The sequence below is a fragment of the Triticum urartu genome, chromosome 2A (assembly GCF_056163025.1).
Source record: "Triticum urartu cultivar PI428250 chromosome 2A, HENAU_Tu73, whole genome shotgun sequence".
NCBI lineage: Eukaryota > Viridiplantae > Streptophyta > Magnoliopsida > Poales > Poaceae > Triticum > Triticum urartu.
The window spans coordinates 683,400,492-683,461,439 of record NC_141874.1 but is presented as its reverse complement, the minus strand read 5'-3'; the positions used below and the strand labels follow the sequence as shown (position 1 = coordinate 683,461,439).

Here is a 60,948-nt window from a genome sequence, read left to right as displayed (position 1 = left end):
GCACGCAGGGCGGACATGAACTGGGAGCAAAGCATCGTTTGTTGTCTGGAGGTTGACCACCGCTACCCCGGAGCTGCAAGGCCGCATCTCACTGCCGACCGCCGCGTCGCACCAGCTACTTCCTGTCGCTCCTCCCGGGTAATGTATCCCCAAATCTCGTTACTCCCGCCATCGGTTTGGCCCCGGCCACCGCCGCCCAGGGCACGGCACGACAACAGAGCGCCGACCATACCACCACCCTAGAGCGTTGAAGGCCCACCCCCGTGCCGCCCTTGCGGCCATGACAGCGAGCCCGTCAATGCCCGGGCCACAAGCTCCCCCCATGAGCCCGCAGCTCCCGCCACCAAGGCCGTCGCCCTGTATCCAGACACTCCGGGGACCATCAAAGGTACTACGGGCTTTGAGCCGACCGGCAAAACCCAAGCACCATCGGAGCCGCCGGTGGCTGTCCCACCCTGAACACCGATTTGCAGCCATGAGGCATTAGGCCTGTAAGAGGAGACAGGAGAGGGGGAGCAGAGCTCGTCAGGACCGGCGCACCCCTACGCTAGTGACAGGTAGTCGGTTTACCCGTCCCTCCATCGGCCTCCCCTGCGTCACCCATGACGCCCTACCACGACCTTCGTCCAGATCCAGGTGAGGAAGAGGCCACCCCAGGGCCGGTCCTGAGATTTCCGGGGCCCGGGGCGAGACCAAAATCCAGGGCCCTTAATGTTGACATTATAACAATAAAAATTATTATGCATACGTATGAAATATTACCAATAACATTTAAATGCATCCAAAATCAGTATATATATCAGATACTTTATGCATATTATCTACAAATATCCTAATCCATCATGTGCTCAGGATCTCTGATTCTTGCTAATGGTAGACTTAAGGATCTTATAGTAGAAGCAAAAAAACTTTGTCAACATTTTTGGAATAAACTCCTATTAATGCTAGACTTGAAGATCTTACAGCAGAAGCAAAAAGCTTTGTCGACATCTTTTGAATAAACTACTCATTTTTATCATGTTCCTCCCCACTGCTTAATTTCCTATGATAATGAGCATATGAAAAATGTCTTTTTGCATCGTCTAGATGGTATATGCCATTTTTTTGTCTCCTCTCTTAGACCCTTTCTCAACTAAGATGTCTGTTGTTTTTTATCAAGATTATCCCAATGTTTTTCATAAATACTAGTAGTATAAACTGGTTCTTCATGACTACCTGACCGTGCATGTACATCCAATGAATTACCTACGTACATGCTCAGAGCCACTTGCGTTATTATCGTTGTTGTTGGTGTTGACATTTTCTTCTCGCTGATCAAATTTTGAATTGCCATTAGTTGGTTGCCCTTCCTCTATGGCAACTATGCCAACTCTCTTAGAAAAAAAAATATGAATATTTTTGCACTGTGGTTGTACTAATTCATCCACAGCTTTCTTCCTTTTTCTTTCATGCTACCAGATTGATACTTTCTTACGGATGACAGAATAAGACACAATGTTGAAAATAAAGAATAAATTGCATCAACTGATAATTGTTGAACAATGCCGATGTGCCGGCTATTCATCTAGGAGACTAGGAACCTCAATATGAATAGAAGATATACCTCGGATGGTCGAATCATTGATGGACGGAGAGCAAAGCAGGGTTCCGATGGCCCCATGGAGGCACGAAACTGAAACCGGCGGTCGATCTGAATCAGGAAGGAAAATCGATTTAGAAGAAAAGGGGAAAGGAGCGCCGAACTCGCAGTCGCGAAGAGATGAAGGGTCGACGTCGCCTGAGAAATTGGTAATCGCTGCGTAAAATACCTGCATGATGGAATAGGAAGGGATCAATCAGTGTCAACCAGTTTCTTTTTTTAGACATGCACGTACTAACCTAAAGAAACGAATCGGAAAGGATCAATCAGTTTCTTTTTTTCCGACGTGCACGTACGAACGAACGAATCCATCGCTGGCTCCCTTGCTCGCTAGGAGTAGATGCGTACATTCCATTGTGCCGCGTGAGGCCCAGCCATCTATTCCACAGATTTTTTTGACCGAAAATATGTTGAGCCATAGCCTACATGACCTGGGGAGGGCCCCTCGATCTTGGGGGCCCGGGGCGGCCGCCCCCTGCCCTCCCTCAGGGCCGGCCCTGGGCCACCCGTCCGCCGACGAGGGCTGGGCCGCCGGATCAACCGCACCCTGCCGCCGAAGAAGGCCTCCAGAGGAACCAACACCCTGACCCGCACCATGTCGTGACGCCATGGCACCCAGCCACCAGGTACCGTCGCCCGCCTCGAACAGAGCCGCCGTAGCCCGCGCCGCCCGCGGGACAGATCTAGTCGAAACCGACACCGCCACCCCGACCACGCATCCACCCTGTACCACCCACGTCCAGCCCACCACGTCGGGCATGCCGCTCGGGAGCGTCCGCCCGCACCAGTCCCCCACAAGCGAGGAGAGAAAGGGCCTCGCTGCCGCCAGCACCCACCGGGCTTTGCCCGGTGGCAACGAGGGGGGAAGGGGTCGCACACCAACGGCTAGGGTTATCCCCTCGGTCGCTCGCAGGAGCGATGCGAGGGGGAGAGGAGTCGCCTAGCAACACATTTTTTCTTTGCATGTAAAACTACATTGTGGGATCTGCAGTTCTACAACCGTACAATGGTTTGATGACAAGTCTAAAAGAATCCTTGACAAATCGTTGAACAAAGAAAAAGAAGTTTGACGACTCTGACTCTTCTGATGACGAGGATGATCGATCAGTGGATGAGGCTAAGAGCAACTTCAACAGTTCCCCTGTCTTTAAAATAACCGTCGTTTACAGCAAATAGGGCAAAAAAACCTCTCCAACAGTTCCGGCAAACTGACCTTAAGTTTAGAGGATCCCGTAAGAGATTTTTTTTCTCACCTTAGATTTATCGGAAGATGACCTCCCCTTATCTTATTGGCGGGATTGTAACCGACATCAAGTTTCCACGCGTAGCCCGTCAGAACGTCGCCGCCCCACCAGAACCTCGCTGGGATGCCGCCACCACGCGCCCGCGTCGCTACCCGCCGCGGCGTTCACCACTGACTGGCAGGCCCTATGGGGAGTCTTTTTTAGCTAGTTTTGTTTAATGGAAAATAAAAAAAGATTTAGTGGTAGAAGAACTAACAAAAGTTGCTCTCAGACAACTAACCTACAAGTTACGGGAAGCCCAAAAAATTGTTTTAGGGGAACTTTTTTAAGGGAAATAGTTGGAGTTGCTCTAACAATGAAAATGATGCAGAAAATCATGAAGTCAACAAAAAGCCAACGGATTAACACCAAAGAAGCAACGTGTAGAAGATACTCTGTTTTTTTTAATAGTTACTCCCTCACAAAGAAATATAAGGGCGTTAGTGATCTAAACGCTCTTATATTTAGTTACGGAGAGATTAGAACCAAAGAGAGCCTACCAATAAATCAAAAGGGTCGGTGCCGGCGCGATCGAGGTCAGCAGTTCTCATCCGGAACGAGCCAACAAACACCGACGCGCCTGGATCCAAGCAAGCCAACCGCAGCCGAGCAATCCCCATGTCCAAGGCGAGCGAATCCCGCCAAGCTGAAGCTTACCGCCGCTGTCCAACATGCCAACCACAACAGCTAGCCACACGACGACACCTCACATCGCCGAGCCGCTGCCCGCAACTTGGCGTCAGATCTACGCACACCGAGGCCACCTAGAGCGCCGCCACCATGCCGCCATCCTCGATCCGTGGCTCGCCACCACACCACAGATCCGTGTTGGCGTCTTCAGACGTCGTTCTCCTCCTTGGAGGCACCACCGTGGAACTTTGACCTCTCCGTCGCCCCAAATCACAATTTATATTAGGACAAATGGAACTCCGACCTCTCTGTCACCACTGTGGAGCATTTTCTTACAAAGCTAACATTATCTAAAATTCCAAACAATTTTTGATAAAAAAGTGAACAAAATATTGAAATTGCAAACAATTTTTCAAAATTTAAACAATTTAATTAGTGAACAATTTCTGAAAAAGTGAACAAATTTTGAAAAACATGAACCATTTTTTAAAAAGCGTGTTTCACTTTTAAAACACCTATTGAAAATTGTGAAAAAAAAATTAAAACATGAACAAAATATTGAGATTCCGAACATTTTAAAAAATGTGAACACAATTTTCGAATCACCAACATTGTGAAACACAGAGAACAATTTTTAGAACTTTGGGAAAAATTGAAATTGGGAACATTTTTTGAAATATTCAAATTTATGAAAAAATAGAGAAAATTGAAAAAACAAAGATCTATATTACTATTAAACAATCAAATAAGAACTTCTTTAAGCACACCCCACAAAGCGTACACAGATCCAATACCACCGCACGATTAGGCCCACTAAAATCAATCTAATGGTTAGGCTTAACCTAAACCATTTTATGTGTGCACTTAGCAATTTACATTGACTGACCGTACTCCACCGTGAAGGAAAATATGAAACTCCACACCTGAGCAATTAGGAAACTAATAATCACGGGTGCATCCTATTCTAGGAAACTAAATCAGAGTGCATCCATCCTATTAGGAAACTAATCTCAGACAAATCCATCCTATTAAAAAACTTATCTCGGACGCATCCATCCTATTAGGAAGCCAATCGCGAGCCGCTTGCCGTCATCATGCACGCTAGCCACGATGGGGGAAGTGCAAGGAACACACGTGCTATCGCCGCCATCGTCTTCTGTTTGGAGGCCAGGCGCTCTTCTGCCGCTACTGCGACGACTCCATCCACGTCCAGAGCATGCTCTCCGGCAACCATCGACATCCGCGTTGACTTCAGCTCCGTTCGCAGCACCCACGCCGACAAAGTGTCTGTTCAGTGGGTGCACGTGCATTACATATTAAATAAGAATCGTGGGGCTTCAAGCAATCTAGAATTATAGATTTTGGATTATCTTAGGTTGCCGATTGCTGTACTAAAAATGTGTAATTATATATGGCACATACATAAGAATGCAGCAATCTTGTCTTACAAAATAGGATCAAGAGGGATACTGAAAAAGTCAAGATGCAGAGTCTATTTCCCATGATTACTTTTCATGTTCATATCGGCTTCCTTGGGCTTTACTTCGTACCATCATATGCATTAAACTAGACCGTATCAAGAGGTAACGCCATCCCCTTGATTAGAATTGCCTTACATATCATCTTCTATTTCCTATTATCCATAGTAGGTAGTTATATAATTTTGGCAGTCCACACAACCAAAAAATATATATAATTTGATCCAAATTAGTACAAATATATATTTTGCTATGCAGATTAGTAGAATAAAATAAGATTTGAGAATTAAGCATCTTGAATAATATAATTGCACCGTAAGGCAGTTTATACTTTCTTTTCCTGCCTACACTCGAAGAGAAGACTATACTACATGCCTATATTACTGCATTAATAAATAATTGCTGATTTTATTTGAATGAAAATATTTTCCTGCTATTACTCTATGCAGCAACATAATCACTATTGTGTCTCACTTTTGAAAATACAATTTGAGCGACATCAAACATTGTGTATCCATTTGATTTATATTTTTAAAAACGTTTATTTTTTTATATTATGTGAATTCACCTGTTTTACGTTTGAGACGTGCATTGTACGTGCATTTTTACTAGTAAGAAAAAAGGAAAAATGAAAAATCCGAGAAAACCGTAAAAAGATCAGTAGAAGAAACAAACAGGACAAAACCGGTTCAAAAAAATACGACGCTAGCTAATGGGCCAGCCCACTCCGTCATTCCTCGCTAGCTCTAATATCCCTCCCTGTGCGAGTTTTCCGCCTCGAGCTCCTCCCCGTCTCTGGAATTCCGAATATCCGAACCGAACACGGAGTAAAATGGGTCTACGCTAGTCCAACATGTGCAAAATCCACCCAGGGGATGAAAATCCGCGAGCGAGATCGAGAAAAGGCGGAAAAACGGCCGAGCGAGAGGGCGGAAACATGTAAAAACGGCCGATTGGAGCCCGCATCCAGCCGCGGTCGATAATATACTATATCAGATTTGTTATTTCACATCTAGATGTGAAATAGGTATATCACATCTAACTTGTCTGCCGTTGGATTTTCACGTTCTAAGATTTGTGTTTCTGGTCGATCGCCTGGCTTGTCGTTTGTCGCGGTGCATTCTGGTAGGTTCGCGGTGTTATTAGTAGCGAGGCCCAGTAGGAATTGTTAGATGGGCCGGTTGTGTTTTGTTTGTCTTTTCTTGTTTGACTCATGCGACTGTTGATCCTTAGAAAAAAAAAAGACTCACACAGCTGTACGAGGGTTTTTTTTTTTTTAGATCCGGGGTTTCCGGCTTCATTAATTTAGAAGAAAGCAGCGGGAGAACAGGGGGTGATCAAGCGATCATGGATGCAGTTTGAGAAATGAAAATGAAAACTACAGGGTGACTGGCTTAGCCCTCGGCCTAATCTCTCGCTACATATTCTCCGAAGGGGGGCTCTAGGCATGTTGCTCCCGCCATTCTCCATAGCTCGATCGTGTTCCTGATGGAATGCAGCACGTCTTCAGCATGAGGGTTTGTCACGAGAGTGCCACGAATCCATGTGTCTTGATCCTTTTTGTGGTTAACTCAAAACACATGAATGGATTGACTCTCTAGTCTCCCATTTCTGTTACATTTTTAACCACCATGCAGTTGCACTATCTCCTTGTACCAACATTTCATTTTGTATTCAAGTTAAAAACATTTCATTTATTATATTTTATTTGTCTTTTTTCTATCGCCCAAATAATATCCTAAGCGAGACCACGTGATCAAATTTCTAATTTCGCGCATACTAGATGTTGTTTGTTGGACTTTATTGTTTTATTTTTTCCGCACACTGTGGATCTCATGTTGGCGGCCGATGTATTCCTATGTCACCTTGTTTTGTTTGTTCACTTGTCAGGTCTTTGTTTGCTTGCGCTCCATTTCTTCTGACATGTGTTGTAAAAGTGGATTTGACATGCTCTATTGCTTGTCGCTGTGTATTTCTATTTACTTTCAAGTTCAATGTCGAAGAGACAAGCTCCATGGAGAGATAGGCTTTGGCTTGCGCTTGATACGTAACTGGGCTTGATTAGTTTTTGTCCTCGGTGCAAGTCCATTCTTGGCACGCAATTTGAGGACCATATTGTTTTTTGTTTTTGTTTTTCCATTTTTTAAATTCATGATTTTTGTTTTTTGTTTTCACATCTATTTTAGATATCTCTATTTTTATTTTTTTAGATTAGCTAATTCTCATCTAGATGTTTTTAGCTATGTCACACCTAAGTTGTTCACCACGTGATTAAACATGTATGTTTTGTGCAAAATTATTTTGTTCACATGCATGTGCCTTGTCTCGTGATGGTGTTTGCACTGTCGGGCCGGTTTTTGGTGTCGCTCTTGTGGCCGTTTGTTTCTCGTTGTCTCCTATGCTTGCGCCGGTGTTAGTATGTGGTCCTCTATTTCACAAAAGTTGTTATTCGTCGAGATGAGATTTGGCAATGTCTCATCTAATTTTCAAACGTACAATTTCGTATATTGTTTCATCCCAATTGCAAATCGACCCTTGACTCGCAACTAAGCACATGATTTAGTAGTTGTCCCAGTTGCAAGTCTGTTGTTGACTCGCAAGTGGGCTCATAGTTATCCGAGTTGCAAGCCCGCTATCGACTTGCAACTGAAGCCTATGTTTTTGTTTTTCATCCGAGTTGCAAGTCCATCCTCCACTCGCAACTACACCCATTTTTTGTTTCATCCCAGCTGCAAGCTCATTGCTAACTCGCAACTCCAAATGTATTTTCACTTTCATCGCAATTGCAGGTCCACCCTTAACTCGTAACTGGCCCATAGATTGTTTCATCTCAGTTGCAAGTCAATCATCGACTCGCAAGTGGGTTCACAGTTTTTCGAGTTGCAAGCCCACCCTCGACTTGCAACTGAAGTCTATGTTTTTACTGTCCCAGTTACAAGTCTACCCTTGACTCGCAATTGGGTTGTTTTATTTTTCATCCTAGTTGCAAGTCCGCGCTCGACTCACAACTGGGCTCGTATTTTCTTCTTGTCCAGTTGCGACTCCACCCTTGACTCGCAAATAGTATCGTAGTTTTCGTGTAGTTTTCCTTGTTACAAGTTTGCACTCACAACTAAGCCTGCAACTAAACCCATAGTTTGTTTTCATCCCCAGTTGCAAGTCCTCCCTTGACTCGCAACTAGGCTCATAGTTTCGTAGTTGTCTTAGTTGCAAGTCCACCTTCGACTCGCAACTAGGCATATAGATTTGTTGTTGTACTAGTTGCAAGTTCACCATCGACCCGCAACTCCTAGCGTAGTTTTGTGTAGTTGTCCCAGCTGCAAGTCCATCCTCGACTCGCAACTGGTATTGTTGTTTTGTGTAGCTGTCCCAGTTACAAGTCCACTCTTAACTCGCAACTGGGCTATAATCAATTTTTCGTCCCAGTTAAAAGTCCATCATTGACATGCAACTCGGCCGTTGAACCTTTTATTTGCCCCAGTTGCAAGTCCATCCTTGACTCGCAACTGGCCTCGACATTTTCTTGACCCAATTTCAAGTCCACCATCAACTCGCAACTAGGTTTGACCATTTTTTGTCCCAATGTGCATTTTTAAAATTCATGACCTTTTTTTAAATTCTTGAACATTATTTTATTGATGAATATTTTTAGAAAATCATGAAAATTTAACAAATCGATGAACATCATTTTAATTCACCAATATGTATTGAATTGGTGAAAACTTTTGAAGTTAGCGAACATTTTTTAAATTCTTGAACATCTTTTATATCGCGAATATATTTTTCTAATTTGTGACCTTTTTTGAATTGATGAACACTTTTTAAGCTACCACTATTTTTATTTCAAATTCTTAAAAAGAAATCATAAACTTTTTTCATGTTTTGCGGATGGGGTAAATTGACCTAAAAGACGTCAACCTAGGGACAAGCTGGAGGGCACTTTGCAAAAAAACTGAAGGACACGGGCTTTATACACAATAGGGCTGCTTCTCATCCATGCAGACTTGTACAGTATCAATCAAGTCAAGGCCAGCGAGGGAGCCGAGCTAGCTAGCGCTGACCAGGCAGCCCGCATGTGTTCAACCTGACAGCACACAAATGCGGAAAAAGGCTAAAAAACAAACAAACAACAAAAAATTCCAGCAAAGATGATTACAAAACACATGACATCATATTTAGATGTGAGATATTATCTCACATCTAGATGTAATATAGACATACCCATATAGGATGGACTATTTCCACTATCCAAATCGCCAGCGCTGCCTGCGTCCGATCCTCTCGTCGTGATGGATTCCTCCGAGGTCGAGACTGCCGAGAAGCCCTCCGGCACGGCGGAGCACCCCTGCGTGGCGCGGCTCCGGCACCGGCGGCTCCTCGCCTTCCTCCGGGACCAAGGCTTCCACGGCGCCTACGCCGAGTAATCAATCAAGCCACCGACCTCAGTAGGCAGCGAGATCCTTCCTTCCTTCATCATTCCTAACGCCGATCTACGCGGTTCCGTCGCGCGTGCGTGCATGCAGGGTGACGCGGCAGACGGGCGTGCACATGAGCCTGCGCCACCTGCGCGGCCTCGTGGAGCGGGGCCGCTGGGCGGACGCCGTCGCCTACCTGGAGCTCCACCTGCCGCCGCCGCCCCGCCAGCGGAGCTCCAACGCCGACCTCCTCCGCGCCTTCCTCGTCACGCACCGCCGCTTCGCCGACGCCGTCGCCGGCCACGTCGACCTGACCGCCCTCCCCGGCTCCTACTTCGAGCTGTGCCATAGCCGAGACGTCGGCCACGGCGAGCTGAGGCTCCGCGCCATCACCTTCCTCGTGCTCGGCTTCCCCCACATCAGGTACGCACCTCATCGACCGACCGGCCGGCCGGTGCACGTACGTCCTAGGCATCCTCAAACAACATTCGTTCACAACATTCATAACCGCACGCGCGCGCGCGTGCAGGGCCGACATGAACTGGGAGAGGGTGAGGAGCAAAGCATCCTTTGTTGTCTGGAGGTTGGCCACCGCCACCCCGGAGCTGCAGGGCCGCATCTCACTGCCGGCCGCCGCGCCGCACCAGCTACTTCCCGTTGCTCCTCCAGGGTAATGTTATGTATCGGATTTACTCCTTGGCGAGCGAGCGCTGCGACGCTCGATTCCCATGCGGGAATTGTTGGAACCGTGGGCCCCTTTTTCTTTCCTAATAAATCTCCCCCCAATCTAACCGTGGGGTCTTTCCTCAAATAAATCTCTCTTTCTTCCCCTGAGATCTCCCTCCAATCTCTCTCTCTCTCTCCTCCCTCTAATCTCTCTCCCCCCCTGATTTTAAGGGGGTGGGTGGGTGCATGCATCCTGCTTTTGTTTCATGGGCCTTACTTATGTTTACGGTTTGCATGCAAATTAAAAAAAGGAAATAAAGAAAAAGGAAACAACACATGGAACCGCTTCAATCTGGAACACAAGGCTGGTCGGAAAGCGAGCGCTCCGACGCGCGAGCGCTAATTAGCAACGCCCGTTATGTATCCCCCAAATCTCATTACTCCCGACCACTTAGACAGAGAGTTCTCGATCGGCTTCAGTAGTAATCAGCCTGGAGTAGTTCTAATTGCTCTTCATTCATATAGTTTGTGCCGCCGGAGGCCTCACGTGAAGAAGCAAGGCTCCCGGCCGCGACCAAAAGCTATCATCAGGGCCATGAGGAGGTATAAATTGTTTCTAGTATTGTTCAAGCGCAAATTGTACTAGTACGTAGTATTGTTCACGGGGGTAATCGACTGGTTTTCGCCCACATCTGAACATTCCCTACCCTTTGTAGCTACCTCATTGATCCTGCGGGTGAAACAAAAGGTACATATAATTAAGCCGCGTACCTACATCTGAAATTTCTAAATCCCACACCTTGGCATGCAGTTATTCACCATGTCTACCTATTGATGTGCAGTGTCTGATGAAAAAGCGCGTGAATCGCTGGCGGATATCCTTGGTAAAAAAGAAAACCTGCCTCTGTTCATGTTTTTATTTTGTGTATTAGTTAAGACCGGTACAACTGTTACGGTGATTGGCGATTTTAGGGGCCGTCCATCCACGCTAATCAAACGGTAGAGAAATAGGAGTTACGCAACTTAAATTACGTGGAATTACAAATAACCGTGGGACCATTACAAAATTTAGGTGGGACTAGTAATTTTCTAAAGGGCAAATCCGTCAATTTCCCTCCAATCTCACTCAAGGCCGATACATCTCCTGTTCACCCTCACCGTCGGGTCGGTTCCTCGATCGTTCCCCTCTCGGTTCGAAGCAGAAGGGTAGGATAGGGTGGGTTGGCAGAGGGGGTCGGGGAGGATGGCCGCTTGGGCGAGGAGGCGGAGCCAATGACCCCGGCGGTGGCGGCGGCGGAGTGGCCCCAGGGGCTGGAGGACCGGCGTCTGCTGCGGATCCGGTTCCTGGCCGTCAAGAGCTAGATCGAGCGCACGGCGTTGGTAGCCGTCCAGAGGAAGAGGAAGAGCACCCTGCGCCGGTTCGGCGGCCGTGGCGTCACGGAGAGGAGGCGGAGAGAAAGGCCACCGGTGGCCCCGTGAAGGTCGAGGAGGCCGCCGCCTCGTCGCGCTCACCTCGATCCACTTTTTCTCGCATGTGTTCGGTGCGGGCAGAGGAAATAGCAGAGGATCACGTCGACGTCGACGCCCGGGGGGTCGAAGGGAGGGGCGGCGGCCTGGAAGAGCGCGACGAGCAGCGAAGCAAGTCGGTCGTGGGGCTGGAGCAGCAGCACCACAGCCTCCTCGATCCCCTGTTCTCATATCCTATCCGTGCGAGCATGGGAAATAGCAGAGGAGCACGCACGTGTTGACGTCCGGGGAGTCAGAGGGGAGGCGACCTACCGGTGGAGCGCGGTGAGCAGTGGATCCGGTCGGTCGTGGGGCTGAAGCATCAGCGCCGCCGCTTCCTCCTTTCCTTTATCAAAGCTGAAATAGTGTCGTCGACGTCGTCGTTGATGGTGGCGGTCATGTTGCCGGGACGCCGTCAACACACCGGTGCTGCCGCTGCGGGTGGAACTATGCAAGTCGCTGCTGGTGCAACACTGCTGCTCATGGTGCCCAACGTCGTCGGCGCGCAACTCTCCTACCTTCTGCCCACCGGGTCACCCGGCAACGTCGATGGTTCAACAACATGGTGATCACCCGAATGCCCATCAAAATTGTTGGCATGTGTTGCGGCTCTCATGGTCCTACTGCCAACGGTGGGCGTCCAAGAGGCACTTGACCGCCGTGGCATCCCTCGTCCTCAAACTGCGCCGGTTCGGCGGCCGCTCTGGCAAGCACGTCCCATCGGTAGGTGGGCGAATTCAGCTGAAGGAGCCGGAGTACAGAGGTATACTTCCCCCTTCTCAGTGCTTTTGATTACAGTGATTAGAGTCAGTAGGTAGTGATTAGAGTCAGTAGGTAATACTGAACATGGTAAATTTCATTAGAATATGACTTGCAAGTTGATGGGTTCAGAACCTTTGTGCTGTGAAAAACAGTTATAGTAAGAGATTCAGACAATGTTCTTCTGATTAGGCACTGGACTAGCAAACTGTTTGGTACTGTCTGAGTCTTTACCCATAAAATGTGATAGTAATTAAGATCATATTATGCAAGAACCAAAGTGGTGCTGATTTATGATTAAATCTAGAAAAAGACTGATATTTGGTCACATGGATGAATGTTAATCCTTGTTGAGCGTGTCACTTGTATAGAACACAGTGAGAAATAAGGAAAGAGGACTGATATCTTCTCGTGGAGGTGTGGATGCAGGACCCCTCCAACGTGCCAAAGATTAGCACATGGAGCTGCCGGAGCCGGACGGCCCAACCTCACCGCCGACAGAAAAGCGCACGATGGTGCATGGAGTCATCATCCATGTTGGATCGGTGGAGGATCACATCACCACACGTTGTCACAGCTTCACTTTCTGTGTTTTTGATATGGTTGATGGCACCAGCCCTTCTCCTTTCGAAGATGGAGGTCACGGGTTTGCAGGGGACAGGCTGGAGATTTTTAGATTTAATTGTTTGAATACGTATATTTCATTTCATATTGTGTCAAGTCTTGCGTACTGCTCCCTCCGCTCCATCCGTTTCAAATTTGTGAACGGAGGGGTGCTTCATATGAGCTTCTATCTATAAACTTTTGTCCGCAATCTATTTGTGATAACTTCTCTCCAAGGTAGGAGCCACTTTTGTATGCTTACTTCTCGTGATTCATTCTTTGTTGTCAAATTCTCGTTCATTTGGTGAGCTTGTGTAATATATGTGTTCATTGATCATGGCCAAGTAAATCAAATTGAATTTCCTGTTAAGGTCTGATGCTTACAGCTAAACTGAACAAAATATATAGTGAAATAATCAACTGATAACAAAGCAAAGAAAAGGTTGCCCCCTAGTCCTTGGAGCTGAGTCCAGTTCTTAACCACAAGCTTCCTCAAGGATAAGCAGCAACAACAAAGATAATTTAGCTTTGCACGACCCTCGGCACTTTTTATGCAAATCTGAATAATCTCACTTGAATCTAATAAAAATGCATCAACTTCTATACAACTTTTTTATGCAAATCTGAATAATCTCACTTGAATCTAATAAAAATGCATCATCTTCTATACAGCTTCTAACGGCCGCCAGTAAAAACTGATAATCTTCTCTACAACAATCTAGAGCTCCTTTATCTTCTCTTGTTGTGCAACATCCTTCTTATCATGTTCTTGCGCCTTCCCTTCCAGCTCTTCTAACCACCCATCCTGAAATTGCACAGTTTTTTAAATCAAAAATTGCACTATGGTATTGATGTAAGCATATCTGTTTCCCCATTTACTGCTGCCTTGTGTATGGATCATTGTGAACATTAAAGATGATACCTGAGTTACTCAAAGCAGTTGACACTGCCAGATTATTCTTTTGAACTTTTGGAGTGATAGTGGGAGGCTGAGTATCTAGAGTTCCATTCACTGCCTCTGTAGATTAATATCTGCTCATTGTCAAATGACAGGAGAACACAAGGAACAAGATCCTACACATAGAGAACCACATATTTTTTGTTTAGGGTATAAGAAAGTATATACTCCCTCCGTATCAAAATATAAGATGTTTTAGTAGGCTAGTTTAGCCTACAAAAATGTCTTATATTTTGGTTCAGAAGTAGTACATGATATATTTCCATCATCTGTAACTACATGGTAACATAATGGCTATGGGGGGATGAGAACCTTCAGCTTTGCTTCATTTTTTTTTGCTGTCACTTGGTTCCAAACCCTCGCAATCAATATTTCACCAAATCATTTCCCTCAAAAGCATCCCGAACATCCATTACAAGATTGATATATGTTCCATTTTCGCTGCAAAACCAAGGAGTAAAATAACACTTGTTTACTCTCATGTCCTGGTCAATACGGACGAAGAAACACATACATCTACAGTCTATTTTACAGCAAGTAACTTTTGTAGATATAGAACAAGTTACCTACATGATACATGATACAGTGGGGAGGCAGGATACAAATCATAGAAATAGCAAATGTCTATGATCTAATATCCTTGGCATACAACCTCACAAATAAATTTGGAATCAGTCGTGAGGCCAGTAGGGTCAAAATTAGCATTCATTTGTAATAATTAGCTCATGGTTATCCAGATTTAGCAGGCAGGATTGCGCATTTTCAAGCATGATATGAATCATCCTGTGAACACACCTCCCGAGTTGGCAGCGACATCCTCGCATATCGAATTGCCAGCGGACCCATCGCCGGCATCACACCACCTTCGGCGCAGCAGTTCGGGAATTTCCACCCACAGCTTCTTCGAAACGGCACAGTAAGGCGAAGCAGGTGATGCACCACCGGTGGCCGGTGATGGGTCGGTGTAGAAGAGTAGTGGTATCCGATCCTTCAGGCGAGGTGGGCGGTGGCCGGCGGCTCCGATCCCGCGGGTGAGGCTGGCGGCTCCGATCCCTCCAGTGAGGAGGGCGGCGGCGTTCGAGCGGACTGGGCCGCGGAGGAGAGGGTTGTGGGTGAGGCGGCAACCGGGATCCCGCAGATGAGAACGGGGCGGCGTTCAACCTGGCTGGGCCGGGTGGATCGGAGGAGCTCCGATCTGGTGGTGGCGAGGATTGTGGAGGGGATAGGAGCAGGAGAATACGGGGGTGGAGCGATTGTTACGTGCGGGATAAGATCGTGGGGGCTGGATTTTTTTTTCTTTTCATGATTGACTGGTGGGGGTCATAGGCTGCCAAGGGCCGCAAATTTGGAAAAGTGGCGGGATTATATTTTCAATGAAGGGGGAAAGGTATTTTTTGGCGTAAACACGTGAAATATTTTCAGAAAATTAGAAAATATCGGTGAGGGCCGGAACGAGCAAGATCGGTGCTTGTGGGTCCGGACGACTGAAATCGGTACTTGTGGGTCAGTACAAGTAAGATCGATAGTAACGAGTCTGGAAGACTAAGATAGGTACTTGTGGACCCGTATGAGTAAGAATGGTACTTGTGGGCACGGATAACAAAGATTGGTACTTGTGGTTTCAACGACTAAGAGCGATATTAGTGAGCCCAAACGAGTACGACCGATACTTGTGGGTCTGAACAACTAAGATCGATAGTAGCGAGCCCGAATGATTAAGACCGATACTTTGTGGGTCCGGACAACTAAGATCGATGCTTGTGGATGAGAATGACTAAGATCGCTACTTCTGGGTCCGGACGATTAAGATCGATAGTAGTGGGCCCAGACGACTGAGATCGATAAAAGCGAGCCCGAATGCGTAAAATGGTATTTGTGGGTCCAGACGACTAAGATCGATACTTGTGGGTCCGGACGACTAGGACCGATAGTAGTGAGCCTGAACGAGTAAGACCGATACTTAAGTCCGGACGAGTAAGATCGATTGTAGTGAGCCCGAGCGAGACTGGTACTTGTGGGTCTGGGCGAATAAGATTGGTATTTATGGATCTGTACGACTAAGATCGATAGTAGTGGGCCCGGACGAGTAAGACCGGTATTTGGGGGCTATCACACTAATAATGCTATGGCCTTCCAAACCCACAACTAGCACTATGGGTCGTCTGATCCCTCAACTAGCACTATGGGTCATCCGAATCCAGAACTAGCACTATCGGTCATTCGGGTCCACACGCACAACGATGGGTTGTTCAGTCCCACAGCTAGCACTATGGGTCGTCTGGACTAACAACTAACACTGAGTTGTCCGATCCCCCAACTAGCACTATGGGTCATCTGAACCCAGAACTTAGCACTGTCGGTCATCTGGGTCAACAAGCACCATGATGGGTTGTCTAGTCCCACAACTAGTACTATGATTCTTCGGATCCCACAACTAGCACTATGGGTTGTCCAATCCCGTAATTATCATTATTGGTCGTGTGATGCCACTACTAGCACTATGGTTTGTTCGAACCCAGAACTATCAGTATGGGTAGTCTGAACCCACAACTACCTTTAAAGGTCGTCCTGATACACAACTACCACTACGGGTCATGTGGTCCCTCTACTAATACTATAGGTAGTCCTGACACACAACTACCACTACGGGTCGTCCAAACCACGACTAGCACTATGGGTCACTCGGACTAACTACTACCATTATGGGTCATCGCAACCACGACTAGCACTATGGGCCATACTGTGTAGGAGATATGCCCTAGAGGCAGTAATAATAGTTATTTTGTATCTCCAAAGTTTGTAATGAAAGTTTATGTTCCATGCTATAACTGCAATGATTCTCGATTCTGCAATAACACAAGGCTCGGAGGGAAACTCATGTGCACGTGTGGTATAATAAACTGTAAAATGTATTCCTAGTCATGCCTCTAAGACTAGCTCAAGTATTGCATGATGATCCTGTTTTCTTGATCATGGGCATGTCTATGCCAGCAATTTTGAGGGCACATTGTTAGAAGAACACTTGTGTTGAATCGATCCGAATTGATGTTATGCTATGAGATACATTCTTTAGTAGTTAATCGTTAATAACACACAGAAAGTTAATGTTTGCATAATTCCTTAGACCATGAGAGTATCGAGTTCCTTCGTACTTGCTTCGTGAACTTTGGGGTTTGTTAAACGACATCCGTAACTGGGTGGCTATTACGGCGGCTTACGGGTTCACGAAAAAGTATGGCAAGAAACGAGATAACTCAAGATTGGGATTTGCTCTTCCGACGATGGAGAGATATTCTCGGGCCCTCTCGGTGTTACGGTATCCATCATCGTCTGGCCAGACACAATGTGATTTGATCATAGGGATGCCGGAACATGGAAACGAGAAAAGAGAACAAAACCGGTAACGAGGTAACTAGCATAGTGGACAAGTTGTTGATCCACATGGATGCAAGTAAATATCACCTTGGGTGTTTGTAATATATCGTGAAGCAACATGAATCGCACACGGCAACTGGAGATTCACTCGAATATTTATTCGTGTGGGTATAGGGGTCAATATGGGTGTCCACGGCTCTAATGTTGATCATTGATCGGAAAGTGTTTCGTGTCATGTCTATGCTTCACCGAACCTATAGGGTCACATGCTTAAGGGTCATCTATCTGCAGAATACTACACAGGGAGTCTGAGAGAAAGTCACTGGAAAAGTTTCAGAGACAGCGGAAAAGTTCCGGAGAGAACAACGGAATAGTTTCGGTAAAACTGAAAAGTTGTTTCAGGGTATACCATTAAGTCAAATTGGTTTCGGCACGCGCCTGATAATTCTTGGAGGATGCCAAAATTATTCTGAAAACTTCTGAGAATTTTCCGGGATAAAAACCGGAAATGTTCCGAAGCCGCCGAAACCGGTTTGATTGCTTTTCGCAGATAAAGATTACTAATCCGGAATTGTTTCGGAACATGTCTAAAATGGTCATGAATTTGAATTTTGCTTCTATTTTTTTCTATTCGCCAAAACTTAACTTTCCCAGATGAATATAGGGTAGTGTGATTTTTTGAGAATTTTTATGGATTTTTTTGGGCCAAATTTTGACCTAAAATGCTCCTGAATTTGATTTTTTTTTTTTTTTTTTTTTGCAAAACTTCTTCATTGCAACGCCCAAAGCCCCCAGCCCGCTAGCAGTCCGCTCTCACGCCATGGCCATTAGGGAAAAATAAAATAAAAATCTTGGAAAATATATGACAAAAATGAAATAAATCATGGAAGTGCCATGAAGATGAAAATCACTAAAAAGTACATATTCAGTAAACAAGATCTTGGATACATGGCAGAGTTAGAATAACCTAACAAGTTCTCAGAAGGAATTTCTAGTACACAATTAACTACGAGGCAGAGGTAGACAGCGGTGGCTGTCCGGTGAGACAAAGTTAGACGACCGCGCTGTCCGGCGAGGCGGGAGGTAGACGATGGCGGCTGTCCGATCCAATAAGACAGGAGGTAGATGATGACGGCTGGCCGGTGAGTTGGAGGTAAACGACGGTGGCTGGCAACTGTCCTGTACACACACCAATCCGATGGTTCGAACACCAGACAAGAAGAATAAATTGTTAATGAGTAAAAATCTATAGTGTGCATAAAACGATTGTAATAAAGGTCTGCTATATTCCAGCACACAGATCCCTTAATACCAAAAGTAATGCATGTGCAGGGTCAAAGAGAAATCCGCGTACTGGTATGCTCTCATTTAGCTTAGCACCACCTATAAGACTTCCCTTCTGGGAGTTACTGGGATAGATATTATTGCCGAATTTATTGTTTTGTCACTCTTCCAAGCCATGTCCTTTTTTTATTCACTTGAATAACCAGCCTATTGACCCAAACTGTATATGTGTCATTGAACAAACTCCAAGCAACAAGGCCACATGGAACAATTGGAGCACCATCAGCGGTTACCTCAGGTGCACAATCCGATGTCAAATGTGCAGCATTCTTATACCACAGTTGTTTGTCACCTTGACTTTTCACATACCTAGGAAAAAACGAGCAACCATTGGTCTGAGTATGTCAACATAATTTGTTCCGACAGGGCAATAGTCAATACAACAGTATAGTGTGCCTGCTAATGTATAGAGCTAAATGAATACACAAGATCCAGTCCTATGGTGTCCTATAAAAAAGAGAATAGAAGGTAGGAAATGAATATTTTCAAATTCCTTGCGAAGCACTGAACTAGATATGACAATCTCATTTTCAGAAAGGAGTGCCATCTTAGAATGCAGCTAATCTAGCAAAAAATGTAGATACAGGTCTCAGCAAAATGAACCACATGTTATGCAACTACTGTACTAAGTCAAGATCCCTGTTGTATGCTCAAGTGATTTAAGTCAAGATCCAACCTGAAGTTTGCAACAGAAGGGAATCTGCACAGAGACAGCTGGATCCAGACTAAGCTTTCTTTCTGTACTATCTAGGCTGAGCAAAGTGTCAACCAAAGTATCTAAGCTGATCACTCTTTAAGCACACGCTCCACAATTATGTTCACAAAGAAAGGATATATGGTGCTACATTGCAAAAAAATGTACTGAAGGCTCACTGTGGACACTGCAGAAATAGATAAGGAACATGGAGACGGTTTAAATCTTTACTCCAGCAACCAAAAATTGTTTTCATATTAGAAATATATGGAAGCAAACACAATACTATTAAGAAGACAAATATCATACATGAATTGACAACTAACACTGTTGTAACTCATGTCCCATCACAATTCACAAGGTCATTTACAATATATGACACAGCAGAATGGACATTGCAATTATAAAAACCGTATTCAATACCGAATTTTGATTTTGGTACTCGTGTGGAAACTGAAGTGAAAATGACTACAAGGTTTTGAATTACAAGCATAGCAAGAAGAGCGAACTAGATGATTATGCTTTTTTTTAGAATGGAGGCACATGCCCGGCCTTAAAATGAGGCCCTTAGAGTATTCCAACGAAGGTTTGACACGGGGCGATGGGAACAAAAGCAAATAGGTTCGATACATGGCCGGAAAGGCCTCACAAGCGAAGAAGCGCATGCTAATACTAACTATCACACCACAGCACCAACGAAAGCACCGTACCCAAGGACTGTGATATGCTAAGCACATGTTTCCATGATTAGAGAAGTCATAAGCTTGCTCTCAGTATACTTATTATTTTTCAGTGATAAGGATTTAATTAACCATGTCTAGGCATAAGCAAGCAAGATTTCAGATTTAGACTCTCACAGCTACTCTAATCATGCATGCCAAGAATTCGTACAACTGGTAAATCACCCTATTCAAGTGCTGAAATGAATATAATTAAACAGCAGTAGATTTCAGCAAACATCCCCTCAGGCCGGCCTTAATATGTTCAGACTTGGGAACAGGCAAAATAACAGAGCAAAAGTACTAGAGCGATCAGGAAATGTATTGCTCTGAACATGCAGTTGATTGGGCGTAGTTCGGTGGCAATCAGAGCATGGGACTGCCGCGCCGCACGACGACGCGAACATGAGGATCGGAGGAGCTAGTAGGACATATATGCAGCTACCTGTAGTCGGCGGGAAGCTCGCCGGCGGCGAGGTAGTACGGGCGATGGACGTCGGAGGGGAAACCGCTCGAGTAAACAGGAGGGAACTGCGCAGACTGAGGCAGTATGGTTTCCGGCGTACGGTGGAGAGATCGATCCTCTGTCGCCGGCGGCAGGTTAGGGGGCGCCTGGGAAGCGGAGGCTTCCGCCGACTCGGCGCGCCGCGGTGGAGGGCCTGCAGTACTGGTGGCCGGCCGGATCCCTGCGGCAGGAGCGAGAGGAGGGTGGCGGCGGCGGCGGCTATGCGAGGGGATTGAGATTGGATTCGTCCGTGCGCGGGGACGGGGACGAACTTGTCGTGCGGAACGGAACGGACGGAGCAGCTCAATTACTAATTTACCCTTTTTACAGAAAATAAATCTTTAAATGACTTTCCCAGATCTAACGGTCCGAAAAATTTCGAGGTGGAGTTATATGAAATTACTAGTCGTAACTCGCCAATCATCGTAAAAGAGCTCTAAGACCGGATATATAGAGATTAAAAACACATCTCTCAAAGAGCAGCATCATCCACATAGCCAGAGCAAAAGAAAGATCGATGCGGGTCATTTGATTTCGATGTTCGATAACCAACTGTTAATTAGTCAGCCACATCCAGATTATACAGATCCGGTCACTCTGCTTAATTATTTATACTGTACTGTTGCCTGTTGGATTGGATGGAAACTATGTATGCGTACGTGGAAATTAACTGATGAATTTGCGTGGCATTCAGATGAAACTTTAAAAGCTGGCATAATTCCCACGGCACCTTATCCAGTAGGGAACCAAGGTAAACTCACATTTGTTTCGTTCCCATATCCCTCTCTTTAGCTTTGTCATTTTGCCAGTGTGCCTTAACTTACTATCTATCTATAGGCTTTTTAATTTACTGCCTCTGTAATGTATTGGATTATTTTGGGCCACATCGGCAAGCTATTTTTCTTTCTAATAACAACTTGAACATACCATAGCTTATTAGTATGCTACCTTGATGTTGTTCATCCGAAACGCAATTCATCAGCACTTGGCTACCGGCCTGCTGCAGGAGTGTCTGGTGCTACACCCTTGCAGTTGCAGAGAGCGTTGGCAGTCCTCGGGATCTCACCGGCAGAGATAAATCCAGGTAAATTAAATTAGTTGAGCACTCACTCTGCCAAGCTGCTTGCCGACACTTCTAATTCCAAAATTTGTCGACCGCAGATGATCCAGCCTGCCAGCACATATCTGCTACTTTGAAAGCTGCAAAAATGCTTGGGGCCTCATCACCGACAAATGCAGCAGGTAAATTTGTTGATCCAGACATTGTTAGTTGTTATAGAGCACCAAATTTATTTCCAGGTCTCTGTATGCAGTATGCACATTTCTGATAGTTTTATGTGATTGCCATGTTACAATTGCATTAATCTGGTTGTATGAATGGCAGTGCTGCTTAATTGCTGATGTCTTTCATCATCTGGTTTGTATATAAATTCATCTTATAAATAATTTGATAGATACAAAAAAAACCGAATTCCTGCTTTTGTTTGCTCTTTCGCTTATGTTATGTGCTCCCATAGTCTTCCGGACTGTAATTTCATCCAGGAACTGCAAATATTCAGACAACAAATCAAAGTAAATCAAGTTCAGACTCTTCTCTTTCAAATTTACACAATCCTCTTGCTCCTTCAGCTTTGGTACTTAAAATGGATGTTCATTGTTTCTTTTTTCGGATTTTTCACTGCTAGAGAACTTTACATATGATTGAAGGCATCTTTTATACCGTGATAATAGCTAATTCAGTTATCTTACTAGCACTTATTCGAGTGAAGCACGTTCTCACACCAAGAGAAAAGATACGAGCGATGAAGTGACTACGACAGTCGAGGAAGTGAAGCGGCAGTGGACCACAGCGGCATTTGGTGAAGCAAGTCCGGTAAGAAACATACCGGGTTTTTCCTTCCTAGTAGTAATGTCAGTGCGTTGACCGTTTTGTTTTGTTTTGTTTCTTTATAGTATAGTAACAATAATGCAAGTATTTTTCCTAAGCTTAGTAGGGTAAAATCCATGCATCTCGCTACAAGAGACGCAATGCACCGGTTTAAATGGCTTAATTTGTTCTTGTGCTATGATGTTGTATGAATCAATCATCCTGAAGTTGTATACGGGGCGTCTCCTCGGAGAGTTAACAGCTGTGAACTTGGTTCGAGTGCAGGTGGTGCCCATGGTTGAAGCTGCGGCGAACGGGACCAAGTCGAACTAGTCAGGTCCATAAACTGCCACCGCTGCTGCTGGATCGTTTGGGCCGCTCATCACGTCACCTGCTCGAGGCTTGCATGTCTCGCAAAACTTCTACGTACAACACTGTTTCGTGATCATGCAACTATATATATGCTACTAGCAACTACTACTGCTTGTGTTAGGATTACTATCGATTATGTATGCCAGTGACATGTGAGCTGCTGGGTGAAATTTCTTTGGTTATTTTTCATCGAACAATCCGAAGCACCTATCTTAAGACGTACTCTCCCCGTTCCATAATTCCAATTATGGAATGGAGGGAGTAATCATCTAGGCGGTCTGAATGAAATTTTACCTTTCTTCCTACCACCTTTTTTTAGATGATGGAAGGATTGTTTTTTTTTTCTTAACCTATCTTGCAGCAGCATTGCAAGATGCACACAGCCAAAAACAACTCAAACGACGTCGTAGCCAAACGACTTCGAAATAGAAGAAAAAATATGAACATCGAGGAGCCCTCCTAAAGTACATGTTGCGTCATCTTTGATTTCTTAACGTGGAACATTTCGGCAGTACCGCCTGCCCATGAGAGCAGTTACATCAGCCGAGATGGAGTCTAACTAAAATCTTCCCGATACCTCGTGCTTTTTGAGAATTCTGCATTCCAAAGAGCACTCAAGAACTAGTATATTTGAATCTTGTAACGATTGTTAATCTCATTGCAAGGAAAGCTCATTAATCAAACGTTTACAGTACAAAACACACTTGGTAAGAGCTATCTTGTAGCTACATCTCCAGCGGACAGCCAATTCCCATCTCTCCAGAGATCGCAGGAGTCGAACTAGGAGCTGATTGTGGGTACAATCCAGGTCCACGCTATGGAACCGGAGAAACGCGGCAAATTCTTGTCCAAAACTTGACTGCTCCACATCTACTCTCCAATTAGTGCTGTTCTGTAGGTTGCGTAAAAAATGGACCAGCCTCCCATCCAACTCAGCAGTCGTAGGCAATTGCTGCAAAGTTTCCACACATTTGCTACCCAACCGTTTCATAACCTCCAGCTCATTTTCGACAGAAAGCATTGATCCAGAGTAGATCTTGTGACTAAAGGACTTTTGACGGTTTGTAGGAGTTGCCCCTAGCCTTAATGCACATAATAATGCAAATGAAGGATGCCCGTTTGGGTGAATATATAGGGAGTCTTTCGGCCATGTGCCCATAGTACATAACTCCGAATCTAACTGAATGTAAGTTTTCTCATTGGGGTTCTCGTCCAAAAGAAAACCATAGTGTTCAAGAAGTTCCAAGTTTGTGTATGTCCCGTACCCCAGAAGTACCTGCATGTTTGTTGGCCAAGTTTAGGAAAGCAGAGAGCACACAAGATAATCCGTTCGGAAGGCCAGAATATTATAGCATACCTGCTCCCCTTTCCTATATCTTTTTCGGGCATACAAACAGTAGGCATTAGAATCTTCATATCCCCCATCTGTCATCCTTTCCGATGAACTATCCAACTTTATCTCTTCCAACATAACATTTCTCTCCTGGCATTTCATGGCTTCTTCCGTATCTTGCTCTTCAGACGAAGTATCATCATCAGGAGCAGCATAATTAAATAAATCACCTATTGGGCATAGGCAACCAGCATCATCCCATGCTACATGCAATGTCCGTGAAGATACCTTCAGGTGGACAAATGAAACCTCAGAGATCTCATCAATAAGTAAAATCTCATATCGGAAATAAGGCTAAGGAGCCGACAAAATCTTGAGTCAGCGCTGAATCGCTGATTCTACACAAGAACTTAAAAATGCTGAAAAGGGTTGCGTATAAAATAAAAAGAATGCTGACATAAATTGAGCTAAAAAATAAATTTCAAAATAATTATACCGTTGCAAAGGCCCAGAGCCACGTTTTAAACATCAAAAGTTTAGGTTTGAAATCCAATTCTCTCATTAGCGGTGCTGCTTCTTCCCACTCAGATCTAATGGCAGAAACAGCCTTTTGCGCAACCCAAATAGCATCATCAACCTGACAGCCAAAGCAGAAACCATTTAATGTTTTTGTGGGATGGAGCAAACGATAACCAAAAACAGTTCTGTTGACAAATCTGCCGAGCTATACTTGGAGAGCTTCAATTTCAAAATCGTTGAAGGTAGCCAAGATTGTGTAGTAGGTAGGCAGCTGAGACAAATAGAGGTACCAGCCAGAACTCTTCCCCTTTCCCACTTCAGCCAATAAGCATACGATCAATCTCTGTTGAAGCACAAATAGGAGAGCAGGGAAATCATTTCAAAGAATGTTCAGGTTCAGAAGAAGTGCAATACAAGAAAGAAAAATAATCAAGAATGAGTTTACACTTAGAAGGTGAACACTATGAAACTAGTATCCTAACTCGGTGAAGTTACTTGTGCAACATTTTTGCGGTAAACCGAGAATATATATTGATTTTGCCTACATCAAGCAAACTGCTACATATATGGGAGGATTTTCTATCTCCTGATAACTGTCGGATTTTGCAAAGTTGAACATATAAATGTGTCCAAACTGTACCAGAAGAAGCAAACTGAGTGGAAAAACAAACTCCTGCAGTAATCAAGTGCCGAATAATTAATTATCCATAGGAATTAGTTTGCCAACATATCCCTCTTGGTAAAATCTGTTCCACCAGATTGACTCAGAGGGGTAGATGGTTAAATCTGTTCCAACATAAATCCTATCGAAGCTTTTGCAAATGTTTCAGTGACATAACCACCATAAGCATTGTACTCCTAGCCCCCATTTATCCCCAAAACTTGGTAAATTCTAGAACAATTTCACATGAGCATGTTTTAGTACATAAAAACTGAACCGTTGCCTGAAGATACGGCATTACCTGGATGCTGGAGAGGCGAGGGCGATGGGCATCTACGCAGGAAGCAATCCTGGGGTCATCGGCCATGACGCGGTCGCTGGTGAGCAGGGCAGCGCGGGGCACGCGCAGCACCAGCTCGCCGCGCCGGAGGTCCCGAGCCGCCGCGAAGCCCCTCCTGAGGTGGCAATGAAGAAAATCCGTGAGCTATAATGAGGAGGACCCGAGAGATCCAAGAATCGCAAGCGGCTGGGGTGGGGGTTTGGGGTTCATTACCCGCCCGCGTCAGGGAAATCAGCGACGACGAGGGAGCGGCCGAGGCAGGAGGAGGAGGCGGGCGCGGACAGGGAGTCGGATACGCCCAGCTCTGCCGCCCACCGGAGGAGCGCCTCCATTTGCGGCGGCGGAGAGAGCTTGTTCGGTTTTTTTTTTCGGAAGCGTTCTCGGTTGGTGGCATGGGCTATACGCCTTATTGGGCTGGAAAATGGATGTTCTTTTCCTGGCCATGCTGCATGAACTTGTACTACCTGGGCCTAAATAAACGAGTACTTGGCTCAAGTATACCTGGCCATGGGCAGCCCGGCCCGGACTGCCTGACGGGCTGAGCCCGAGCGTGCCATCGAGAAAATCCTGCACTATAATAAATGACATGATAAATGTTGGATGACCTTGATTTGTTGCTTCAGGTTCCCATGAAAAATGACATGATAAATGTTGACGTAACAAAGCCTTACACGTCAGGAGATAAAAAGTGCTATGTTTCAGATGATTTCATTGAAAAGCTCCGGGTCTGGATAGATTTTCGACACATTTTTTCCTTTATAAACACAGGGGTCCTTATGGAGAGGAAGACACTCAAGTGGTACTGAGAATATTGAACAAAGAAAATGATATGGAGGCCATCAACAAAACATGTATTGTTCTGCCCCAAAGGTGAATAATCCTACACTATTGTCTCAATTTTGATCAATAACCCTCTGCAATGTGATTTATAAGATAGTGTCGAAGGTTATGGCTACTAGGCTCAAATTAGTGCTCTCGGATGTTATTTTGTTGGGACAATATGCTTTCGTGCTTGGTAGACTTATCATCAATAATATAATCTATCTTTTCGAGTGTTTGCGTTTTATGAAAATAAATAAGCCGAAGAAGAACACGAGTTCTGCTTTGAAGATAGATATGATGAAAGCGTATGATAATAAACAGTGCGATTATTTGCAGACTATCACGGAAAAGTTGAATACTCCCTCCGTTTTTATCTACTCCGCATATTAGAGTTGACTGAAGTCAAACTTCGTAAAGTTTGATCAAGCTTATAGAAAATAATATAAACATTTACTATAACAAATTTATACTATATGAAAGTACATTCAATAATAAATCTAATGATGTTGATTTGTTATCGTATATGTTAATATTTTCGTTTATAAAATTGGTCAAAGTTTACAAAACTTGACCTTGACCAAAGCTAATACGCGAACTAAATAAAAACGAAGGGAGTATTAACCCGGTGTGGATTTTGTCGGTGATGAAGTGTGTAAGAATTGTATATTCCTCAGTTATGTGCAATGGCGACTAATTTTGAGTATTTTAAACCGACTCGAGAAATCCGACAGAGATTCCAACTCGCCCTATTTATCTTTACTAGCTAATACCCCGCGCGTTACTGCGGGAATTCATAGAAATATATGTGATCAATATTTGTGTAGTGAAGAAGAGTGGTTCAACTAATATGACAGATGCAAGGCAAAATCTGGATACTGTACTAAGATATAGTTTACAATTTTTAATGAATAATTCATTGTTTAACTGTAAACACGATACCATCCAAGAGAGTTAGAACTGAATCCATTCTTTCTAAACTTAAAAGTTGAATTGTTATTACGATCGGTGCCTTCATGGAAATTAGTTGAAAATGTGTAATTCCGTTTCTCATACAATCATCAGTTAAAACTGGATAATATACTAATATACTGTTGTGGTTGTTTTATAGTATTCCTTTTTTGGACGCTGTTTCATAGTATTCTTGATATTTGCAATTCTACCATTATATGTATGTGAGCCAAACAATCTAAGAATTTCCCTAACATCGTTCCATGATTTTGGTGTCATTTTTTGGGGCCGAGCTAGAATGCCATCCACGGGTGAAGACTAATATTGTTCATTAATTAGGGTTGAAGCACTGATAAAAAAAGGAAAGTTGTGGAGAGAAATCATTATTAGAGGTGTTGTGAATACCCTATCCATTCACGCAGGGCAGAGAGTGTTCAAGTTCTGACAATTGTTGAGAATTTAGATTAGTCGTAGTCAATTATGCCAGCCAGATTGAAAGTGCTAGTGATCGACTAGAGGTGGGTGAATAGGCGATTTTTATGAAAGTCTTCAAAACATGGAAGTTTCGAAGACAATCGATAGAAATGAACCTATTAACATGCAGCGGAAGGTAGACTACACTAAGCAAGCCATAGTCAAGTATTCAATGAAGTGAAGGCACAAAGACTAATAGCAGCTAGGCAGTATGGATCAGGATGGAAGACAGTATGAAGCCAATCAGAACAAGAAGTCACACAGTGAAGACAAATAGATAATGCAAACAGGCACTGACTTCACAAGGACTGAGGGAGTCCTGGATTAGGGGGTATCCGGACAGCCGGATTATATCCTTTGGCCGGACTGTTGGACTATGAAGATACAAGATTGAAGACTTCGTCCTGTGTCCGGATGGGAACTCTCCTTGGCGTGGAAGGCAAGCTTGGCAATACGGATATGTAGATCTCCTTCCTTATAACCGACTCTGTGTAACCCTAGCCCCCTTCGGTGTCTATATAAACCGGAGGGTTTTAGTCCGTAGGACAACATACAATCATACCATAGGCTAGCTTCTAGGGTTTAGCCTCTCTGATCTCGTGGTAGATCAACTCTTGTACTACTCATATTATCAAGAATAATCAAGCAGGATGTAAGGTTTTACCTCCATCAAGAGGGCCCGAACCTGGGTAAAACATCGTGTCCCCTGCCTCCTGTTACCATCCGCCTTAGACGCACAGTTCGGAACCCCCTACCCGAGATCCGCCGGTTTTGACACCGACATTGGTGCTTTCATTGAGAGTTCCTCTATGTCGTCATCATTAGGCTTGATGGCTCCTTCGATCATCGATAGCGATGCAGTCCAGGGTGAGACTTTTCTCCCCGGACATATCTTTGTATTCGACGGCTCCGCACTGTGGGCCAACTCGCTTGGCCATCTGGAGCGGATTGAGAGCTACGCCCCTGGCTATCAGGTCAGATTTGGAAACTTGAACTACACAGCCGACATCCACGGAGACTTGATCTTCGACGGATTCGAGCCCTTGCCGAGTGCGCCACACGGTCACGATGAGCATGACTTAGCTCCACCATCGGACAGTGTTCGGGAGATCGCACCAGCGACCGCTCCGACCCTCAAATCGGAGCCAATTGCGCCATCCAGTGATGGGTGGATAGACCCCGCCGCAGAGGCTGCACTCTCATCGGCGATCGAGCTGAGTATCGACCTTACCCTTCACAAGAGCCGTGACGCCAAACTGCCGGATTCTTCCCCGCCCATGGACTCCGAACCGCCTGCGCCCGTGCCCATCGAATCCGGCTGGGCACCGATCATGGAGTTCAACTCCGCGGATATCTTTCAGCACTCGCCTTTCGGCGACATACCGAACTCATTAAGGTTTCTCTCTCTGTCAGGAGAGCCCTGGCCGAACTATGTCCGGCAGAATTGGGATGCGGATGACGAAGAAATTCGCCGCCCACCCACCACCCACTTAGTAGCCACTGTCGATGATTTGACTGCTATGCTCGATTTCGACTCCGAAGGCATCGACGGTATGGACGACGATGCAGGAGACAAACAGGAACCACTGCCCACAGGGCGCTGGACGCCCACTTCATCATATGATGTATACATGGTGGACACAGCCAAAGAAAACGACGACGAAGAACGTAAGGACGTAGCGAAGGGTTGTTCCCTCGAGAAGCAGTCAAAGCGGCGGCGTAAGCGCCGCTCCAAATCCCGCCTCGGCAGAAGCAGCGATCATATAAACCCAGCGATAGAGCAAGGCGAGCCAGCGGACGACAAACACGGCATTGAACCATCGTCCAACCACGGCAAAATGGAGAATCAAACCGAACAACCTGACTCCGTCGAAGATAACAGTCCGGATGACATCACACTGGACAGGCACCCGGAGCAACAGAATACCCATCAAAGGCTTGTTGCCAGTGCGAGGAGTCTGAAAAAGCAGAAGCAAAGGCTCAGGGCTGCACAAGACACACTCAGAATCAGATGGAGTGAAGTACTCAACACTGCAGCGAAGTACGGCGGTAATCGCCACACCAAGAGCTACCCGAAGCGAAAGTTGCTACCTGAATTCGATGAGGAGGCCTTAGATCCCCCGCAATCAAAAAACAAAATGGCCATCCAGTCGGATAGACGACCTCGTGGCCAACATAGAGCGGCAAACGACGCCGCACATAAGCCAGTACGCGATCCACATGAGGGCTCGCATCAAAAGGACGGCGCAACCAGATCCATCTATGGGCCACGCAAGCGCGCTCCAGCACGCAATGCAACACAACAAACATCCCAACACCACGGTACACCCAAATACAGGGGTGCCGTACACCCCCTATGTTTCACCGATGAGGTGTTGGACCATGAATTTCCAGAGGGATTCAAACCCGTAAACATAGAGGCGTACAACGGAACGACAGACCCTGGGGTCTGGGTTGAGGACTACATGTTGGAAATATGCCTTAGAGGCAATAATAAATTGGTTATTATTATATTTCCTTGTTCATGATAATCGTTTATTATCCATGCTAGAATTGTATTGATAGGAAACTCAGATACATGTGTGGATACATAGACAACACCATGTACCTAGTAAGCCTCTAATTGACTAGCTCGTTGATCAATAGATGGTTACGGTTTCCTGACCATGGACATTGGATGTCGTTGATAACGGGATCACATCATTAGGAGAATGATGTGATGGACAAGACCCAATCCTAAGCCTAGCACAAGATCATGTAGTTCGTATGCTAAAGCTTTTCTAATGTCAAGTATCATTTCCTTAGACCGTGAGATTGTGCAACTCCCGGATACCGTAGGAATGCTTTGGGTGTGCCAAACGTCATAACGTAACTGGGTGGCTATAAAGGTACATTACAGGTATCTCCGAAAGTGTCTGTTGGGTTGGCACGAATTGAGACTGGGATTTGTCACTCCGTGTAAACGGAGAGGTATCTCTGGGCCACTCGGTAGGACATCATCATAATGTGCACAATGTGATCAAGGAGTTGATCACAGGATGATGTGTTACGGAACGAGTAAAAGAGACTTGCCAGTAATGAGATTGAACAAGGTATCGGGATACCGACGATCAAATCTCGGGCAAGTATCGTACCGCTAGACAAAGGGAATTGTATACGGGATTGATTAAGTCCTCGACATCGTGGTTCATCCGATGAGATCATTGTGGAACATGTGGGAGACAACATGGGTATCCAGATCCCGCTGTTGGTTATTGACCGGAGAGTCATCTCGGTCATGTCTGCATGTCTCCCGAACCCGTAGGGTCTACACACTTAAGGTTCGATGACGCTAGGGTTATAGGGAATAGATATACGTGGTTACCGAATGTTGTTCGGAGTCCCGGATGAGATCCCGGACGTCACGAGGAGTTCCGGAATGGTCCGAAGGTAAAGATTTATATATGGGAAGTCCTGTTTTGGTCGCCGGAAAAGTTTCGGGGTTTATCGGTAACGTACCGGGACCACCGGGAGGGTCCCGGGGGTCCACCAAGTGGGGCCACAAGCCCCAGAGGGCTGCATGGGCCAAGTGTGGGAGGGTAACAGCCACAGGTGGGCTGGTGCGCCCCCCACAAGGGCCCAAGGCGCAAGGGAGAGGGGAAGGGGGCAAACCCTAGGGCAGATGGGCCCTAAGGCCCACCCTGGTGCGCCTCCCCCTCTCCCCTCCCCTTGGCCGCCCCTAGATGGGATCTAGGGGGCTGCCGCCACCCCTAGTGAGGGAACCCTAGGTGGGGGCGCAGCCCCTCCCCTTCCCCTATATATACTTGAGGTTTGGGCTGCCCAACACACACGTGTTCCTCTCCTTCTTGGCGCAGCCCTACCCCTCTCCCTCCTCGTCTCTTGCGGTGCTTGGCGAAGCCCTGCTGATGTACCACGCTCCTCCACCACCACCACGTCGTCGTGCTGTTGCTAGATGGAGTCTTCCCCAACCTCTCCTTCTCCCCTTGCTGGATCAAGGCGTAGGAGACGTCACCGGGCTGTACGTGTGTTGAACACGGAGGTGCCGTCCGTTCGGCACTAGGATCATCGGTGATTTGAATCACGACGAGTACGACTCCATCAACCCCGTTCGCTTGAACGCTTCCGCGTAGCGATCTACAAGGGTATGTATGCACTCTCCTTCCCCTCGTTGCTAGTTTCTCCATAGATAGATCTTGGTGACACATAGGAAAATTTTGAATTTCTGCTACGTTCCCCAACAGTGGCATCATGAGCTAGGTCTATGCGTAGTTTCTATGCATGAGTAGAACACAAAGTAGTTGTGGGCGTTGATTTTGTTCAATATGCTTACCGTTACTAGTCCAATCTTGATTCGGCGGCATTGTGGGATGAAGCGGCCCGGACCAACCTTACACGTATGCTTACGTGAGACCGGTTCCACCGACTGACATGCACTAGTTGCATAAGGTGGCTGGCGGGTGTCTGTCTCTCCCACTTTAGTCGGATCGGGTTCGATGAAAAGGGTCCTTATGAAGGGTAAATAGCAATTGGCATATCACGTTGTGGTTTTTGCATAGGTAAGAAACGTTCTTGCTAGAAACCCATAGCAGCCACGTAAAACATGCAAACAACAATTAGAGGACGTCTAACTTGTTTTTGCAGGGTATGCTATGTGATGTGATATGGCCAAAGGATGTGATGAATGATATATGTGATGTATGAGATGATCATGTTCTTGTAATAGGAATCACGACTTGCATGTCGATGAGTATGACAACCGGCAGGAGCCATAGGAGTTGTCTTAATTTATTTATGACCTGCGTGTCAACATAAACGTCATGTAATTACTTTACTTTATTGCTAACCATTAGCTGTAGTAGTAGAAGTAATAGTTGGCGAGACAACTTCATGAAGACACGATGATGGAGATCATGATGATGGAGATCATGGTGTCATGCCGGTGACGATGATGATCATGGAGCCCCGAAGATGGAGATCAAAAGGAGCAATATGATATTGGCCATATCATGTCACTATTTGATTGCATGTGATGTTTATCATGTTTATACATCTTATTTGCTTAGAACGACGGTAGTAAATAAGATGATCCCTCATTAAAATTTTAAGAAAGTGTTCCCCCTAACTGTGCACCGTTGCGAAAGTTCGTTGTTTCGAAGCACCACGTGATGATCGGGTGTGATAGATTCCAACGTTCACATACAACGGGTGTAAGACAGATTTACACATGCAAACACTTAGGTTGACTTGACGAGCCTAGCATGTACATATATGGCCTCGGAACACAGAAGACCGAAAGGTCGAACATGAGTCGTATAGAAGATACGATCAACATGAAGATGTTCACCGATGTTGACTAGTCCGTCTCACGTGATGATCGGACACGACCTAGTTGACTCGGATCATGTAATCACTTAGATGACTAGAGGGATGTCTATCTGAGTGGGAGTTCATAAGATGAACTTAATTATCCTGAACATAGTCAAAAGGTCTTCGCAAATTATGTCGTAGCTCGTGCTTCAGTTCTACTGTTTAGATATGTTCCTAGAGAAAATTTAGTTGAAAGATGATAGTAGCAATTATGCGTACTAGGTCCGTAAACTGAGGATTGTCCTCATTGCTTCATAGAAGGCTTATGTCCTTAATACACCGCTCAGTGTGCTGAACCTCGAACGTCGTCTGTGGATGTTGCGAACATCTGACATACACATTTTGATAACTACGTGATAGTTCAGTTAAACGGTTTAGAGTTGAGGCACCGAAGACGTTTTGAAACGTTGCGAAACATATGAGATGTTTCGAGGGCTGAAATTGGGATTTCAGGCTCGTGCCCACGTCAAGAGGTATAAGACCTCCGACGATTTTCTTAGCCTGCAAACTAAGGGAGAAAAGCTCAATTGTTGAGCTTGTGCTCAGATTGTCTGAGTACAACAATCGCTTGAATCAAGTGGGAGTTGATCTTCCAGATGAAATAGTGATAGTTCTCCGAAGTCATTACCACCAAGCTGCTAGAGCTTCGTGATGAACTATAACATATCAGGGATAGATATGATCCTTGAGCTATTCATGACACCGCGAAAGTAGAAATCAAAAGGGAGCATCAATCGTTGATGGTTAGTAAAACCACTAGTTTCAAGAAGGGCAAGGGCAAGAAAGGGATGCTTCATGGAACAACAAATCAGTTGCTATTCTAGTGAAGAAACCCAAAGTTGAACCCAAGCCCGAGACTAAGTGCTTCTGTAATAAGGGGAACAGTCACTAAAGCAGAACCACACTAGATACTTGGTAGATGAGAAGGCTGGCAAGGTCGACAGAAGTATATTGGATATGCATTATAATGTGTACTTTACTAGTACTCCTAGTAGCACCAGGGTATTAGATACCGGTTCGGTTGCTAAGTGTTAGTAACTCGAAACAAAAGGCTACGGAATAAACGGAGAATAGCTAAAAGGTGAGATGACGATATGTGTTGGAAGTATTTCCAAGGTTGATCAAATATCGTACGCTCCCTCTACCATCGAGATTGGCATTAAAACCTAAATAATTATTATTTGGTGTTTGCGTTGAGCATAGACATGATTGGATTATGTCTATCGCGATACGGTTATTCATTTAAGGAGAATAATGGCTACTCTGTTTATTTGAATAATACCATCCCGATCGTAGTGATACACATGTTCATGCCAAAAGATATAAGATAGTAATGATAGTACCACCTACTTGTGGCACTGCCACGTAAAGTCATATCAGTATAAAACGCATGAAGAAGCTCCATGTTGATGGATCTTTGGGCTCACTCGTTTTTGAAAAGTTTGAGACATGCAAACCATGTCTGTTGGTGTATATGCATGAAGAAACTCCATGCAAATGGACCGTTTGGACTCACTTGATTTTGAATCACTTGAGACATGCAAATCATACCACATGGGAAAGATGACTGAAATCCTCGTTTTCAGTAAAATGGAACTAGAGAGCAACTTGTTGGAAGTAATACATTTTGATGTGTGCAGTCCAATGAGTGCTGAGGCGTGTAGTGGATATCGTTATGTTCTTACTTCACAGATGATTTGAGTAGATACTGAGTATATTTACTTGATGAAACATAAGTCTGAATTATTGAAAGGTTCAAGTAATTTCAGAGTGAAGTTGAACATCGTCGTGACAAGAGGATAAAATATCTATGATATGATCATAGAGATGAATATCTGAATTACGAGTTTGGCACAAAATTAAGACATTGTGGAAATTGTTTCACAACTAATACAGCCTGGAACACCATAGTGTGATGGTGTGTCCGAACATCATAACTGCACCCTATTGGATATGATGCATACCATGATGTCTCTTATCGAATTACCACGACAGTTTATGGGTTAGGCATTAGAGACAACCACATTCACTTTAAATAGGGCACCACGTAATTCCGATGAGATGACATCGTATGAACTATGGTTTAGAGAAACCTAAGCTGTCATTTCTTAAAAGTTTGGGGCTGCAACACTTATGTGAAAAAGTTTCAGGCTGATAAGCTAGAACCCAAAGCGGATAAATGCATCTTCATAGGACACCCAAAAACAGTTGGGTATACCTCCTGTCTCAGATTCGAAAGCAATAAGGGATTGTTTCTAGAATCGGGTCCTTTCTCGAGGAAAAGTTTCTCTCGAAAGAATTGAGTGGGAGGATGGTGGAAACTTGATGAGGTTATTGAACCATCTCTTCAACTAGTGTGTGGCAGGGCACAGGGAGTTATTCCTGTGACACCTACACCAATTGAAGTAGAAGCTTATGATAGTGATCATGAAACTTCAGATCAAGTCACTACCAAACCTTGTGGGATGACAAGGATGCGTACTACTTCAGAGTGGTACGTAATCCTGTCTTGGAAGTCATGTTGCTAGACAACAATGAACCTACAAGCTATGGAGAAGCGATGGTGGGCCTGGATTCCAAAATGGCTCGAGGCCATATAATCTGAGAGAGGATCCATATATGAAAACAAAGTGTAGACTTTGGAAGAACTACTTGATGGTCGTAAGGCTATTAGGTGCATATGGATTTTAAAAGGAAGACGGACAATGATGGTAAGTATCACCATTAAGAAAGCTTGACTTGTCGTTAAGATGTTTCCCGACAAGTTCAAGGAGTTGACTACGATGAGACTTTCTCACTCGTAGCGATGCTAAGAGTCTGTTGGAATTATATTAGCGATTACTGCATTATTTATGAAATCTTGTAGATAGGATGTCAAAACATTGTTTCCTCGACTATTTTCTTGAGGAAAGGTTGTATGTGATACAACCGGAAGGTTTTGTCAATCCTGAAAGATGCTAATAAGTATGCAAAGCTCCAGCAATCCTTCTAAGGACTGGAGTAAGCATCTCGGAGTTGGAATGTATGCTTTGATGAGATGATCAAAGATTTTGGGTTTATACAAAGTTTATGAGAAACTTGTATTTCCAAAGAAGTGAGTGGGAGCACTATAGAATTTCCGATGAGTATATGTTGTTAACATATTGTTGATCGGAAATGATGTAGAATTTCTGGAAAGCATGCAGAGTTATTTGAAAAGTGTTTTTCAATGGAAAACCTGGATTAGGCTACTTGAGTATTGAGCATTAAGATCTATAAGGATAGATCAAAACGCTTAATGGTACTTTTAAATGAGCACATACCATGACATGATTTTGAAGGAGTTCAAAATGGATCAGCAAAGAAGGAGTTCTTGGCTGTGTTATAAGGTGTGAACATTGAGTAAGACTCGAAACCTGACCGCGGCAGAATAGAGAGAAAGGACGAAGGTCGTCCCCTATGCTTTAGACGTAGGCTCTACAGTATGCTATGCTGTGTACCGCACCTGAAGAGTGCTTTGCCATGAGTCAGTCAAGGGGTACAAGAGTGATCCAAGAATGGATCACAGGACAGCGGTCAAAGTTATCCTTAGTAACTAGTGGACTAAGGAATTTTCTCGATTATGGAGGTGGTAAAAGAGTTCGTCGTAAAGGGTTACACCGATGCAAACTTTGACACTAATCCAGATTATTCTGAGTAGTAAACTGGATTCGTATAGTAGAACAGTTATTTGGAATAGCTCCAAATAGAACGTGGCAGCTACATCTAGGAGATGACATAGAGATTTGTAAAGCACACACGGATCTGAAAGATTCAGACCCGTTGACTATAACATCTCTCACAAGCATAACATGATCAAACCCAGAACTCATTGAGTGTTAATAACATGGTAATGTGAACTAGATTATTGAGTCTAGTAAACTCTTTGGGTGTTAGTCACATGGGGATGTGACCTTGAGTGTTAATCACATATCGATGTGAACTGGATTATTGACTCTAGTGCAAGTGGGAGACTGTTGGAAATATGCCCTAGAGGCAATAATAAATTGGTTATTATTATATTTCCTTGTTCATGATAATCGTTTATTATCCATGCTAGAATTGTATTGATAGGAAACTCAGATACATGTGTGGATACATAGACAACACCATGTCCCTAGTAAGCCTCTAGTTGACTAGCTCGTTGATCAATAGATGGTTACGGTTTCCTGACCATGGACATTGGATGTCGTTGATAACGGGATCACATCATTAGGATAATGATGTGATGGACAAGACCCAATCCTAAGCCTAGCACAAGATCATGTAGTTCGTATGCTAAAGCTTTTCTAATGTCAAGTATCATTTCCTTAGACCGTGAGATTGTGCAACTCCTGGATACCGTAGGAATGCTTTGGGTGTGCCAAACGTCACAACGTAACTGGGTGGCTATAAAGGTACATTACAGGTATCTCCGAAAGTGTCTGTTGGGTTGGCACGAATCGAGACTGGGATTTGTCACTCCGTGTAAACGGAGAGGTATCTCTGGGCCACTCGGTAGGACATCATCATAATGTGCACAATGTGATCAAGGAGTTGATCACGGGATGATGTGTTATGGAACGAGTAAAAGAGACTTGCCAGTAATGAGATTGAACAAGGTATCGGGATACCGACGATCGAATCTTGGGCAAGTATCGTACCGCTAGACAAAGGGAATTGTATACGGGATGGATTAAGTCCTCGACATCATGGTTCATCCGATGAGATCATCGTGGAACATGTGGGAGCCAACATGGGTATCCAGATCCCGCTGTTGGTTATTGACCGGAGAGTCATCTCGGTCATGTCTGCATGTCTCCCGAACCCGTAGGGTCTACACACTTAAGGTTCGATGACGCTAGGGTTATAGGGAATAGATATACGTGGTTACCGAATGTTGTTCGGAGTCCCGGACGAGATCCCGGACGTCACAAGGAGTTCCGGAATGGTCCGGAGGTAAAGATTTATATATGGGAGGTCCTGTTTTGGTCGCCGAAAAAGTTTCGGGGTTTATCGGTAACGTACCGGGACCACTGGGAGGGTCCCGGGGGTCCACCAAGTGGGGCTACAAGCCCCAGAGGGCTGCATGGGCCAAGTGTGGGAGGGGACCAGCCCCAGGTGGGCTGGTGCGCCCCCCACAAGGGCCCAAGGCGCAAGGGAGAGGGGAAGGGGGCAAACCCTAGGGCAGATGGGCCCTAAGGCCCACCCTGGTGCGCCTCCCCCTCTCCCCTCCCCTTGGCCGCCCCTAGATGCGATCTAGGGGGCTGCCGCCACCCCTAGGGAGGGAACCCTAGGTGGGGGCGCAGCCCCTCCCCTTCCCCTATATATACTTGAGGTTTGGGCTGCCCAACACACACGTGTTCCTCACCTTCTTGGCGCAGCCCTACCCCTCTCCCTCCTCGTCTCCTGCGGTGCTTGGCGAAGCCCTGCTGATGTACCATGCTCCTCCACCACCACCATGCCGTCGTGCTGTTGCTGGATGGAGTCTTCCCCAACCTCTCCTTCTCCCCTTGCTGGATCAAGGCGTAGGAGACGTCACCGGGCTGTACATGTGTTGAACACGGAGGTGCCGTCTGTTCGGCACTAGGATCATCGGTGATTTGAATCACGACGAGTACGACTCCATCAACCCCGTTCACTTGAATGCTTCCGCGTAGCGATCTACAAGGGTATGTAGATGCACTCTCCTTCCCCTCGTTGCTGGTTTCTCCATAGATAGATCTTGGTGAGACGTAGGAAAATTTTGAATTTCTGCTACGTTCCCCAACACTACATCCTCCATATCCATATGGCTCGAGGAGACGATCTCCACGCCATCAAGTACTTACCCCTCAAGCTCAAAGGGCCTGCTCGGCACTGGCTTAAAAGCCTCTCCGAAAACTCCATTGGAAGCTGGGAAGAGCTCGAAGACGCTTTTCGGGCAAATTTTCAAGGGACCTATGTCCGACCACCGGATGCAGACGATTTGAGTCATATAACTCAACAGCCCGGAGAGTCAGCCCGAACGCTTTGGAATAGGTTTCTCACTAAAAAGAACCAAATAGTCGATTGCCCGAACGCCGAAGCCTTAGCAGCTTTTAAGCATAGCGTTCGAGACGAATGGCTTGCGAGACACCTCGGCCAAGAAAAGCTGAGAACAATGGCAGCATTAACAAGCCTCATGAACCGCTTTTGCGCGGGCGAGGACAGCTAGTTAGCCCGATGCAGCACCAGCGACCCAAGTGCATCCAAAGTCAGGGACGGAAATGGGAAACCACGCCGCAGCAAAAACAAGCGCCGGAATAAAGAAGACAGCCCGAAGAGCACGGCGGTAAATGCCGGATTTAGAAGCTCTCGGCCAGGTCAACAAAAGCTGCCCTCCAAAGGCAACAGAGACGAACTGTCCAGCCTAAACAAGATTCTGGATAAAATATGTCAGATCCACAGCACCCCCGATAAACCTGCAAATCATACCCATAGAGAATGTTGGGTCTTCAAGCAGTCCGGCAAGCTCAACACCAAACATAAGGGGCAGGATACACCAAGCGAAGACGAGGACGAGCCTCGCAAGCAAAGCACTGGGGAACAGAAGAAATTCCGACCAGAAGTCAAAACAGTAAACGTGTTACACGTGACAAAGGGGAGAAACAAAGTGGCACTCCTAGAGACACATGCCCTAGGGCCTATCACCGCGGAGTTCTGCCACTGGTCGTCCCAACCGATCACCTTTGACCATCGGGATTACTCGGCAAGTATCCGGCATGCAGGATGGGCTGGCTTGGTATTAGACCCAATAATTGACGGATACCACTTCACACGAGTCCTGATGGACGGCGACAACAGTTTAAACCTGATATATCAGGACACAGTCCGCAAAATGGGGATAGACCCAACAAAAATTAGCCGCAGCAATACTACCTTTAAAGGAGTAACGCCAGGCCCAGAGGCCCATTGCACGGGCTCCCTGCTACTAGAGGTTATATTCGGCTTTCCCGATAACTTTCGCAGCGAAAATTTAACGTTCCACATCGCTCCGTTCCAGAGTGGTTATCAAGCACTACTCGGACGCGAAGCTTTCACTCGCTTTAACGCAATACCGCATTACTCTTCTCTCATGCTTAAGATGCCCGGTCCACATGGCATCATTACAGTAAATGGAAATATTGAGCGCTCCTTGCGCGCGGAAGACCGTGCATGTAACATCCCAAATTTTCAATTTGGAATGTTATACATTAGATCATCATTGCATATCATATTTTATTTTTGCATTTTGGTTGATCCTAGAAAATTCTACGCAACTCAAGGACCCATGGAGAGAGTTGGGGATTTCGTTATTTTCATATTTGAGTTTTCTCAAATTTTGAGAATAGGATCATTTGATTTTATTTATTTTATCATCAATTATTTCTATTACAAAAATATGAGAGAGGGAATAAAATGACTTTCCCAAAATAGAGAAATATTGAGGATTTAATAATAAAATCAAACATGATTTTATTTCAGAGTTTTTCGGTGTTCTATTTGAATTTAGGAAAAATTTGCATTTTTCAAAATTGCATTTAGGCCCCAAATAAATGTTCACTTTGTCGGGCTTGATTTTAGAAGCCCGGGAAAATTTATTTTGGGAGTTTTGGAGTCCGTTTAGTATTTCTTTTTATTTTTTTGGAGCGGAAATAAATAAAAAAAAACGAACCGACCTAACGGGCCGTGTCCGACTAGAACTCTGGCCCGACTAGGGTTTATAAGCCGAGGCCCAGCCCCGGGGAACCCTAGCCGCCCCGGCCCCCAACCCTAGCCGCTGCCCGGTCCCGCCACCGCCGCCACCCGCCCGCGCCGTCGCCGCCGCTGCCCGCCGCCCGCGCCGCCGGCACCGCCGCCGCCACCCGCCCGCGCCGCGCCGCCGCCACCGCTGCCTGCCGCCGCGCCGCCCCGCGCCGCCGTCGCCGGAAGCCGCCGCCACCGAGGTTCACCGCCGCGCCTTGTTTTTTGTGCCTTCAGTTTTTTTTAAAAAAAGAAAAACCAATCGGTTTTCGTCGGTTTATTAGATTCGATTTTTTTTAAATAGATCGGTTTTTCCGGTTTATTTATTTTAGCGAGCGTTCGTCGTTTTTCTTTTTCTCGGATTAAATCCGCGATTTTTCTGATCGCGATTCCTGATCCGATTTTCGTTTTAGTTTAACTTTTTGCTCGTTTATCGGAATCAGGCGATTCAAGCGCCTAGATTTTCATCTCGAAACCCTCTATCCGTTTAACCAACTTAAACAAGATTTTGCTACTGTAAAATTTGCCCTAGATCCAGATTACTAGAACGAAGTTGTTTTCTTCCGCCGTTTGACTTTCGTTGTTTCATTCGATTTGATTCTTTTTGCCAACCGGAGTTCTTAAGTTGAACCTTCTGGTTAGATCTCTCATTTGAGTTTTACCTGTGCATTAGTTGAGTACTTATTGTATGCTTGTTTGTTTGTCTGTGATAGAGTATCCGGAGTGCGCCGCCTGTTACTTCGAATCGCTAGGTTTCCCGGATCATCAGCAAGGAAAGTAACACTTTGATCATACCTTTTCTACTACCCAGTTTTATTGCATTAGATCAATCCTCACACATTGCATGATTAGGATCTAATTAAATTGTGGGATGGGAAGTATATGAGGTAATACCTATTACCTGTTTATTATCAAACCTTTGGGAGTTACTTCTACGTTTGCTTATTATGCCATGCTATGCTAGTAGACGTGGATTGGGTGAGTGATATCCATGACAGATGTGAGATTGATAATTAATGGTTTATCTAAGGTGGCAACTTAAACACACATCTGGGTGGATTGAGGCACCTGGGTATTCCAGGACTTGCCTGTTTTCTTTTGGACCGCCACCGAGGCTCAAAGGGATCATGAGACTATTCATACTAGAAACTTCCGTGTGCAGCCACAAGCTATTATGGGCTCTAGCATAGTTGACTAAGTTGTGCGAACTCTTACAGTGGTAGACTAGCAGATGTAGGGGATGTAGGTGGTACGGTCTACTCGATCGTAAGGTGCTAGCTCTTCTGAAAGACTATGTCTCGGTCATCCGTCTTCTCAAACACCATGTAGTGCGAGAAAACAAACGGAGGCGATCGAGTCTTGTGGGGAAAAGTGCGCAAACCTCTGCAGAGTGTAACAAACTAATCATGGTTTGCCGTGTCCCCGGTTATGGACATCTTGAGTATCTAGTACTTGGATTATCATGTGAATCTCAACATGTTACTCTAAATTAATTTTGTTGGGTTATGTTTAATGATGATGCTTAATTGGGATTGAGAATGCTGTCAACCATTCTTAATGTTTAACAACCACCTTGATAGTAATTAATATTTTATTCCTTTGAAGTAGGGAAAAATTGGCTTTACGCAAAACTGTAACCATAGAGCTTTCCACCAGCCAAATATGCATATAATATAGCTGTTTCATTCCATTACTCTTTATGTGTTACCTTGCCAGCATATTCCATGTGCTGACCCGTTTTCGGGTTGCAACGTTAATGTTGCAGACTTTTTAGACGACGATTAAGGAGTTTTTAGGTCGTGGTTCTATACTTAGTGATGCCATTGGAGTTGATGGACTCACTTATCTTCCAAGCCTTCCGCTGTTATCGTTATTAGATGGCCTTAAGCCATATTTATTGTAATAAGTTCTCTTTTGAGACATTCGATGTAATAAGTGTGTGATTGCTACTCTGCTATAAATCCTCTGAGTACTGTGTGGTGTCAGCATTACTGATCCAGGGATGACACCGGAGCACAGAGATCAGACTATTTGAGGTCTGGTCGCTACAGAGATGGTATCAGAGCACAGCTGACTGTAGGACACGACCACTAAGCTAAAGACCTAGATCACTACTCACTCTCTTCTCTTCTGACCTCTCATCTTTTCTATTCTTTAGGATGGCGGATGCAAGGAACAAGTTTACGCAACCGGATGAAGATGCACCCTTTGGACGCCACTTGAAGGAAGTCACTAGATACCTGAACATAGGAGTACCAAGCTTCACGGGAACCTACAACACCACTTTACCTAAAGAAGAGCGCTGGATGATTCAAGTTCAAGTTCCAGGAAGGACGTTCATGCCAGTCACTGAGCCCATAGAATTTTCTTTTGATGCACCAACTTGGAGTCTAGGAAAGAGGATGGCAGCTCACATCACCATGGGACGCATTGGAGAAGTCTACCGCAAGGATCTCAGGGATACTATCTACCAGATTTATGGGCGCCGAGATGAACACTGGGAGAGGATCAGCACCAGGAAGGATAGATCAATTGCATCTTTATTCCAGGAGCTAAACCAGCACATTCGCCGATAGGAGAACCAGATGTGCGCCGACATGATAGATCTGAAGAAGGCTAAGACCAGAATCAAGGAACTGGAGGAAGAACTCAAGGCTACACGTGAAGATTATGAAGAGGAAATTGAAGTATTGGTGGATAAGAATGCCGAACTAACAAAGAAGATTGGAATATTTATGGGAGGCCCGACGCCAGTAGAGGAAGATGAAGAACCCAAGGAGATTAGCCCGGAAGACTACATCATCATCGACGGCACCGACTCGGAAGCAGATAGTAGCAATGATGACTATGTTGATGAAGCTGGAGCAGATATTATGGAGTCAACAACCGTAGAATATTTCTAATAGACCACCTCACCAGTAGTAGTAGTCCACCATGTAAATATAGTAGTCCGAGCACTTTTGCGATAGTTAGATCGATTGTATGCCTTTGGTTGATTGGTTGAAGTGAATTGTTTGCTTTTGCCTCATGTGCATATGGGTAGTGTTTTCTCTTTAGACCCTCTCTATTCTTATATCTCATCTTTTCTAAACCCTCAGATGCCTTCGAGACGTGACCCCGGTTTTGCTTTCACACTGGAGCTCACCCAGTTGATCCAGCAGCAGAACACATTGATGCAGTTGCTAGTCCAGAATCAGAATCAGGGGAACAACAACAACAACCCACCACCCCCACCACCACCACCTGTTGACCACTTAGCCCGTTTTCTTAGGCTGAATCCGCCGGTGTTTTCCAGTAGCACTGAGCCGATAGTAGCAGATGATTGGCTCTACAAGACAGCTAGGGAGTTGACCACAACAGGATGCACAGATGCGGAGAAGGTGAAGTTTGCCGCACATCAGTTAGAAGGACCCGCAGCATCATGGTGGGAGAATTTCACAGCCACTTTCCCAGTAGACACTGTCACATGGGACCAGTTTCAGCAGGCTTTCCGTACTGCCCATGTTTCAGCAGGAGCTATGGCCATGAAGAAGCGTGAGTTTCGCAACTTGCGCCAAGGAGGAAGGACAGTTGGCCAGTATGTGGAGGAATTTAGTAAGTTAGCACATTATGCCCCAGATGACGTCGCTACGGATGCAGCTAAGCAAGAGAAGTTTCTGGAAGGACTGAATGATGAGTTGAGCATGCAGTTGATGGTAGCCACCTTCAACAACTACCAGGAGTTGGTAGATCGTGCTCTTATGATTGAAGGGAAGCAACAGCAAATTGAGAATCGCAAGAGGAAGTATGGACAAGGAAAGTACAATTCAGGAGCTCAGCAGAAGCCATGTTTTACCCCTAGACCGGGAGGACATTTTCAGCATACCCATGGCATGCACAATCACAATGGCACTAAGAATGGTAATGGCAATGGAGGAAGCAACGGCCAGAATCGCACCAATCCATCAACCCCAGCCAAGAAGGACTTGAGCCAAGTCACTTGCTATAAGTGTTCGAAGCCAGGACATTATGCCAATGAATGTCCTGAAGGCCAAAATGGCAATGGAAGTTCTGGGAAGAAGCCGAACCCTTTCAACAGGGGACAGGTGAACCATGTTAGCGTGGAGGAGGTTGAAGCTCAGCCCGATGCAGTAATAGGTAAGTTTTTGGTTAAGTCATTTACTGCACTCGTTCTTTTTGATACTGGTGCATCGCATTCATACATCTCAAGGGGATTTGTGGATAAGTATAACCTACCAACCCAAGCCCTTAGGTCACCCATGTTAGTAACCTCGCCAGGAGCAGAGTATGTGGCTAGTCTATGGTGTGATCGGTTACCATTAAGGATTGGTAACTATGTTTTTCCCTCAGACCTAGTAGTATTGGAATCTCAAGGATTGGATGTGATATTAGGCATGGATTGGTTATCAAAGTATGAGGGGAATATTGAGTGTGCTAGTAAGTCAATTTTGCTTACCACACCAGAAGGGAGAAGGATCAAGTATGTATCCCGGCATGTGCCAAAGAGGACCCAAGTAAATTGCCTAACAGGAGTTGTGCAGGAGGAAGTACCAGTGGTAAGGGATTTCCTTGATGTATTTCCAGAAGAGTTGCCAGGCATGCCACCAGATAGAGATATTGAGTTTTTGATTGAGCTATTGCTAGGCACTGGGCCAATACCAAAGAGACCATATAGGATGCCAGCAAAGGATTTGGTGGAAATTAAGAAGCAGATTAAGGAGTTACTGGATAAGGGATATATTCGCCCAAGTTCTTCGCCTTGGGGATCGCCAGTACTTCTAGTGGAGAAGAAGGATGGATCGTTAAGGATGGTTGTTGATTATCGAGGATTAAACGAAGTAACGATCAAGAACAAGTACCCACTACCAATGATCAATGATCTGTTTGATCGATTGCAAGGAGCTAAAGTATTTTCCAAGATCGATTTGCGATCAGGATACCACCAGTTGAAGATTCGAGAACAGGATATTCCGAAGACAACTTTTACCACCAGGTATGGGCTGTATGAGTATACCGTTATGTCATTTGGTCTGACTAATGCGCCTGCCTATTTTATGAACATGATGAACAAAGTGTTTATGGAGTTTTTGGATAAGTTCGTCGTAGTGTTCATTGATGATATCCTGGTATATTCGAAGAATGAAGAGGAGCATAAGGAGCATTTGCGTTTGGTACTTGGAAAGCTCAGAGAACACCAATTATATGCCAAGTTCAGCAAATGTGAGTTTTGGTTGAAGGAAGTAGGATTCCTCGGACACGTTATATCCGGAGAAGGTATAGCAGTAGATCCCGCTAAAGTTGAAACCGTGACCAAGTGGGAAGCCCCAACAACAGTTTGAGAGATCCGGAGTTTTCTTGGACTCGCAGGATACTACCGAAGGTTTATTGAGAATTTCTCAAAGATTGCGAAGCCTATGATGGAGTTGTGGAAGAAAGATACCAAGTTCATATGGACGGAGGAGTGTGAGGCTAGTTTTCAGGAGTTGAAGAAACGCTTGGTTACCTCACCAGTGTTGATTTTGCCAGACCAGACCAAAGATTATGAGGTGTATTGTGACGCTTCACGTCGAGGACTTGGAGCAATGCTTATGCTGGAAGGGAGAGTTGTTTCATATGCCTCAAGACAACTGAAGCCCCATGAGTTGAATTATGCCACGCATGATTTGGAGTTAGCAGCCGTAGTGCATGCATTGAAGACACGGAGACATTTCCTCATTGGAAACCATTGTGAGGTGTACACGGATCATAAGAGTTTGAAGTACATTTTCACACAGAAGGAGTTAAATCTCAGACAAAGGAGATGGTTGGAGCTTATCAAAGATTATGATATGAAATTGCACTATCACCCCGGAAAGGCTAATGTAGTAGCTGACGCGTTAAGCCGTAAGAGCCATGTCAATACGTTAATGATGGGAGGGATACCCAAGGAATTAGCAGAAAATCTTCGTGAACTATGTGTGGAAATAGTTCTGAGAGGCTATGTAGCAGCACTAGAGATTTAGTCAACTTTGATGGATAGAATCAGAGAAGCTCAGAAAACTGACAAAGAGATTGCCGCTATAAAGGAGAAACTGAGCAAAGGAAAAGCTAAAGGATTTCGTGAGGATGAGCACGATACCCTATGGTTTGAAGACCGTGTTTACGTGCCCAATAACCCGGAGATCAGGAAGTTGATTTTGCAAGAGGCACACGATTCACCGTATTCAATTTACCCAGGAAATACCAAGATGTATTTGGATTTGAAGGATATTTTCTGGTGGATGGGAATGAAGAAGGATATTGCGGAGTATGTAGCAGTCTGTGATGTATGCCAGAGAGTAAAGGCAGAGCATCAGAAGCCAACAGGATTGTTACAACCATTGTCGATACCCGAATGGAAGTGGGATAAGTTAGGCATGGATTTTATCACGGGATTGCCCAGGACTCGTTCAGGCTATGACTCAATTTGGGTTGTAGTTGATCGATTGACGAAAGTAGCTCATTTCATCCCAGTAAAGACCACTTACACCAGTGCTAAGTTGGCAAAGATATACATGACCAGAATAGTATGTCTGCATGGAGTTCCGAGGAGTATCGTATCAGATAGAGGAACCCAGTTTACCTCAAAGTTCTAGAAGCAGTTGCATGAAACTTTGGGTACCAGGCTAGAATTCAGTACAACTTTTCATCCACAGACAGATGGACAGACCGAGAGAGTAAATCAGATTTTGGAGGATATGCTGAGAGCTTGTGCGCTAGATTATGGATCTAGTTGGGACGATAATTTGCCATATGCAGAGTTCTCTTACAACAACAGTTACCAAACCAGTTTGAAGATGGCCCCTTTCGAAGCTTTGTACGGAAGGAGGTGCAGGACACCGCTGTCGTGGAACGAAGTCGGAGACCGCCAGTTATTTGGACCTGACTTGATTAAAGAGTCTGAACAGAAGGTGAAATTGATTCGCGATAGGCTCAAGATAGCCCAGTCCAGACAGAAGAGTTATGCAGATTCTAAACGCAAGGAGACAGTTTATGAAGTCGGAGATAGAGCTTATCTTCGAGTATCTCCACTTCGGGGAACAAAGCGTTTTGGAGTTAAAGGGAAGTTAGCGCCACGATTTGTAGGACCATATCGAGTTTTGGAACGTATGGGAGAAGTGGCCTACAAGTTGGAATTGTCCGAAGGATTGTCAGGAGTACATGATGTGTTCCACGTTTCCCAGTTAAAGAAGTGTCACGCGGAGATGGCTGACGTACCGTTGAGAGATACAGTGCCTTTGGAAACTATTCAGTTGGATAACGATTTGACCTACGAGGAGAAACCAGTTAAGATCCTCGAGTTTGCCAGCCGAGTTACTCGCAGCAAGGTTATCAAGTTTTGCAAAGTTCAGTGGAGCCACCACACGGAGGATGAAGCCACCTGGGAGCGAGAGGAAGATTTGCTCAAAGACCACCCTCACCTATTTTCTAGCCAACCCGAATCTCGAGGGCGAGATTCATCTTAAGGGGGGTAGGTTTGTAACATCCCAAATTTTCAATTTGGAATGTTATACATTAGATCATCATTGCATATCATATTTTATTTTTGCATTTTGGTTGATCCTAGAAAATTCTACGCAACTCAAGGACCCATGGAGAGAGTTGGGGATTTCGTTATTTTCATATTTGAGTTTTCTCAAATTTTGAGAATAGGATCATTTGATTTTATTTATTTTATCATCAATTATTTCAATTACAAAAATATGAGAGAGGGAATAAAATGACTTTCCCAAAATAGAGAAATATTGAGGATTTAATAATAAAATCAAACAAGATTTTATTTCGGAGTTTTTCGGTGTTTTATTTGAATTTAGGAAAAATGTGCGTTTTTCAAAATTGCATTTAGGCCCCAAATAAATGTTCACTTTGTCGGGCTTGATTTTAGAAGCCCGGGAAAATTTATTTTGGGATTTTTGGAGTCCGTTTAGTATTTATTTTTATTTTTTTTCGAGCGAAAATAAATTAAAAAAAACGAACCGACCTAACGGGCCGTGTTCGACTAGGACTCTCGCCCGACTAGGCTTTATAAGCCGAGGCCCAGCCCCGGGGAACCCTAGCCGCCCCAGCCCCCAACCCTAGCCGCCGCCACCCGCCCGCGCCGCCGGCGCCGCTGCCCGCCGCCCGCGCCGCCGCCGCCACCCGCCCGCGCCGTGCCGCCGCCGCCGCTGCCCGCCGCCGCGCCGCCCCGCGCCGCCGTCGCTGGACGCCGCCGCCGAGGTTCGCCGCCGCGCCTCATTTTTCATGCCTTCGGTTTTTTTAAAAAGAAAAACCGATCGGTTTTCGTCGGTTTATTAGATTCGGTTTTTTTAAATAGATCGGGTTTTTCCGGTTTATTTATTTTAGCGAGCGTTCGTCGTTTTTCTTTTTCTCGGATTAAATCCGCGATTTTTCTGATCGCGATTCCTGATCCGATTTTCGTTTTAGTTTAACTTTTCGCTCGTTTATCGGAATCAGGAGATTCAAGCGCCTAGAGTTTCATCTCAAAACCCTCTATCCGTTTAACCAAATTAAACAAGATTTTGCTACTGTAAAATTTGCCCTAGATACAGATTACTAGAACGAAGTTGTTTTCTTTCGCAGCTTGACTTTCGTTGTTTCGTTCGATTTGATTCTTTTTGCCAACCGGAGTTCTTAAGTTGAACCTTCTGGTTAGATCTCTTATTTGAGTTTTACCTGTGCATTAGTTGAGTACTTATTGTATGCTTGTTTGTTTGTCTGCGATAGAGTATCCGGAGTGCGCCGCCTGTTACTTCGAATCGCTAGGTTTCCCGGATCATCAGCAAGGCAAGTAACACTTTGATCATACCTTTTCTACTACCCAGTTTTATTGCATTAGATCAATCCTCACACATTGCATGATTAGGATCTAATTAAATTGTGGGATGGGAAGTATATGAGGTAGTACCTATTACCTGTTTATTATCAAACCTTTGGGAGTTACTTCTACGTTTGCTTATTATGCCATGCTATGCTAGTAGACGTGGATTGGGTGAGTGATATCCATGACAGATGTGAGATTGATAATTAATGGTTTATCTAAGGTGGCAACTTAAACACACATCTGGGTGGATTGAGGCACCTGGGTATTCCAGGACTTGCCTGTTTTCTTTTGGACCGCTACCCAGGCTCAAAGGGATCATGAGACTATTCATACTAGAAACTTTCGTGTGCAGCCACAAGCTATTATGGGCTCTAGCATAGTTGACTAAGTTGTGCAAACTCTTACAGTGGTAGACTAGCATATGTAGGGGATGTAGGTGGTACGGTCTACCGGATCGTAAGGTGCTAGCGCTTTTGAAAGACTATGTCTCGGTCATCCGTCTTCTCAAACACCATGTAGTGCGAGAAAACAAACGGAGGCGATCGATTCTTGTGGGGAAAAGTGTGCAAACCTCTGCAGAGTGTAACAAACTAATCATGGTTAGCCGTGTCCCCGGTTATGGACATCTTGAGTATCTAGTACTTGGATTATCATGTGAATCTCAACATGTTACTCTAAATTAATTTTGTTGGGTTATGTTTAATGATGATGCTTAATTGGGATTGAGAATGCTGTCAACCATTCTCAATGTTTAACAACCACCTTGATAGTAATTAAAATTTTATTCCTTTGAAGTAGGAAAAAATTGTCTTTACGCAAAACTGTAACCATAGAGCTTTCCACCAGGCAAATATGCATATAGTATAGCTATTTCATTCCATTACTCTCTATGTGTTACCTTGCCAGCATATTCCATGTGCTGACCCGTTTTCGGGCTGCAACGTTAATGTTGCAGACTTTTCAGACAACGATTAAGGAGTTTTTAGGTCGTGGTTCTATACTCAGTGATGCCGTTGGAGTTGATGGACTCACTTATCTTCCAAGCCTTCCGCTGTTATTAGATGGCCTTAAGCCATATTTATTGTAATAAGTTCTCTTTTGAGACATTCGATGTAATAAGTGTGTGATTGCTACTCTGCTATAAATCCTCCGAGTACTGTGTGGTGTCAGCATTACTGATCTAGGGATGACACCGGAGCACAGAGATCAGACTGTTTGAGGTCTGGTCGCTACAGTGCAGCTGCCTTGGCAGCCGCACACTAAACGGCCTCACCAACTAAAGCATCTGACAGGTCGTTAAGACCACGGACGCGGTTGGACGAGTCCGGTGCAGCTATATGTAATTGATACAGGTTTGATGGCTATACCCCTATTACAATACAAGGGGCTCAATGCACGCAAACAAGTGGCAATTAGTCTCAACTTTACTCATTTTGAACTGTACGTGGTTTATTTAGTATAACCTACCTTTTGCACGATAACTTTTCAATTAAGTTCCTTTCTTTTTCAGATGACCATCGTGCTACACCCATCCAGAATACGGCACAACGGAGACACAGGCGCACACGTGCAACAGGGACCCGTTCCGAGGATTCTTTTTAGATTAAGACCCTGCGTAAACCTTTTTTACTTTCTCTTGTTGATACACATCCCTCGGATTCTCAGTACAATCGAGAAGGATGCTGACATATTGGCATGTGGCCACGTCAGAATATTGCACGTACCTGGACACCAGGGGCTCATTACAAAGGGCATTGTTTCAACCCGGTTTACATCATAAAGACCGAATACCCTAGGGGTTGTTTGGCGTCGCGAGTTTGGCCTTATATGCATCAGCTCCGAATCATGTCTTTGGTCAAATGTTGGGTTTGCCCGGATCCTGTGTTTTGCTGCCTTACGTTCCGCTCTATCGGCTAAGGCGGCACCAGGAGAACTACTGCGATTGTGCCCTGGTTCATCCGGACGAGCACCTCAATAGAGAAAGCCGAAAACTGACTGTCATGATATAGCGTGAGACTAGTCAACCACTCGATGACCTAGCGGAATCTTCGGGATTCCTCCGCCTTAACGAAGGGCCGTTTCCCGGCCAGGCATGTACGCGCCCTGAATCCGGATGAGCGCGGAGCCACCAGGGGCTATATAGTATCCCCAGTGTCAAACTCCTCTGGCTAAGTGAAAGTGTTAAAGCATTATAGTCCGATTGCCTAGTTCGCTGCGCTATCACCTCCTTAATGGACCAAGATGTTGGATCAAGTGTGAACATGCGTCTTCTGCGAACAGCCCCGCATTATATGCGTGGGGGCTGAAGCCGACGACTGCCATCTTTCAGGTTATATACATATATACATAAACGGCCGCACAGGAGGCATCATAGCACTTTCGGGCAAAAGTATAAATACAGCCTTGATAGATTCAATAAAACATTGTTCTTACAATGGGAATACATGTCACTTAAACATAAGATTCTTCGAGCACTGAGCCTCTATCAAACGAGCGCCTTCAAGAACTTCTTCAAAGTAGTGCTCGGCAGCCACTCGGCCTATGGCTGAACCCTGTGCCGCAACAGTGCTGGCATCCATCTCCGCCTAGTATGTTTTGAAACAGGCAAGGGCCATCCGCGAGCCCTCTATGCACGCCGACCTCTTTACAGCATCGATGCATGGCACAACACCAAGGAATTGTTGCACCAAGCTAAAGTAGCTATTTGGCCTTGGCCCTCCTGGCCACAGATGATCCACTATGGACCTCATGGCAAGTCCGGATAATCTATGGAGCTCGGCCCAACCGGTCAATCGCTCATTCAGCAACAGTGGACGGACTGGACCGTGAAACTGTGACCAGAACAGCTTCTCCACTTTAGGACCCTTCTGACCCTTGAAGTACTCGGCCGCATCAGCAGCACTTGCAGCCAAATCCATGTACTCGTCCGCAGAACTCCATAGCCCGTCTAGAGGAGCATATTTTGGATCTTCGAACTTAGTCCATAACAAGAAGGGCTTCCCAGAAACGATATCCGCAGCTTGATTCAGCTCCTCCTTCGTCGCTCTAATTTTGGAGCGGGCTTCCTTGGCAGCCACCCGGGCCTTCTCCAGGTCCGTCGCCTTCGCCCGGTTTTCCTCTTCAAGAAGCCGGTAACGGTCAGTAGCATGTTTTAACTCCACGGCCATCTTGGCAATTTTTTCTTTGCTCTCGCAATGTGCGGCCTGTTTGGCCTTTAAACCCTCAGCCACCTTTAAAGCGGCCGCATTGCTGCTCCTTGCGTGCTCCTTGGCTTGGGCAAGTTCCGCCCGAAGGGTCTCCACGGCAGCAGCTCCATCTGCAGTCACAACATATTAAAGATACTGGCATCATGCCGCTCTTACTATGTGACGATCACCAGAAAAATCACTGACCCTGTGCCTCGTCAAGCCGCTTGTTGACAAGCACGATGTCGGCATCTGCCGCATCCAGCTGCCGCCTTAGTTCGGCAAACCCATCAGTCTGGCTAGCCACCGGAGCTTCAACCACCTGCACATAAAGGCGGTCTGGTTATTACCTAGGACTATGATCCTCTGTTTGCCGCCGTTTTCAACAACAACCAGAGTCTCAGGGGCTACTATCTACATAGGGCACATCTAAAAATGTGCGGTACTGTCAAAAATGTACATCATTTCACGTACCTCAAAACCCGTCAGTAGACTCATAAAGGCTTCATGCAACCCACTTTCGGTGGACGAAATCCTTTCAATCACCGTACCCATCAACGTGCGGTGCTCTTCTGAGATAGCCGCTTGCTCTAGCAGATCCCTCAGTATGTCCGACCGCACACCAGATGGTGCCGGACTCTTTTGATTGCTCTCTTCAAGAGCCGGATACTAAGGACTTCGGGTGGCCATAGGATTACCTTCTGGCCTTGCCGGATCAGGAGAAACCCTCCACGACGACACCTCGGGGTCGCCCACCTCATGAGGCGGTGTGGCAGGGGGAGGCGTTTCGCTCTCCATCATCTCTAGAAGAAGATCCCCTGAAGACGAGCTTTGCTGAGAAGGGCTAAGATCTGAATTGCAAGATAAATGCTTCGGTTATTTTCCTTAGAAGTAAAGCGAGATATTTTCATTATTAAGTACCCTTTTACTTACAGCTCGGTGGAGGGTTGATCCCCTTGAGGGCATAGTGCAGCCAGGGTAGCCCCCGAGGCAGGACCCTCCGACGAAGATTTCTTCCCCCATTTGGAGACCATTGTCTCCGGGTCCTCGGAGGCGGTCCTCTTCCTTCCCTAGGGAGAGGAAGTTTCAGTCCCTCCTCCCCGACTAACCTCCTTCATGGAGGCGCTAACCTCCTTGTTCCCCCCTTTATCTTCTCCAAAGGGCGCTTGATGAGGCGCGATCTCCAGCATCCTGGTTAGCACGGGATTTGGTGAGGTCTCAGGGAGGGGGCCGGACACCTGATCAACTTTTCCTTAGCTATCCAATCCTGGACCAAGAGCGTTTTTTCTTTTTTAGGGCAACGTTGCTATAAATAAAACGGACAGTGTGTTCGGATGCGGGGCTACTTACTTTGGTATCCGGGCGATTGCAGCTTAGACTTGCATCCTCAGTGATGTCCGGACACATTATTTGTGGTCCAAAGAACAATTTGTACATCTCTTCATGCGTCATGCCGAGGAAATGTTGGATAGCTCGCGGTCCTTCCGGGTTGAATTCCCACATGCGAAGGGGCCGACGTTTGCAAGGCTAGACTTGATGGACTAGCATAACTTGCACTACCATAACCAGACTGATATCTCTCTCGAAGAGATCTCGGATACGACTTTGCAGTATTGGGACATCCTTGGCTGGACTCCAGCTCAACCCCCTGTTGATCCATGACATCAGTTGTGGTGGGAGGTCTGAGCGGAAGGCGGGGGCAGCTACCCACTTGGCACTTCGGGGAGCTGTGATGTAGAACCACTCCCGCTGCCACAATCCAGACACCTCTGGGAAGTAACCCTCAGGCCATGGAGCGTCAGCAATTTTGCTTATTGAAGCGCCTCCGCACACTGCGTGCTGCCCCTTGATCATCTTCGGCTTCACATCGAAGGTCTTGAGCCACATGCCGAAGTGAGGGGTAATGCGGAGGAAGGCCTCACATACGACAATAAATGTCGAGATGTGAAGAAGGGAATCCGGGGCCAGATCGTGAAAATCTAGCCCATAATAGAACATAAGACCCCTAACAAAGGGATCCAGAGCGAGGCCTAGTCCTCGGAGGAAGTGAGAGACAAACACGACGCTCTCGTTGGGTTCGGGAGTAGGGACGACCTGCCCTCGGGCAGGCAGCCGATGCGAAATTTCGGCGGTCAGATATCTGGCCTCTCTCAACTTCTTGATGTCCTCCTTTGTGACGGAGGAAGGCATCCACCGACCTTGAAGGTTGGATCCGGACATAGTTGAAGGTCTGAAGTGCCTAAACCTGAGCTTTGGGTGTTGGAACTCGATGCGAGAGGCGGATTCGATTAAGATCGAGAGGAAAAGGCCTTGTCCCCTTTATAAAGAGGGTGAATATCAAGCGTCCTCCTCGTGGCCGTTTGGGACTTGCCTAAGATTTAGGATTCCTACTAATAGGCACGGTTGGTTACCCACGTCTGTATTAATGGGAATCCCGTAATAAGGGGACACGATCTCTGTTTCGACAAGATGTGCCAAGGAAACCGCCTCGCGAAACACACTGAGGTAGGTTATGAAAAACGATTCGAATAAAGACCTGGCTGTGGTGTGATGTCACACTACAGGGTACGTCAGCAGATTAGATTTGTGTAAATATTATTCCCTCTATGGTGGTATGTGGAACTTATTTTGCAGAGCCGGACACGATCCTCGTGTTCAAGATCTTCTATGAAGTATTCGGAGGAGGAACCCGCCTTGAAATGCCGAAGACAATCTGCGCGCCGGACTTATCGTCATTGAAGCCTGGTTCAGGGGCTACTGAGGGAGTCCTGAATTAGGGGGTATCCGGACAGCCGGATTATATCCTTTGGCCGGACTGTTGGACTATGAAGATACAAGATTGAAGACTTCGTCCCGTGTCCGGATGGGACTCTCCTTGGCGTGGAAGGCAAGCTTGGCAATACAGATATGTAGATCTCCTTCCTTGTAACCGACTCTGTGTAACCCTAGCCCCCTCCGGTGTCTATATAAACCAGAGGGTTTTAGTCCATAGGACAACATACAATCATACCATAGGCTAGCTTCTAGGGTTTAGCCTCTCTGATCTCGTGGTAGATCAACTCTTGTACTACTCATATTATCAAGAATAATCAAGCAGAACGTAGGGTTTTACCTCCATCAAGAGGGCCCGAACCTGGGTAAAACATCGTGTCCCCTGCCTCCTGTTACCATCCGCCTTAGACGCACAGTTCGGGACCCCCTACCCGAGAACCGTCGGTTTTGACACCGACAAGGACCAACTGTAAATAAAGAGCTGGGGAGGATAGAACCAGTTGCTCGTTGAAGACAATGATTTGTTGGACCAGTTCCAGTTGCTGTGACAACTATACGTCTGGTTAGGGAGGCTGAGATTTAACTCAGAAGACCGTGTCTTCACCTTATTCCCCTTGAGCTAAGAACACCCAGTCCTCGCCCAATTATCTGGTAAGTCTTCAAGGGAGACTTCCAAACCTTCATAGACTTCGTTCACCGGCGATCCACAATTACTCTTGGATGCTCAGAACGCGACACCTAACCGGCTGGAGGATTCACAGTCCTCAAGTGTAACAAGTCTTCAGATCACATAGACAGGAAGACTTCAGTGATGCCTAACACTCTTTGGCTCTAGGTGTTTAGGGATTTGTCCTCGCAAGGATTTCTCTCTCAAAGGCTTCGAGGTGGGTTGCTCTCAAACGACAAAAGCCGTGCACTAACTCTGAGCAGCCAACCAATTTATGGTGTAGGGGGTGGGATATTTATAACCACTAGGCAACCCGACCTGATTTTTCCGAAATGACCCTGGGTCACTAAGGAACCGCACGTGTTCCAACGGTCAGATTTCAAACACACGCGGCAACTTTACTTGGGCTACAAGTAAAGCTGACTCATCCAGCTCTAGATAAGATTTTCTCTCATTGTCTTCGCTCGAAGACAAAGGATTTTGGTTAAGCATCACTTCAGTCACTCTGACTTTGTTCACTGGGACCCCACTTAACAGTACGGTGGTTCCTATGACTCAACAAAGAAGAAAAGAAAACGACGAAACAACTAAGTCTTCGCGCTCCATAGTCTTCACGCGATGTCTTCTCATGTCATAGTCTTCAATGTGAATATCTTCACATACCACCTTTGTCTTCAATGTCTTCATACATTTTTAGGGGTCATCTCCGGTAGGAAAACCGAATCGATGAGGGACTACTACCTGTGTTATCCTGCAATTCTCACAAACACATTAGTCCCTCAACCAGGTTTGTCGTCAATACTCCAAAACCAACTAGGGGTGGCACTAGATGCACTTACAATCTCCCCCTTTTTGGTGATTGTGACAAACTGGTTGAAGTTTTCAACGGGGATAAAAGTATGTGAAATTGTAAAGGATTTAGACATTGTCTTCGTAAGTAGCAGAAAGGCTCCCCATGAAGATGTGCATATAAATATTTTGCTTTTGAATGCAAATGCATATGGCAGGTTGTACTTGCGGAGCTCCTCTTCTACTTATGAAGACAATTCATCATGCATGAAAGGATATAACGAAGATAATGACATGCATAATGAAAAAATGGACGTCTGCAAAATGACTTTGTGTGGAATTTATCGTCGCACATGCGGAATTTATAATCGCATCACATAGTGTCAAAAAAGGTAGCTGACGACCATCAAGTTTAAGTGTTACAACTCAAAACGAACCAAATGTTTCAAAAGCGAGAGTTGTAAGCACTTGGCAATTTAGCAAAAGTAAAGCAACCACCCATATGGACCCGCTTGAAGACTATCAACTCATATGCTTCTCCCCCTTTGTCAGTAATGACCAAAAAGGTTTGAAGACATAGATCTTCTACTCGTTCCCATGAGGAGTAGGTGAAGCAGCAGGGTCGTCGTTGAGGTTCGGTGGTGCAGAAGAACTTGGTGCAGTGTCGACACACGCTGAAGTTGGAGGTGGTGAAGTAGCGTCATCTTGATCATCTATGACGCTGGCATTCACCGTTGCAGCTGAGGAGGAATAGTCAGAATCTTCGAGTCAGGGAGTCCGACGCAAGTGAGCATTCCTTGGAGGAGTTGAGTCAAACTTGAATCTCTCTGTGAAGCCATCGTCTTGTAGATCAGCTTCAGCACTGAGTAATGTCAAGCTCTTCCAAGACCTCCGACAGGTTTCATGTGTAACAAAGGCATTCTTGGTGGCAAGATTGCGAATGCGATTGACATCCACCAAGAGGCTTTGCATCTGACGCTTAAGCCAGTCATGATACTTATCCTGTTTCTAATGTAGAGCGACAAGAAGCTCTCGTTCATTGAGAACACGAGATCGCTTCCGAGGCCTTTGGGCAATGGTACTTGCAGTGGCGTCAGTTTGGGTGCGAGGGGCACGTGTATTGCCAGCCAGGGGGTAGACACGAGAAACGGCCTGAACTCCTTCAATGGGCTGGGTGAAGCTTTGACGATCGACATTGTGAAGATAAACTGGCTCCTTTGCAGGCTCTAGGTAAATAGCTTCAACAGACTGATCAACCTCTGGCAAGAATACGAGATGATTGCGCGCAGACGGCTCATAGTTGAAAGCAGAGTGAAGCTTGATGAGGCGCATTACCCATGGAGCATATGTAGGATCGAAAGTATGTCTAGAGGGGGGGTGATTAGACTACTTGACCAAATAAAAACTTAACCTTTTTCCCAATTTTAGTTCTTGGCAGATTTTAGCTATTGTAGGACAAGTCAAGCAATCATCACACAATTCAAGCAAGCATGCAAAGAGTATATTGGCAGCGGAAAGTAAAGCATGCAACTTGCAAGAATGTAAAGGGAAGGGTTTGGAGAATTCAAACACAATTGGAGACACGGATGTTTTTCCCGTGGTTCGGATAGGTGGTGCTATCCTACATCCACGTTGATGGAGACTTCAACCCACGAAGGGTAACGGTTGCGCGAGTCCACGGAGGGCTCCACCCACGAAGGGTAATGGTTGCGCGAGTCCACGGAGGGCTCCACCCACGAAGGGTCCACGAAGAAGCAACCACCCACGAAGGGTCCATGAAGAAGCAACCTTGTCTATCCCACCATGGCCATCGCCCACGAAGGACTTGCCTCACTAGCGGTAGATCTTCACGAAGTAGGCGATCTCCTTGCCCTTACAAACTCCTTGGTTCAACTCCACAATCTTGTCGGAGGCTCCCAAGTAACACCTAGCCAATCTAGGAGACACCACTCTCCAAGAAGTAACAAATGGTGTGTAGGTAATGAACTCCTTGCTCTTGTGCTTCAAATGATAGTCTCCCCAACACTCAACTCTCTCTCATAGGATTTGGATCTGGTGGAAAGAAGATTTGAGTGGAAAGCAACTTGGGAAGGCTAGAGATCAAGATTCATATGGTAGGAATGGAATATCTTGGTCTCAACACATGAGTAGGTGGTTCTCTCTCAGAACATATGAGTTGGAGTTGTGTATGTGTTCTGATGGCTCTCTCCACGAATGAAGAGGAGGTGGAGGGGTATATATAGCCTCCACACAAAATCCAACCGTTACACACAGTTTTCCAATCTCGGTGGGACCGAATCAACAAACTCGGTTGGACCGAAAAGGTAAACCTAGTGACCGTTAGAGATTTTCGGTGGGACTGACATGCAACTCGGTAGGACCATATGGTTAGGGTTTGGGCATAACGTAATCTCGGTGAGACCGATTACACAAACTCGGTGAGACCGAGTTTGGTAATAAGCTAACCAGAGAGTTGGTCAGGTAAACTCGGTGGGACCGATTTGCTCTTTCGATGAGACCGAAAAGTTACAAAAAGGAAACGGAGAGTTTACACTGCAATCTTGGTGGGACCGATTCGCTCTTTCGGTGAGACCGAAAAGTTACAAAAGGGAAACAGAGAGTTTGCAATCCCATCTCGGTGAGACCGAGATCCCTATCGGTAGAACCGAATTGCTAGGGTTTGGCAGTGGCTTATGACAAGTGAAACTCGGTGGCGTCGGATAGAAAGAATCGGTAGGACCGAGTTTGGCTTAGTGTTTAGGTCATATGTGGATATGGGAAAGTAGTTGAGGGTTTTGGAGCATATCACTAAGCACATGAAGCAAGAGGCTCATTAAGCAACACCTCATCCCTCCTTGATAGTATTGGCTTTTCCTAAAGACTCAATGTGATCTTGGATCACTAAAATATAAAATGAAGAGTCTTGAGCTTTTGAGCTTGAGCCAATCCTTTGTCCTTAGCATTTTGAGGGTTCCACTTTCACATCCATGCCATGCCAATCATTGAGCTTTCCTGAAATAGTCATCTTGGAATAGCATTAGCTCAATGAGCTATATGTTTTTATGAATTACCAAAACCACCTAGGGATAGTTGCACTTTCAATCTCCCCCGTTTTGGTAATTGATGACAACATATAGATCAAAGCTTCGACAAATGATAATAAGCATGAAATATATCGTCGCTTTGAGAAGTATGTGACAAGTAAGAGCTCCCCCTAAATTTGTGCATATTTAAAATTTGCTTTGGACTGCAAATGCACAAAGAGTTAGAGTCACGGGTTACTCTTCCATGTCACATACATCTTGGTGGAGCGCTTAAAATGATAAGAATGAAATACATGCACTCATCACCAAGAATAGTGAATGATCACATAAGATAGATAAGATGATAATATTAAGCAAACATTAAGTGTAGCTTATGATCAAACACATGATCATCAATGTCTCACGAGCAATGACATAGTATCTCACACAAAAGCAAACAAAGTTCGAAAAACCACCAAATAAAACAAGAGAGAATAAAAGCAACACTCTCTCTCGAAGCCTATGATCTATACATTTTCTCCCCCTTTGGCAACAAGTTACCAAAAAGTTCCTAGAAAATGCATAGTGCTAAGTCGACACTCAGGCTTGATCTTCAGGTGGTGGTGGAGTCCGGAGCACTCCAAGGACGAAGCCTT

The 60,948-nt window shown here is 45.5% G+C and overlaps 2 protein-coding genes and 1 long non-coding RNA gene across 4 annotated transcripts; 1 reads left to right on the top strand and 2 right to left on the bottom strand.

Annotated features, from left to right (window-relative positions):
* Positions 1-9,214: 9,214 nt before the first annotated feature.
* LOC125534073 (uncharacterized) lies at positions 9,215-22,964 on the top strand. 2 transcript variants are annotated; one of them, XR_015615236.1, is made up of 11 exons: positions 9,215-9,450; positions 9,554-9,868; positions 9,975-10,115; positions 10,637-10,714; positions 10,828-10,859; positions 10,954-10,995; positions 21,269-21,325; positions 21,581-21,658; positions 21,736-21,816; positions 22,327-22,447; positions 22,727-22,964. XR_015615236.1 is itself a non-coding variant. In XM_087540123.1 (11 exons), exons 1-11 carry the CDS (start codon positions 9,320-9,322, stop codon positions 22,772-22,774), a joined length of 1,107 nt encoding a protein of 368 aa, XP_087396249.1. In that variant the 5' UTR covers positions 9,216-9,319; the 3' UTR covers positions 22,775-22,964. The 2 variants fall into 2 exon arrangements, 1 of the variants encoding a protein (XP_087396249.1); XM_087540123.1 differs by having other exon boundaries at positions 9,216-9,450; positions 22,344-22,447.
* LOC147986702 (uncharacterized) lies at positions 18,265-20,846 on the bottom strand. Its single transcript, XR_015615235.1, has 3 exons — positions 20,515-20,846; positions 18,890-18,965; positions 18,265-18,491 (listed from the first exon to the last, which is right to left on the bottom strand). It is a non-coding gene; the product is annotated as an uncharacterized LOC147986702 (long non-coding RNA).
* A 450-nt stretch (positions 22,965-23,414) lies between the features above and the next one.
* Positions 23,415-26,058, bottom strand: SDG40 (SET domain group 40). Its single transcript, XM_048697372.2, has 6 exons — positions 25,880-26,058; positions 25,628-25,781; positions 24,877-25,008; positions 24,643-24,783; positions 24,171-24,434; positions 23,415-24,089 (listed from the first exon to the last, which is right to left on the bottom strand). The coding sequence occupies exons 1-6, from the start codon at positions 25,996-25,998 to the stop codon at positions 23,469-23,471; spliced, it is 1,431 nt and encodes a 476-aa protein (XP_048553329.2). The 5' UTR covers positions 25,999-26,058; the 3' UTR covers positions 23,415-23,468.
* Between the last annotated feature and the right edge of the window lie 34,890 nt (positions 26,059-60,948).

Excerpts from the sequence above, each read along its gene's own strand:
- SDG40 (XM_048697372.2), bottom strand. The coding sequence starts at position 25,998 with ATGGAGGCGCTCCTCCGGTGGGCGGCAGAGCTGGGCGTATCCGACTCC. Across the intron at positions 25,782-25,879 it reads GATTTCCCTGACGCGGGCGG|GAGGGGCTTCGCGGCGGCTC; the intron begins GTAATGAACCCC and ends TTGCCACCTCAG. Across the intron at positions 24,435-24,642 it reads GGCTCTGGGCCTTTGCAACG|GTATCTTCACGGACATTGCA; the intron begins GTATAATTATTT and ends GTCCACCTGAAG.
- LOC125534073 (XM_087540123.1), top strand. The coding sequence starts at position 9,320 with ATGGATTCCTCCGAGGTCGAGACTGCCGAGAAGCCCTCCGGCACGGCG. Across the intron at positions 10,116-10,636 it reads CTTCCCGTTGCTCCTCCAGG|TTTGTGCCGCCGGAGGCCTC; the intron begins GTAATGTTATGT and ends TCATTCATATAG. Across the intron at positions 21,326-21,580 it reads TTATCCAGTAGGGAACCAAG|GAGTGTCTGGTGCTACACCC; the intron begins GTAAACTCACAT and ends GGCCTGCTGCAG.